Below are 72089 nucleotides of genomic sequence, written 5' to 3' on the forward strand. Positions count from 1 at the left end.
CGCCCAATTGAAGTTTACTACAAATGATGGAATGGGATTGTGCCTCTTGCTCAGAGGCTCATGTGGTGCTTCGTGTGCATAAGTTTGTTGCTGCGGGATTCGCCAAGCTTCACCGGTGCTTTCTTTGGTACAAATATGATGATCAAGGTTTTCACATAACGCTGGATTAGCAGTTTGTTGAAGTGTCATTTTCAACAAGCGCCCAAGGAATGATATGGATAGGGTGGTGGTGGTATTAGGTAGTTTTCGATATTTTGCCAGAGTCTAAGCGTTTGTATAGATTAATTTTAGATGCCAGAGAAAACCTTCCAGTGACATAAGATTTCGCTTCCTATGAACATGCTAGTTTTCTCGCGCTCTTACAATTGCAACCGCTTTGTCGTATATATAAACCGGCAAATCTTGGTTGGATTAGATCAACTTTCCGACACTATACTTTTACTTTGCTCAGCTCTGGAGCAGCATCGCCAATGTCTCAGTCCCTTGCAGCTCAACCTGCACCTGAGCCCACTCAACGAGCACTTTGAAGAAAAAGCCATTGATCAGTCACCGTCCGAATATGCAACCACATTCTAAAAGCTCCAAGGATCTTCCAAAAACAAAAAAGAAGCCCAAAGGAAGGCACAGCTCAGCAGAGGTGCAACCATCTCCATCCTCTCACCCTGCTCCAAGCCAAGCAAGGAATCCCTGCTCTCTCTCAACTTATCTTATATAGCCAGCTCGATCGCACCAAGCTGCTATGCGTGACTGCATGAGCTGCGCCTGGACAATGGTGTGCATGGGCGTCGCCGAGTGCCAGCACGTCCACCGAACGGCGCTGGACTACTTCCTCGCCGTGCTCATCGTCGTCGCGGCCGTCGTCGCGGTGAGGCTGCTCATCTGCGCCCTGGTGGGGCGCCTCAAGGACGGCTGCGTGGCGCACCACCACCACCACCACAGCCCGCCGACTACCGACACCGACGAGGACATGGAGGTCTGGGCCGGCACGGAGCTGGATATCCATAGGCATGCTGATCGGCATGGCCAGCAGGATCGTCGGCCGGAAGCCGTCGAGGTGGTGGTCCCACCGCCGGCTAGGACCACGGCATAGGGTCCTAGCACGCTGGCTACTTATTGTAATTTGTAATGTTCGTATTTCCTCGCAAAAAAATGTACTGCTTGCTCCATCCAGGTTAGTTAGTTTCATTTTTTTTTTGCGGGGGAGGTTAGTTAGTTTCATTACACGAGAGCGGATTATCTAGCCCGTGCATGTTCTGCGCCGTGGTCAGGTTATGTGTCAGAACCATTTGTAGTGTCAGGTCCATGCGTGCCCCACCTCTCTCTATAACTCCATCCCAGAAATATGTCCTCTTATTTCTTTCTATGTAAACAAATTAGATGCCTGATATCTTGTGAAACAAAAGTTTGATTTACATTTTATTTGGACAAATGTGTTTATTCCGACGAGATATTCAAAACAAGACCAATATTGAATATATTACTAAAAATAATATTTTTTTACAAATATATTCAAGAGTGGTCTTTTTTCGAAGTCCTAACTTAAGAACACAAGTATGCAAACGAATTGGAAATCAAATTTTCAGTTCAAAAGCTAAAATGGATTCTAACATTAAAATCAATGGTACGGAAAAGGAAAACGTTGCGAGCCGACAGACCGGCCAAGCTTTCGGCCAGCTCGCGAGCCATGCTGGCAGCTCCAACCCCCACGAAACAAACCCCCGCATAAGACATGTGTACGCGGTGGACCTCACACAACCGCCCCCTACTCCTATCCTTATCCTTTCCCTGGACTTTCCTTTTGGCTTTTCTTCAATCTCCAGCCGCGGCATCCTCTGCTCTCCAGAACCACGATTTTCTCTCCTCTACGCTGCTCATGAACCAACACAAGCTCCCCTCACCGGCGGCCATTGTTTGTCGCAACCAGTAGCTGCTAGCGGGGGAGACCGGGGGGAGGGGAGGGGGGGCTCTGGATATGCTGGAACCAGAGTCCACGGCTCCACGCGTGCTGCAACCAGCACGGCCGGCGGTGAAGACGACGAGCTCCGATGCTGCAACTAGAGATTTTTATTGCTGGAACCAGACGGCAAAAAAGCTGCAACCACTTTTGGCAGGTGCTGGAACCGGACGGCGTCGAGTTCGTTTTTGCTGGAACTGGCAAGAAAAATTGTTGGAACCGACAAGATTTTTTGCTGCATGGGCAGGTGAGAGTTCTTGCTATGACCGGCGGCGGCGATGTGCTTTTGCTGGAAACATGGATATTTTTTGCTACAACCCACATGTGTTTTTGCTACTGCCGGCAAAATCAATAGATTTTTTGCTTTGGCTGAGATTTTCTTTTTTGCAAGGGAACACGATGGTCTGAGCGGACGACGGCGACGAGCGGAGGCGGTGATGCGTGGAGATGATGCAACCACAATGGGTGCGAGCTGGAACAGGCCGGTGGGTGAGTTGCAGTCACCCACCGGGGACGAGCGCGGTCGACACGGGTGGCCGGCGAGCAGGAGCGGCAAAACGGCGGGCATGGGTGGCTTGGGGTCGCCGGCGAGCGTGGGTTGCAAGGGGGACGAACGCGGCAGCCGGCGAACACAGGGGATTTCTTTTTGTTTCCAAATCACGCGCTTTGACAGAAGGGAGGAAGGAAAAGGACCCGGATCTGACGGTCGTAACAGAGCAAATCGGACGATAGGGCAGCGACCGGCCCAAATTTGGGCCGGCGCACCGGCCCCTATCATTGCCCTATGGAAAAAAGCATGGGTTGGTGAGAGGAGAGAGGTCACATGAAAAGGAAAAGTTAACAGTGTGAAAAAAAGTGATCGGTTGATGTGACCCATTTGACATGCATGAACACGAATCTTCATCATGCATGATCAACAGCCAATGCATGCACGGGATGTCCCATGCATGGTAGATATATTTTTCTCTTCACTACACGTAGTCTGAAGTTTGAACACTTCTTAATCAAGTTACAAATGGCAGCTATAGAGCGCGAGACTGAAGGCACTGATTATTGCAATATTTGATCTCAGCTTTATTTGTATCAGCAAATATATATTTTCTATGGATTTTGAAATAATAATCAAAATTGAGATTTAGTATCACGCATGTTTGTGAATATCAATTTACTAACAAAGATTCTAACACTTGTATGATAAGATAAGGGTTTGACTAGAAACCAGTCAACTGCAAATTTAATTTTAGTCAATCGATTGGTTTCTAGCCGTCCGATGAAAAACTAATGGCCAGATGCGCGTTTTCAACCTCCAGACCATGGTCTTTTTTGTTCGAACCACCGGCCTAACCATTTGCTATCGCCCCCCTCCCCGACTGCCGCCCAGCGCCATGCTCCCCACCCCCCCTCCCCCCCCCCCCCCCCCGGCATCACTCTAATCCCTGCCTAAGATAGATAATGGGATTCCCTGCCATCCTAAGGTAGATCCAGAGGCTTCTCCAGCGAGCCGGTGACCGATTCTTCCTTCCTTCCTTCCAAAATGAACTGACCCAAAAACTACTCTCAGGCGACTTACAAGTAGCTATTGTAAAATAAATAATTCATGTTATATTTTTAATGTGAGCACTCATGTATGTTATTCCATGGAGAAAGAGAGGACATTGGTCACCCTATATCCTCTATATCTAAATAGCAGCCCTGCTAACTCATTTCTCTTAACATGTAAGCATGTCATCTCAGCATGCAATCATGCATATGAAAAATTTCATCACATGCAAACATGCATGATAATCTTCTATATCTAAACAAGCATGCCATCTCGGCATGCAACGATGCATAGAAAAAATCCCATCACAAGCATGATAATTTCTGCTCTATTATGCTATTTATATTTAATGAATATTTTGCAACTACACAATAATCAAACACAATAAGTCATATGTATTAGTTTACAAACGGCTACTCCAGATATTCATCTTTCATACAACGAAATCTCATTAAAAGTATATTGCAGCAATATTCTCGCACCAACCCCGTGGTGTATCATCTAGTTTACTTTTGAGTAATTTGAATATGGTTTCAGGCACATAATCCAACAATTTCTACATAGAGTTTTTTGGAAAAAGAGATAACCCATCCTCTCCATCCTTGTGAACTTGTGATGTACACAAGGTTTTTCCTGCAATTGCTATGCTGGCGTAGTTTTCCCTGGTGTTCACCACCCACATCATTCATCATTTTTGCGCTCTCTCAGGTCAAATTCCGAATTGGTCTAAGTCGTCCATCTTGTTTAGTGCTCATGTTAATCAAACGGTCATTGCTGGTATTAATAGCATTTTCCCTGTTCCTTCCATGGACGACAATTTTATTCATTTGGACCACCCTTTAATTCTTCCTGCCAAAAATAGAGTTGCTGCTTACAACTTTGTCCTTAATAGATTCATGGCCAAACTTCCAACCTATAAGGCTAATATGCTTTCTCATGCAGCTAGGTTAGAGCTTATTCGGTCTGTTTTTTCTTTCATTCCGGTTTATTACATCTCAAATATCTTGTTTACCAAAAAAAATTATTTCCAAACTCACTTCTATTATTAGAACTTTTTGGTGGACAAGAATTAAAGAGGACAATTCTTCGAAAGGTCTTTGCCTTAGGGCATGGAAGGATATATGTACTTCTAAGAAGGAGGGATGTTTGGGTATAAGAAATCTTCAAGCCATGAACCAAGGTCTTATTCTTGCCTCTGCGTGGAGACTTGCTAATGCTCCCAACTCACATTTGTCTCTTGTTCTCAAGTCTAAGTATTTTCTGGATACTTCCATATGGACTGCTACTTCTAGCCCTCCAAAACCAGCTTTCTGGTCATCCATTCTTAGAATGCTACCTAAACTCAAAGCTCATTGCTTATACCACATCACCCAAGGGAACATTTCCATTTTGGAGTACCCCTTGGTGCTCGGCTTGGGCCAATATTCATGATCACCTTATTATCCAACCTGCTGGTTTCATCTATCCTGCTCGAGTTAGTTACCTTTGGCTACCAGGCCAAAAAGCATGGAACAATGATCTTATCTATTCTCTTTTTGAGGAGCCCATGGCGTCTGGAAAAAGCGGTAGGCGTAAGCGAGGCGGTTGGCCTTCACCTAGTGCCTAGGCGGTGCCTAAGCGCCCTAGGCGCAGCCTATGCGGTAATATAGTTTTTACTCATAATGTATTTGTGATTATTATGTGGGTGTTGATATTAGTTTAGGGCATACAAATAAATTAATTATCGTCTACTACCATTGAAATATAACCCGTTTGGCATATCAGTGCAGTATGTGGCATGATTTCTTTCTTGGATAGGCAATTCCTTGCTTGCCCTGCCTAGACCTCCATTTATGCCCTAGGCGAGGCGTTTGGCTATTGCCTAGCGCCTAGGCGTGCCTAAGCGCCTCCTAGACACTGCCTTTTCCAACAGAGGGCGTCTATAATCATTCACACTACCATCATTCAGGACAATTGCCCAGATATTCTTGTTTGGGATCTTGCTCCTAATGGAAAGTGTAAGGGCATATTTATCCCTAGAGTGTTTTGGTGATTGATGACAATACTTTTGCGGACTAATCGTGTGCCTTGAGTTTCTCAGACATTTTATCGCTAGGCACAAGACGGTTTGGTGCCCCTCGAAGACTATTGAAGACGGCGTTTTTCTACGTTTCTTTTCGGTGGATTTGAGTCGTAGGAAAGCCGTACTATTAAGAGGGGGTCCGCTTCGGAAAGGTTCGGGTGGAATCATCACGTACACGTTTTCTTCCTCTGCATCACCTTTCCCCTTGCACTTTGGAGCATCCTCCGTTTTCCTCATTTCTATTCAAAGAGAAGGATTCCTAAGTGTTGCTGTTCTGGGGCATGCGGTAGTACTGCTCTACGGAGCGGTAGTACCGCAGGCCCCTGCGGTAGTACCGTAGGCGCCCGCAGTAGTACCGCTCCCACGGAGCTGTACTACCGCGGCCTCAGACCAGACTCAGCTGCTCGTGCAGCTGTAGGGGCGGACGCAATTTTTTACGTCCGCGCCCTACGCGGTAGTACCGCCCCAAGCGCGCGGTAGTACCGTGAGTCCTGGTCTAGCACAGCTACATGAGCGGAAGTATGGGCGGATGTAATCTTTTACATCCGCTCCCTGCGCGGTAGTACCGCATGCCATGTGCGGTAGTATCGTGTCGGATTTTTGCATCGATTGTTTTTCAGCGGAAGTTGGCACGGATGTATTTTTATTCATCCGCATCCTTCCCAGGCTAGGCCAATCCTGCCTTGCGGTAGTACCGCAAGGGGGAGCGGTAGTACCGTGTCTGCGGCAGTACCGCTCTCAGCCTCTGCGCTTCAGGCCTGTCCTAGTTCCTGCCGTAGCAGCGGTAGTACCGTGTGGCCTTGCGGTAGTACCGCTTGTCAGGGGCGGTAGTACCGCAGGTCGCCGGCTGGTTTAGTGGATAACGGTTGGATTTGGTTCTCCACTATATAAGAGGTGTCTTCTTCCTCTAGTGGTCTACCTCTTTCAAACCTAAGCTCCATTGTTGCTCCAAGCTCCATTTTCGCCCGATCTCTCTCTCTAGCCAATCAAACTTGTTGATTTGCTCGGGATTGGTTGAGAAGGCCCTGATCTACACTTCCACCAAGAGAAATTTGATTTCCCCCACTAATCCCTTGCGAATCTTGTTACTCTTGGGTGTTTGAGCACCCTAGACGGTTGAGGTCACCACGGAGCCATAGTCCATTGTGGTGAAGCCTCGTGGTGTCGTTGGGAGCCTCCAATTAAGTTGTGGAGATTGCCCCAACCTTGTTTGTAAAGGTTCGGTCGCCGCCTCCAAGGGCACCAATAGTGGAATCACAGCATCTCGCATTGTGTGAGGGCGTGAGGAGAATACGGTGGCCCTAGTGGCTTCTTGGGGAGCATTGTGCCTCCACACCGCTTCAACGGAGACGTACTTCCCTTCAAAGGGAAGGAACTTCGGTAACACATCCTCGTCTTCACCGGCTCCACTCTTAGTTATCTCGTGCCTTTACTTGTGCAAGCTTATTTACGTTATATCCCTTGCTTGCTCGTGTGCTTGTTGTTGTTGCATCATATAGGTTGCTCACCTAGTTGCATATCTAGGCAACCTACTTTGATGCAAAGTTTAAATTGGTAAAGAAAAGCTAAAAATTGTTAGTTGCCTATTCACCCCCCTCTAGTCAACTATATCAATCCTTTCAATTGGTATCAGAGCCTCGTCTCTTTATTAAGGACTTTACCGTCCGAAGAGTATGGTTGACGTCGTAGACGGTGTGGAGGAGCACTCCGGTGCGAATCCGGTCTCGTCTACGGGAGATGGGGAACCGCGGTCTCTCGTGAGGAATTCAATGTGGCTTTGGACACATTGAAAACCTCCATGATGACCGAGGTTGAAAGCATGTTTACTAAATTCATTGAAGGGCTTAAACTTTCCACCGCACCATTGAAAGTGGGTGATCCCACTAACAAGGTGTCGGATGCTAACTCCGACAAGGGGGAAGCTACTAGTGAAAAAGCTCCTTCTTCTAGTGGTAAGAATGGTACCGGCATCTTTGCCCATGTGGACCCTCCACTTGTTTATGGTGGACCGCTTCCTTCCACTCATTTGAATCATGCCGGCCCTGCCCCTAAGATTGAGAAGAATGTGGAATTTGATTCTTGGGTCTATCGCTTTAAGCGTCATTTAAATCATGTGAATACTAATCTTTGGAGAATCATTGAAGAAGGTTTCTATCTGCATGACCGAAGCAACTTCACTCCTAGAGAAGCCGTGGATAATCAATTCAATGAGAATGCTCTCTTCATCATCCAAGAAGCAATTCCTCCCGAAGATCTTCCTCATCTCCGGCCCTACTCCATGGCCAAAGATGCTTGGCACCAAGTTGTTTCTCTCTACCGGGGAAGTGCAAGCATTCAACGCTCAAACTATGAAGTGGTGCAAGATGAAGCCGATGAGTTTGCCATGAAAGAAGATGAAGAACCTCGTGAGCTTTACCGGAGGGTAACCAACTCGCGGTTTCACTCCGAGATCATGGAAGCAAGGACACGGATGACAATTGGATTAAGCGCAAATTCCTCAAGGCAATGATGCCTTATCACAAAGCCATGTCCTCTGTCATTCGTCAAAGGCCGGACTTCCACACCTTGTCCTCAAGTGAAGTGTTGGATGAGTTCGTTGCTATGAGCATCTTGGACAAGACCGCCGATATGCGGTGCTACGGTCTCAAAGAGTAAAGAAGCCCAACCTTGCACTAAAGGCCAAGGTTAATGTGGAGGAGGAGGAAGAAGAGGAAGAAGAGGAGAGCAACCCCGAAGATACAAAGTATGCCTATCATGAACACATGGCTCTTGCTTCAAGGCAATTTTGGAGCAAGAAGAACTCTAGGCCCAACTTCAACAAGAACAATTCAAGTGGCGCAAAGATCAAGCAACGTGTGAGGACTTGCTATAATTGTGGCAATGTGAGCCATTTTGTTGCGGAGTGCCCTTATGAGAAGAGGGAAGACAATGGTGGCAAGCTCATCCGAAAGGACAAGGCCAAGTCTTTCCCCAACAAGAGCAACTTCACCAAGAAGACTCCTCCCAAGGCATTGGTGGTACAAGAAGAGTACAATGAGGATGATGATGATGACGATGGTGAGTCGGTTGCCATGGCCTCCGTTGCCATTGCGATGACTCCACGGGTGTCTCTCTTCGACTCACCAAATGAGAGCATCACCGCCAAGTGTCTCATGGCGAAAGCCACCAACAAGGTAACCCCCAACTGTTGGGGAACGTAGTAATTTCAAAACATTTCCTACGCACACGCAAGATCATGGTGATGCATAGCAACGAGAGGGGAGAGTGTTGTCCACGTACCCTCATAGACCGAAAGCGCAAGCATTAGCACAACGCGGTTGATGTAGTCGTACGTCTTCACGATCCGACCGATCAAGTACCGAACACACGACACCTCCGAGTTCAGCACACATTTAGCCCGATGACGTCCCTCGAACTCTGATCCAGCCGAGTGTTGAGGGAGAGTTTCGTCAGCACGACGGCGTGGTGACGATGATGATGTTCTACCGACGCAGGGCTTCGCCTAAGCACCGCTCCAGTATTATCGAGGTGGACTATGGTGGAGGGGGGCACCGCACACGACTAAAAGATCAAGCGATCAATTGTTGTTTCTCTAGGGTGCCCCCTGCCTCCGTATATAAAGGAGCAAGGGGGGAGGTGCGGCCGGCCAGGAGGGGTGCGCCAGGTGGAGTCCTACTCCCACCGGGAGTAGGACTCCCTCCCTTTTCCTAGTTGGATTAGGAGTGGAGGGGGAAAGAGGAGGGTGAGAGGAAGGAAAGGGGGGCGCCGCCCCCCTCTCCTTGTCCTATTCGGACTAGGGGGGGGGGGGCGCGCGGCCCTGCCCTGGTCGCCTCTCCTCTTCTCCACAAAGTCCCACTATGGCCCATTAAGCCCCGGGGGGGTTCCGGTAACCCCTCGGTACTCCGGTAAAAATCCCGATTTCACCCGGAACACTTCCGATATCCAAATATAGGCTTCCAATATATCAATCTTCATGTCTCGACCATTTCGAGACTCCACGTCATGTCCGTGATCACATCCGGGACTCCAAACAACCTTCGGTACATCAAAACATATAAACTCATAATATAACTGTCATCGAAACGTTAAGCGTGCGGACCCTACGGGTTCGAGAACTATGTAGACATGACCGAGATACGTCTCCGATCAATAACCAATAGCGGAACCTGGATGCTCATATTGGCTCCCACATATTCTACGAAGATCTTTATCGGTCAGACCGCATAACAACATACGTTGTTCCCTTTGTCATCAGTATGTTACTTGCCCGAGACTTGATCGTCGGTATCTCAATACCTAGTTCAATCTCGTTACCGGCAAGTCTCTTTACTCGTTCCGTAATACATCATCCCACAACTAACTCATTAGTTGCAATGCTTGCAAGGCTTAAGTGATGTGCATTACCGAGAGGGCCCAGAGATACCTCTCCGACAATCGGAGTGACTAATCCTAATCTCGAAATATGCCAACCCAACAAGTACCTTCGGAGACACCTGTAGAGCACCTTTATAATCACCCAGTTACGTTGTGACATTTGGTAGCACACAAAGTGTTCCTCCGGTAAACGGGAGTTGCATAATCTCATAGTCATAGGAACATGTATAAGTCATGAAGAAAGCAATAGCAACATACTAGACGATCGAGTGCTAAGCTAACGGAATGGGTCAAGTCAATCACATCATTCTCCTAATAATGTGATCCCGTTAATCAAATGACAACTCATGTCTATGGCTAGGAAACATAACCATCTTTGATCAACGAGCTAGTCAAGTAGAGGCATACTAGTGACACTCTGTTTGTCTATGTATTCACACAAGTATTATGTTTCCGGTTAATACAATTCTAGCATGAATAATAAACATTTATCATGATATAAGGAAATAAATAATAACTTTATTATTGCCTCTAGGGCATATTTCCTTCACCAACATCAAAACTACCATCATTAATCATCCTTCTTTGATGGATTGCATTGATGAACATGAGGAATCTAATGTGGAGGAGAATGAGTTTGAGTCCTTTATGGGTAAATTCAAGGGTAAATCCAAGAAGCACTTCCTTGCTCTCTTGGAACAACTTGGTGAAGCCAATGACATGATCGAGGCTCATGAAGATACCATCTCTAAGATGGAGGGGCATAGTCGAGACTATGCCGATGAGATTTCGGATCTTTCCAATGCTCTTGAGGAAGAGCGTGGTCTTCGTTTGGCTCTTGAGGAGTCACACAACGATGATCATGCTAAGTTAAAGAAAGGTCTTGATCATGCACTTGTTGTTTCTCGTGTGCTAAATTCCAAGAAGGCCAAACTTGGGGCCGATCTTGCTAGACTCAAGGAGGAGTTTGATATACTTGACAAGGATCACAAGGCCTTGAAAGGTGTTCATGCTATCCTCAAGGAGTCTCATGATCAACTCCAAGTGAAGCTAACCAAGGAGAAAGCCACATTTCCTAATATGGTGTTAATTGATAATGCAAATGCTACTAACCCTTGTTGTGAGCATGTGCATCTTGTTGAGGAGAATGCTAAGTTGAAGGAGCAACTTGAGAAAGGCCTTGTGTCGTGCATTCAAGGTGAGAAGAACCTCAACGACCTTTTAAGCAATCAAAAGGAAGTTGTGGCCAAGGAAGGGATTGGGTTCGCACCCATGCCCAAGAACAAGAAGAAGAATGACAAGACCAAACGACCTCCCCCTCTTAAGCAAACCTTTGTGAAGGAGGGAGAGGGTGTTTCCAAGGAGAAGAAGAACAATGTGAAGGGTGGTGGTGTCAAGAAAGGCAATGCCACCCCTTCCAACAAAGCGGTGACTTTAACCCTTCTTATGTGTTGTGCCATGCAAGTGATGGGCATGTTTATGCCAAATTTGTTGGTTCTCCTTATGAGTACATTGAGTGGTCTATTTGGGTTCCTAAGACCCTTGTTACTAACATCAAAGGACCCATTACAAAATGGGTACCTAAAACCAAGCATTGATTTCTTGTAGGTGTTTGCTTCCGGTGGGGGATCATGGTTGCTCGATAGTGGAGCAACTAATCATATGACCGGGAGCAAGGACTTGGTGGTGGATGTTCACAAGATTCCATCTATGCCCACCAATGTCGAGTGGGGTGATGCCTCGTCCTCTAAGGTATTGGGACTTGGCAAGGTTGTCATTTCTCATGATCTCACGATCGAGAAGGTCATGCTTGTTGAGTCCCTTGCATACAATTTACTTTCCGTTCGTCAACTTGCACTCATGGGTTTTGCCACTTTCTTTGATATTATACCGTGGCCCTCTTGTGGAGCAAGACTCTTAAAGTAGCCTTTGTTGGGCATGTCGAGAACGGTCTCTATGTGATTAACTTTTCGGAGTGACCCACTAAGACCGCGACATGCCTAATGGCTAAAGTTGACGTGGGATGGATTTGGCATCGCCGTTTAGCCCATGTCAATATGAGATCTTTGCAAAGTCTTCTCAAGGGGGACCATGTCCGTGGACTAACGAATGTTAGTTTTGCTAAAGATCGTGCTTGCAGTGCTTGTATCGAAGGAAAGCTACATGAGAAGGCTCACCCTCCCACGACTATCATTTACTCGAAGAGGCCTTTGGAGCTCCTTCATTTGGATCTCTTTGGGCCTCCATCCTTTGATAGTCTTGGGGGTAGGAAGTATTGCTTGGTGATTGTGGATGACTATTATTTCTTCAAGAGGAAGAGTGAAACCCAACAAACCGTCATTGACTTTGCAAATGAAGCCCAATGTCAACACAATGCAAAGATCTTGACAATAAGAAGTGACAACGGCACCGAGTTCAAGAACTACACCTTGGATGAGTTTATTAGTGATGAGGGGATCAAGCATCAATACTCCGCACCTTACACCCCTCAACAAAATGGTGTAGCGGAGAGGAAGAACCGGACGTTGATGGATGCGGCAAGGACCATGATGGCGGAGTTCAAGTCTCCATACAACTTTTGGGCCGAAGCCATCAACACCACGTGTCATGCATCAAATCGGCTCTACCTCCGCAAAGGCTTGAACAAGACTCCATATGAGACACTCACCAGTAACAAGCCCAACCTCAAGTACTTTCGGGTGTTCAGGTGCAAGTGTTTCATTCTCAAGAAATGTGTTCGGTTGTCTAAATTTGAGGCTAGAGCTTATGAGGGAATATTTGTTGGCTATGCTACAAACTCTCATGCTTACCGTGTTGTCAATAAGTCCACGGGTCTTATTAAGGAGACGTGTAACGTGGAGTTTGATGAGAATAACGGCTCCCAAGTGGGGCAAAGTGGCACTTGTGATGTAGGTGATGAAATTCCTCCCCAAGCCATAAGAAGAATGGGAGTTGGTTTTATCCTACCCATTGAGGAACCCCTTGTGGCCGAAGGAGAAGGACAATGCTCCACTCAAGTGGAGCCATCACCAACCCAAGGCCCACATGCTTCCGAAGTACAAAATGAAGGCCCTCAACCTCATGAACAAGTCCAAGGGCAAGATCAATCTCAAGATGGTGTTGAAACACCAAGTGATGCCCAAGGTCAAGTTCTCTCCTTCGATCAAGTTCGAGATCAAGAACAAGCTCAAGACAACGCTCAAGATGATCAAGTGACCGCTCCTCGACTCACCCCCGAGGAGGAATTGGAGCGTCGTGCCGCCAAGATTGCTTCCAAGCTCTCCACCAAGGGTCATCTCATGAAGAATGTGCTTGGAAGCATCCAAAAGGGGGTAAGCACTCGTAGACAATTGGCAAACTATTATGAACATCACGCGTTTGTCTCTTGTGTTGAACCCCAAAAGGTATATGAGGCGCTCGAAGATCCGGATTGGCTTAATGCCATGCATGAAGAGCTCAACAACTTCGAGTACAACAAGGTGTGGAGATTGGTGCCAAGGCCAACGGGGAACCACAATGTCATTGGAAAGTGGATATTCAAGAACAAGCAAGATGCTCATGGGACCATCGTTCGCAACAAGGCTAGATTGGTGGCACAAGGCTACTCCCAAGTCGAGGGTATAGACTACGGTGAAACGTTTGCTCCCGTTGCTCGCCTTGAATCCATTCGTTTGTTGATTGCTTATGCTTCTCATCACAACTTTAAGTTGCAACAAATGGATGTTAAAAGTGCTTTTCTTAATGGTCCTATTAATGAGTTGGTATATGTCAAGCAACCCCCCGGGTTCGGGGATCCCTACTTTCCCGATCATGTGTATCAACTCGATAAGGCACTCTATGGCCTTAAACAAGCCCCACGTGCGTGGTATGACCACCTTACCGAGTTGCTACAAGACCGTGGATTTGAAGTGGGGCTAATCGACCCCACTCTTTTTACTAAGAAGGTCAAAGGGGAGTTGTTTGTGTGCCAACTATATGTTGATGATATTATCTTTGGTTCCCCTAACAAAGATTTCAATGAGGAATTTGCCGCACTCATGACCTCAAAGTTCAAGATGTCTTCAATGGGAGAGTTGAAGTTCTTTCTCGGGTTCGAAGTGAAGCAAAGAAGAGAAGGAACCTTCATCAACCAAGCCAAATACACTCAAGACATGCTCAAGAGATTCAAGCTAAGTGATGTCAAGCTGGCTTCCACTCCAATGCCCACCAAGTGCCAACTTGACATTGATCCCAATGGTAAAGCGGTGGATCAAAAGGTATATCGCTCCATGATTGGCTCCTTGCTTTACCTTTGTGCATCTAGACCGAATATCATGTTGAGTGCGGGAATTTGTGCACTGTTTCAAGCCGCACCTAAGGAAAGCCACTTTGTGGCGGTCAAGCGAATCTTTCGATATTTGGCTCATACCCCAAACTTTGGCTTATGGTACCCAAGGGGAGCAAACTTCAAGCTTGTAGGATATTCGGACTCCTATTGGGCGGGAGACAAAGTGGATAGGAAGTCCACTTCCGTAGGGTGCCAATTTCTTGGTTGCTTTTTGGTGAGTTGGTCTTCCAAGAAGCAAAGTTGTGTGTCTCTCTCGTCCACCGAAGTGGAGTATGTCGCGGCCGGTAGTTGTTGTGCACAACTCTTATGGATGAGGCAAACTTTAAAGGATTACGGTGTGATTTGTGACAACGTGCCTCTTTGGTGTGACAATGAAAGTGCCATCAAGATTTCTCTCAACCCGGTGCAACACTTCAAGACGAAGCATATTGAGATTCGGTATCACTTCATCCGGGATCACATTAGGCGAGGGGAGATCGAGCTCAACTATGTCAACACTCATGATAACCTTGCAGATATTTTCACGAAGCCTTTGGACGAAGCAAGATTTCGCGAGTTAAGGCATGAGCTAAATATCATTGATTCGAGCAATGTTGCTTGAACCCTTGCACACCCCACCATACTCATCTTGTTATCTTGTTTAGGTGTAGGAATGAACATAGGGGGAGTGTTGTTCTCTCAATGAACTCTCCCTCCCCCATTATGCATAAATTTATCAACTCTTTCACATTAGCCATTTTTTATGGTACTTGTGCTTCAAAGACGAGTTTTGGTCATGGGCCCAAGGATAATTCTTCGCGGTGCCATACCAATTGACTCAAACATAGGTGGCTCCGGCCACCGCCCTCTCCTTGGAGAGGTTGTGTCTCATGGTTGGTCCTTGTTGTCTCTTGCCTTTCTTTCTTCGTGTTGAGCGTGTTCTTGTGGTGTATCTTTCGCTTGAAGTTTCCTTGTAAAGACCTTTTCTCTTTCGTCTGAGACATGCATCTTCCTAAGCTCATGATACTACCGCGGCACGCCACGGTACTACCACAAGTGGAGCGCACGGTACTTCCGCACTCAGCGCGGCAGTAATTTTTTACTGCCGCCTGGGGGAGCGGTACTACCGCTTCGGTGCGGTACTTCCACCCGAGCGGTACTACTGCGATGAGATGCGGCACTACCGTGCTGACGAGTGCGCGTGGGGGTTAAGACCCGGGCAGGGGGAGTTCCAACTCCCCCATACCTATTCGTCTGTTTCTCTCCCTGTCGCCTGTCTCTCTCCTGCTCAAGAACGGCGCCGGAGACCCTCACCGGATCTCCGTCTCCGGCCGCTCTCCTCAGATTCCGACCGGTGGAATCGTTCCCCACCACTTCCTCTTGCCATGGAACAAGGTTTCTCCCCAAATCCCTCTCTCTTTTGTTCATTCTTTTGCCTCTAGGTTTTTGGGGAGATGCATGTGTTCTTGAGATTTTAGGCCAAATCTATGCAAGAGTAGGATGTAGGATAGTAGTGTTGCGTAGAAATTATACTTGATATGTTGTCCCGTGGTAGATTTTATCAACCGTAGTACCGCCTTGTTTTCGCGGTTATTCTCAGATTCAAATGGTTCAGATCAGACGCCGATGCGGTACTACCGCATCTCCGGTGCGGTACTACCGCTGGTACGGTACTACTGCCCCTCTAGTGCGGTACTACCGCACGAGCCGTGGTACTAAAGTTCTACTACCGCTCCGAGCCCCGGTACTACCGTGCCTTCACGCGGTACTACCGCGACTAGGAGCGGTACTAAAATTTTAGTACCGCGCGAACTGGCAGTACTACTGTTGTCGTCCAATCTCCTTCTTGGCAATTACCACGTATGCTTTCTACTTGTTTCCCTTGTTTTGCTGAGGTCTTTCAATTGATTCTTCTCGCTTTTCGTTTGTGCTTCTGCTTTGTGTCTTAGGTGGTGGCTCCGGTGCTCCTGCTCGCCGTCCCAATCCCAGTCGTGACACTAGCTCCAAGCGTCTGCGCAATCAAGATGAAGCTCCAGAGGGCTCCAGTGCCCCCAAGCGCAATGTCAACTCCTCCGCCAGCAAGTACAAGGAACCCGCAAAGGGCATGGACGAGATACCACTTTCTGAGTTTATCCCTCGAAGGCAGATCAACCCATATGTGAATGCCCGTGCTATCTTCAGAGGCAATGACTTATTTTGGACCAAGCAGCAGACTCTCATTTATCTGGATGTGATCAAGGTCAAGCAAAACACCTATGTGTGATGTCAAGTGGATTGACATGAATCACATGAGGCAGGACAAGCACCATGCTTACTTTGGAGAGGCTCTGGACTTGGTGGAGCAGTTTGGCATTGAACATGTGATCTCCTTTCACCTGGACTATGACCCTGAGATTATTTGCCAGTTATTTGCCTCAGTTCACTTTCACCTGGGGAGGATCAAAGGATGACCTGGATGACCAATGGACGTCAGTTGACTGCTACCTGGAAGGACTTCATGGATCTGCTCCACGTACCTGATGAGGGGCTCAACACACCCGTTGGTGTTCGCCCTCATGCCAACCCTGAGTCAGCGAGCAAGAACAGGCTCCAGCAGTATTATGTTGCGAAGACGCTTCCCAGTGGCAAGATGACGTGGGTGCTGAACCCATTTCTGGACATCATGTATCGCGTCTTCCGCAACTCTCTTTTCCCTTGCATTGGTGACAAGGACAAGGTGCATGCCTATCTGGTGGATATGATGCTCCTGTGCGAGGAGGCGCGTGTGTCTCAGTCTCAACCACTTGATGTCTCACATATCATGTGGTGTGAGCTTTGGTTCGCGGTATTCAACCGCAAGGTACCCATCTATGGACCGTACCTGTTTCTGTTGATCTCCAAGACTTGGGAGAAGCTGTTCTCCGGTGATGAGTTCCTTGCTCCAGACTGGATTCGTCATGAGTCCATCAGTCTCCGTGTCAAGTCCAAGTGGGCCAACACTACTACTCGTGCTGAGGCGACGACTGCTAAGAGGGCTGTTGATGGGGAGGAGGCTGAGGCGGAGGATGCTGGTGAGGACCGCGCTGCTGGGTTTGCCCCTCGCTCCTCTGAGCCCTCGTGGGCCAAGAAGCTGAAGGACAAGATGAAGACTCTGTTCTGCATGCAGGCAAAGGGACAGTACATGACTCACGTTGCCTCCAAGGAGAGTCGCCGCCGCGACAAGAAGATTATGAAGGTCTTTGGCGAGGAAGTCTCTGGCGGTTCTGAGGAGATCATCACTCCAGAGGCTGAGTGGATGGCAAAGCAAGGCTTCAAGTGGACTGATTTTGAGGAGGATTTCGAGGAGACCGTCCCCGCTGCCGAGTCTGACGAGGAGCATGCGAGTGATTACTCCGCTTGAGCCACCACTTGTGTGTAGGTGTCCTCTCTGCCTTTTTGGCATCTCGATGCCAAAGGGGGAGAGAGTGTAGGATTTGCGATTTGCGAGTCGTTTTATCGTGTTGCTTCATTTGCGTTTGTTCAGTTGAACCTCGTTTGCTTTGGTTTGGTTTGCGCTTGTGAGACTTATCCTTCATATGGTGTAAGACATATGCACTCTATCGCATCTTAGTGAGCTTATGATATATTGTGCTATTTATGCTATGCTCGTGTTTGCTATCTTGCTTAGTGTTAGCCTCTTATTGCGAGATATGCCTTGTCTATAAAATATAGGGGGAGTGTTGATCCTAGTATGTGTGTCATGCAGTCCATAGCACCTATCTAGATTGCACACATCTAGGGTGAGCCCATCTATATTTTAGAGGTGGAGGGTTTGCTTATGCTCTATATTATTTTCCTTTGTGCAAATCCTATATTGTCATCAATCCACCAAAAAGGGGGAGATTGTAAGGGCATATTTATCCCTAGAGTGTTTTGGTGATTGATGACAATGCTTTTGCGGACTAATCGTGTGCCTTGAGTTTCTCAGACATTTTATGCTAGGCACAAGACGGTTTGGTGCCCCTCAAAGACTATTGAAGACGGTGTTTTTCTACGTTTCTTTTCGGTGGATTTGAGTCATAGGAAAGCCATACTATTAAGAGGGGTCCGCTTCAGAAAAGTTCGGGTGGAATCATCACGTACACGTTTTCTTCCTCTGCACCACCTTTCCCCTTGCGCTTTGGAGCATCCTCCGTTTTCCTCATTTCTATGCAAAGAGAAGGATTCCTAAGTGTTGCTGTTCTGGGGCATGCGGTAGTACTGCTCTACGGAGCGGTAGTACCGCAGGCCCCTGCGGTAGTACCGCAAGCCCCTGCGGTAATACCGTAGGCGCCCGCAGTAGTACCGCTCCCACGAAGCTGTACTACCGCGGCCTCAGACCAGACTCAGCTGCTCGTGCGGCTGTAGAGGCGGACATAATTTTTTACGTCCGCGCCCTACGCGGTAGTACCGCCCCAAGCGCGCGGTAGTACCGTGAGTCCTGGTCTGGCACAGCTACATGAGCAAAAGTAGGGGCGGATGTAATCTTTTACATCCGCTCCCTGCGCGGTAGTACCGCATGCCATGTGCGGTAGTACCGTGTCGGATTTTTGCATCGATTGTTTTTCAGCGGAAGTTGGCACGGATGTATTTTTATTCATCCGCGTCCTTCCCAGGCTAGGCCAATCCAGCAATCCTGCCTTGCGGTAGTACCGGAAGGGGGAGCGGTAGTACCGTGTCTGCGGCAGTACCGCTCTCAGCCTCTGCGCTTCAGGCCTGTCCTAGTTCCTGCCGTAGCAGCGGTAGTACCGCGTGGCCTTGCGGTAGTACCGCTTGTCAGGGGCGGTAGTACCGCATGTCGCGGGCTGGTTTAGTGGATAACGGTTGGATTTGGTTCTCCACTATATAAGAGGTGTCTTCTTCCTCTAGTGGTCTACCTCTTTCAACCCTAAGCTCCATTGTTGCTCCAAGCTCCATTTTCGCCCGATCTCTCTCTCTAGCCAATCAAACTTGTTGATTTGCTCGGGATTGGTTGAGAAGGCCCCGATCTACACTTCCACCAAGAGAAATTTGATTTCCCCCACTAATCCCTTGCGAATCTTGTTACTCTTGGGTGTTTGAGCACCCTAGACGGTTGAGGTCACCGCGGAGCCATAGTCCATTATGGTGAAGCCTCATGGTGTCGTTGGGAGCCTCCAATTAAGTTGTGGAGATTGCCCCAACCTTGTTTTTAAAGGTTCGGTCGCCGCCTCCAAGGGCACCAATAGTGGAATCACAACATCTCGCATTGTGTGAGGGCGTGAGGAGAATACGGTGGCCCTAGTGGCTTCTTGGGGAGCATTGTGCCTCCACACCGCTCCAAAGGAGACGTACTTCCCTTCAAAGGGAAGGAATTTCGGTAACACATCCTCGTCTTCACCGGCTCCACTCTTGGTTATCTCGTGCCTTTACTTGTGCAAGCTTATTTACGTTATATCCCTTGCTTGCTCGTGTGCTTGTTGTTGTTGCATCATATAGGTTGCTCACCTAGTTGCATATCTAGACAACCTACTTTGATGCAAAGTTTAAATTGGTAAAGAAAAGCTAAAAATTGTTAGTTTCCTATTCACCCCCCCTCTAGTCAACTATATCGATCCTTTCAGAAAGTGTAGCTCAAAGTCTACCTATAAGTTATGTTCGCAGGATATTCAAGCGCAACACAGGAATCGACCTTTTCAGGTTTCTCATCAGGTTAAAGCTCTTCTAAAGCAAGTTTGGAAACAAAAACTGATGGCCCCAAGAGTCCAGACTTTTGCCTGGAGGTTGCTTCGGAAAGCCCTTCCAACAGGTTTGAGAGCTAGTCGTTTCTCCGTACATATTTCAAAACAGTGTTGTCATTGTGCTCAAGACGAAAATGAAATGCATATTTTTTTTCCTTTGCGACTTTGCTAGAGCAACATGGTTTGCGCATCCTTGTTACTTTCGAAGTGATCTTTTAACGGAAAATCATCTTTCTATGCAAAGTGTTATTCTAGCTTTGCTTAATATGGGCCATCCATATGCTACTGTACCCAATATTTTCAATTTTTTATGATGCATATGAAAATCCAGATGTAATTGTCTTTTTGATAGGAGGTGGTCACTCCCACATCAGGTACACATGGCTGCCTTAGCTTTGGATGATCAGCAGAAGTTTCAGGTGGCTTCCTCCTCAGATGATTGCAATGTTGTTCCTAATACTAGCTCCCATGTTAATGCTGCTACATTGCCACTGCAGGGAAGCACTCTTAGGACTGATCTTCTTGGTGATGGTGCTAAGATCTATTCTGATGCTTCTTTTAGGTGCTCAAAAGTTCCAAGTTTACCAAACGGTAGTCTTGCCACAGGCATTGCTGTCTTTCTCAAATTTGTGCAAGACCACAAGAATGTCGACGTACAGGTCCAAGCCTCAGCCCCGATCACTACTTCGCCCCTTCAAGCGGAAGCGCTAGCTCTCCTTCTTGCAGCCAAAATTGCCCAACTCTTGTAGGTGGCACAAGCCGCACAACCAACTTTCCTGATGGACAACATTTCTTTGGCAAAGGCGGCTGCGACCAGAAGTGTTTCTACTCCAGTCCGCGGGCAATCAGAGCATCACTTGCAGATTTCTTCAGGATTACGTATGATCTTCATTCACAGGTCTTTCACATTTGGAGGGAGATAAATGGAGTTGATCACAACAATGCTCATCAGGTTCTTAGTTCAGCTCACAAGAACAAGCTCTGCCCTGTAACTTCTACCTTATCTATAGTGTCTTTACAGGGCTTTGTACTTCATGCTGTATTGAGCTGAATATATTGGCACTTTAAGCGCCTTTTCTTGTTAAAAAAACTGTTTGAACTTGGTGCCACATTGGCCGGACACGAGACGCCAAGGTTCTCCGCCGCAACATGCTTTCGGTATTTTTGCAGCGGCGTGGGCACGTCTTGGGCATAGAGTTTCCTGCAGCTGCTGTGCGCGGCTGGCCGCCACCGCCGTACCCACGAACAAGCCACACCCACAGCACGAGGAGCCCGCCGATGGGCACGGCGATGAGATAAGTGCAAGCCGCCGCAACGCCGTCGTGGCCGGCGGGGAGGCCGAGCACGAAGCTCCCCATGGGGTTGACGACGCCGCCGCCGACGGCGACGAGGCCGCAGTAGAGCAGCGCCTGGTGCACCGCAAACGGCACGCGCGGCAGGAACAGCTCCACGTGGGACAGGATCAATAGGGCCAGCGAGGGGTAGGCGCACATGGAGAGCAACGCTATTTTAATATAGCAACCATCAGACTGTGAATTCATCGCCGGAGCAAACAGCACAATCACGTCTAAAAAGAAAAACAAGAGAGAAACAAGAAAATAATGCCAACAGCGCCGGCTTAACGAAAGGTGCAGTATCGCACAACCGTTGCGCCCTCCGAAGAATTCCACCACATTTTTATGCCACTGAATTGCCGCGTACCAAGCAACACCTTCAAGAAGGACTGCGACGACAACGATGATGCTATCCGAACGAGTCCTAGGATTTCTCCCGGTACACGGAAGGGAGTGGGGAGAGGTACACCCGACGCCCTTCAAGAAGGGTGGCGGCGCCCACAGGCATCACCGCGTCGGTGCCGGCAAGACCCGACATTTCTCCCGACTCCTCACACCCACAACCCAAGACCAACCGTTGGCTCCACCACGCCTACCACCCACCAACATTTGCCAGCACAGTCACGAGGACACCACCGCCGTCTCACAACGACAAACGCTATGAGGCCGGCCGGACCAAAACGAAGCCACCGTAGACAAGACCGGCAGTACCGTAACCACGTGGGATGGGATTACCTCCACCGGCTCAGGCGGTAGCAGACCGGACGCAGGAGCACACCAGGACAACTGCCCGCCCGGGCCCAGATCAGGCCCGCTAAGCTCCCGCGCGCGCTGCAGCAGACGCAACACAGTAGCCACCGCCCCCATCACCCGAAAGCGACCCGTCGGAATCCAAACCAGTCCGCCCTGGCCCAGATCAGGCCCAAAGGGCCCAGATCTGGGCTTGCAGGGCGCCGCCGGCCAGCACCAGCCGCCACCGCCGCCAAGGGGCCGCGTCATCGCCTCGTCACCACCCGATCTGCACCGGGAGGCCGCCCGCCGAGTCATACCGCCGCCAGAGCACGCCCACCCCGAGCCGGGCTTTCGCGACGGGTAAAGTAAGGGGCCCGCCACCGCCGACCTCGTAACGGCGCCGAGCCGGCAACGCTCGACCGCGGCAGCCGGCAGTAGTGGCGTGAGGGAGAGGGGGCGGCGGAGCTCTAGGCGGTGAGGGAAGGAGGGGCCGCCCCGGTCGCCCCGCTCGGGGACGCGACGCGGGGGTACGGGGGCCTTGGAGCAGTTGGCTATCAAAATTGTACACCAACCAGATTTTCTCCATCCAGGTGGATCTCATCCTCCCCTTTTTTCCATTATTTCTTAACCAACCACTCTAAATATTGTGATTTTGTTTTTTGAAAACTTTCAAGAATGTTTACATTTTGCTATATAATCTCTCTATTCTTAAATATTTGTTTTTCTAAATATTTCAACAAATGATTACATACGAGGTAAAATGAGTGAATCTATACTCTAAACTATGTCTATATACATCCGTATGTGGTAGTCCATTTGAAATCTTTAGAAAGACTTATATTTAGGAACGGAAGTAGTAGCAGCTGTGAACAAATTATATTCGTGCACTTGGAACAGTGAATCTCATATATGCGGTTCACATCGTTGCACAGTTTTTTGCAAGTGCGCAGGCTATAGCCAGTTAGAAATCTTGTTTCTCAACAAGGATTGCAACCTTTTTGTCACAAGGACAAAGCACAGCACAACGATAACCAACCGAGATTCGGTCAGTTGAGCCTCTGGACTTGCACGATGCGCGCGTCCTCCTCGCGCACGGACACGAGCAGGACGAACGCCTCCTCGTCCCCCTGCACGTCCACCACGTGCTCCCGCGTGCCGGCGACCGCCTCGTAGCACCCCCCGCAGCCCAGCACACGCAGTGCGCCGTCCGGCTCGACGATCTCGGCCACCTCCTTCTCGGTCCCCTCCGTCACCGTCAGCCGCAGCGCCGTCGCCGACGATGTCGGGAACTCCACGCAGCGCAGCACCTTGCCGCCGTGCACCGCCACCTCCTTCTCGTCGGCCAGCGCGAACACCTTCCGCCGATCTCCACGTGCTCGCGCTCCGCCATGTCGTCGTCGGCTTCCTTCCCCCGCCGCACGGCGTACACGATCCCTTCGTGCTCGACGCAGCAGTCGCGCTCCACGCCGCTGCCAGCCGCGGCGCGCCATGCCGTCAGCTGCGGGGTGTACGGGGACGCCATGATGCTGGTGCCGGCCGGAAGGTCAGTAGATCGGAGCAAAAGAAACGCAGAGTGGCCTGATCGATCGCGTGCCTTGTTGCGAGCGCCGACGCGTCTTCATATGCCAGCAGAGCTTGGCCGGGAGGGCATCGAGCTCGTGTAGGACTCGACGTCAACTGGTCCGACTCCGACTCCGCAGCTAGTCAAGGAATGTCCATGCAAAAAAAAAGGGTACTCAGGGAATGTTTTCTTTTTTACGGAGTACCAGGTAATGTCCATATTAGTGCGATTAGGGTGTTATATTTGATTACTTTATTTGATAAGTATTTTTTGGCTTACCAAAAACATAATTTTGTTCAGAAACACTAATAATCTAACAGTGATTTTTAGGAACCAAAATTATGAAGGAATGGATTGTAGGAATGGATTCCTTTTCCTATGTAGGATAGGGACCAATTCTTCACATCTCAAAGAAGAAAAATTAGCCTAAACCCAATGAAAAAGTTCATATCATGTTGAAGTGACATCCCTTTTTCTATAGGAATTGAGATACATGTCATCTCACTTCTTGTGGTTTCCTCTATGATAGTCTTATTATGTGTATCAATGAAGATTGAAGAGGTGGGACAATTGGCGTGGTTTGCATGTAAAAGCAATGAAAAAAGTTAGAAATGGAAGGGAGAAACCCAAGGATGAAGACCGAGCGCATGATAGGACCTTATGTTATTTTTAAGTAGGAGAAAAGTAGAAGATAAGAAATTTATATGTTTATGGTCTGACCAAGCTGCAATCGCTTACGCTAGAGGGTCTACCAACAAAATCAGCCCTTACAAGAATATCTTGAAAAGAACAAGAAATTATTGGCAAGTTCTTGATGAAATCATCACCATCTGCCTTCTGCATCCATCGACGGCGCGCCATTAAGAAAACTCGCCGCCGCCTTTGAACACAGTTTCACTGGTGCAACCTTGTTGACACCCAGAAGCTTGAAGAAGGAGTGGTCGACAAGTCGACGATGTAAACCAGAAGACACGGGTGATCAAGATCTTGATGGATGCCATCCTGAAAATGTTGGCACCGAAGAAGGTCGGGAGATAACCCAACTCCGACAAGACGGAGGAGGGGGCACACACACCTCGTAAGTTCGCTGACAATGCCCCATCTGGCTAACCTCCATCGGATGGGGAAGGAATCATAGAAAACATGCCACCGTGCCATCCCTTAGTAGGCCACCGTCGACCACCTTAACAAAACAACGAAGAAAACCGAGGCCCAAGATCTGACATTGACTGAAGCTTCACATGCCATCCATCGATGCCAAACAACATCGCTGAAACAAGGACATGATAGGACGGGAAGGACTTAACCCTACTAAAGCTAAGGCGACCGAAGGCTCCACAGACAACCCAAGTCATGGTTCCCCTCACCTCGTCGGTGCTGGAAAGCACCTTGAGGCGTGGGGTGCCAGCAGTGCTGGAGCCCTTGGGAGGAAACCTTAGCACCCTTTTTCTTAGCGGTGGAGGCGGTTGTGTCTTTGGCGACTAACAATCATTTACTACAAATAAAACCTAATGAACATAACGTGCATATTGGCTCTCTAAATGGGTTCTCCAAGCAAGTTTGGCGATAATGAGAGAATGATTTATTGATTCAGTATGTAGACTCCATCTTTTCGTTAACTAACTCGCTTATTATATGATGTTTTATGGCTTTACTAATGCGCCTACATTTTTTTAAAACTCTATCATCTACTCCCTCCATTCCTAAATATAAGAGTTTTTAGAGATTCCAATATGAACTATATACGGAGCAAAATGAACGAATCTGCACTCTAAAATATGTTTATATACATCCGTATGTAGTCCTTGTTGAAATCTCTAAAAGAGCTTATTTGTAGAAACAGAGGAAGTAAAAGACTAGAACTCACGCTTTTGCACATATAATTGTTGTTGGAATTTTGCTAGTAGGCCTTTGGCCCAAAGCCCAACTAAAATTCTGAAATTCTCTTGGCCCATTCATGCATACATGTGAGTGGAGTGAGTGAGGCTAAAGTTTAGTCCCACCTCATAAGTTGAGAGAGAGTTGCACCTCTTTATAAGGTGAGCTCTTCTACCACTTGTATGAGCATGACAAGAGGAGACCTACACGCGCGCTCCTCCTCGCTCGCCCCGCCGCGCCGCGCCGCGGGTTGCGGAATTGAGCTGAGCCGAGGACAGAGCTATGCACGTTGTCTATATTTTTGCTACTCGGGAAAAAATTAATGAGTCATTAATTAGTAATTAACGGACGCGTTAATTGCTGAACCGTTTCCGATTCTTTTGGATCGTGACGACTCGGACGTGGGGTTTACTCCCACGACCTGCCCGGCCCGCACTATATAGTCAGGCAGACGTCTATCCTAGCCGCCGCCGCTTCGTATGGTTTCTCACCACCGTTCCAGATCATTGCGCCGCCAAGCAAGTCTTCTCCATCCCTCCTTTCGGCGTGCACCGGCAGAAGGGACAGCAGGCCTCCGGAACCCCGCCTCTCGTGATCCTGTACGGGAGAGGGGCGATCAGGTTTTTGGGGAGCGCACTCGCGCGACTGCTGGCAGCGACGACTTCGCGAATGACGACTTCTTCCCCGACCTCGGCAACCTCATCCTCGACGACATGGGCGACAACGTCAACGCCGGCGGTGCTGCTCCCGCTGCACCGTATGTGATTCTATCCTTCCTGTTCGAGATCATGGTAGAATTCATGTTTCTAGTATGTGTCCTAGATGTGATCTGTTCATCTGCTATGCTAGTTCACATGATTAGTTTAATCTCTGCTGCTGTAGTCATGATTTATCTTCTGTTTATTCGGATTAAATCTCGTAGTAATTTGCTCATATTTCCAACAATCCAAAAACCTGATTATAGGCAATTTACTCCGAGTGGTTTTGCTGCGCATCTGAAGCCGCCTGCCTTTAAGGGGCCGCAATATAAGAGGTGGCGTAGAGAGCAGTCTACTGGTTTCAGACCATGGGTTGCTATGACGCCACCAAGGGCAAGCCTGAGGGCGATCTTAATCCAGCACAGCTGGAAGCTTTTGAGAAGATCGATACTCTCTTTAAAGACACTCTTCTGAGTATTCTGGATGACTCCATTGTGGATTCGTATATGTCGTTTGACGACGGCAAGGACATGTGGGCTGCGCTCGAGGCCAAGTTTGGTGCCTCGGACGCCGGCAGTGAGTTGTACGTCATGGAGCAATTCTATGACTACAAGATGACTGATGAGCGCCCTGTTGTACAGCAGGCTCATGAGATACAGTCGCTCACAAAAGAACTTGAGTACTTCAAGTGTGTGTTGCCGGACAAATTTGTTGCCGGAGGCATCATTGCCAAGCTTCCACCTTCGTGGAACAATTTTGCTACTTCTCTGAAACACAAGAGACAGGAGTTTTCCGTTGCGGATCTCATTGGTACTCTTGATGTTGAAGAGAAGGCGAGAGCAAAGGACACACATGCTCGAGTTGCTGAGGGAGGTTCTAGTGCCCACATGGTACAGAAGAAGAACTTCCAGCCCAACAAGTTCAAAAACAACAAGAACAAAACTCAGGGCAAAGGCAAGTTTGATACAAAGAACAAGCCATCACATTCTACCAACTTCAAGAAGAATTCTCATAGGAAGGGGAAGGGACTTTGCCATGTCTGCGGTGATCCTAATCACTGGGCTCTGAAGTGTCCTAACCGCTTTGAGGAGCGCGAACATGAGAAGAGCGGCAAGTCCGCTAATGTTGTCATCGGTGATACTGATATGAAGGAATCAGGGTACGGTATTTTTCCTACCATCCTTTCAGTATTCCAATCCCCTGATTGGTTAATTGACACCGGTGCCAATGTACATGTTTGTGCTGACGCCTCCATGTTTTCTTCTTACCAGGCAACAGGGACTTCTCCCGTGCTGATGGGGAACGGGTCACATGCCATCGTTCGAGGTGTTGGTACGGTCGATCTGAAGTTTACTTCAGGGAAGACTGTGCGTCTGAAGAACGTTCATCATGTGCCGTCCATCAATAAAAATCTCGTTAGCGGTTCCCGTTTATGTCGAGATGGTTTTAAGTTGGTTTTCGAATCCAATAAAGTTGTAATTTCTAAGTATGGACAATTTGTTGGAAAAGGCTATGAGAGCGGAGGCTTGTTCCGCATGTCTTTGTTAGATATTTGCACTAAAGTTATTAATAATGTTTGCCACAATAATGAGTCTGATATTTGGCATTCACGACTTTGTCACATTAACTTTGGTTGCATGACGCGGCTGGCCAATATGAATTTAATTTCAAAAATCTCTACTGTCAAAGGCTCTAAGTGCCAAGTATGTGTGCAAGCTAAGCAACCTCGCAAGTCTCATAAGACCGCAGAGGCAAGAGGCTTGGCGCCACTAGAACTTATACATTCTGATCTTTGTGAGATGACTGGCGTGTTGACAAAAGGTGGAAAGAGATACTTCATGACGTTGATTGATGACTCCACTAGATATTGTTACATGTATCTTCTGAAATCAAAAGATGAGGCTTTAACTTTCTTCAAAAACTATAAAGCCGAGGCAGAGAACCAACTTGATCGAAAAATTAAACGGCTTAGGTCCGATCGTGGTGGAGAGTATTTTTCCAATGAATTTGATCTATTTTGTGTGGAACATGGTATAATCCATGAGAGGATGCCTCCCTATTCACCTCAGTCGAATGGGGTAGCCGAAAGAAAGAACCGAACTCTAACTGATATGGTTAACACCATGTTAGACACATCAGGTCTTTCCAAGGAATGGTGGGGGGAGGCGCTAATGACTGCGTGTCATGTCCTAAACCGAGTTCCCACAAAGCATAAGACCATGACTCCATTTGAGGAATGGGAAAGGAAAAGATTGAAACTCTCTTACCTACGTACTTGGGGTTGTTTGGCGAAAGTCAATATACCAATTTCCAAGAAGCGCAAGCTTGGACCAAAAACCGTGGATTGTGTTCTTCTGGGCTATGCTTTTCATAGCATCGGCTATAGATTTTTGATAATAAAATCTGAGGTATCTGACATGCATGTTGGTACGATTATGGAGTCGAATGATGCAACTTTCTTTGAGGACATATTTCCTATGAAGGATATGTTGAGTTCATCAAATCATGAGATACCTACTCCATCTAGTGAGGAATTCGCTGTAATTCCTGAACCCACCATTGCGATGGAACACGTTGAGAATCCTGTTGAGGGTGACAATGGAACTCCTGTGAGGAGTAAGAGACAGAGGACTGCAAAGTCTTTTGGTGATGATTTCATTGTGTACCTTGTGGATGACACACCAAGGACTATTTCAGAAGCCTATGCATCTCCTGATGCTGACTACTGGAAGGAAGCTGTTCATAGCGAGATGGATTCCATATTAGCTAACGGTACCTAGGAGATCACTCACCGTCCTTATGGCTGCAAACCTGTAGGATGTAAGTGGGTGTTCAAGAAGAAGCTTAGACCTGATGGTATGATTGAAAAGTACAAGGCACGACTTGTGGCCAAGGGTTATACCTAGAAAGAAGGTGAAGACTTCTTTGATACTTACTCACCTGTGGCTAGACTGACCACAATTCGGGCGCTACTATCACTGGCTGCCTCACATGGTCTTCTCGTTCATCAAATGGACGTTAAGATGGCTTTCCTCAATGGAGAATTAAAGGAGGAAATTTACATGGATCAGCCAGATGGTTTTGTAGTACCTGGTCAGGAAGGAAAGGTGTGCAAGTTATTAAAGTCTTTATATGGCCTTAAACAAGCTCCTAAGGAGTGGCATGAGAAGTTCGAAAGAACATTAACTGCTGCCGGCTTTGTAGTAAACGATGGTGACAAGTGTGTGTACTATCACTATGGTGGGGGCGAAGGAGTTATTCTTTGTCTGTATGTCGACGACATCTTGATCTTTGGAACCAAACTTGATTTAATCAAGGAGGTTAAGGATTTCTTATCTCGCTGTTTTGAGATGAAGGATCTAGGAGTAGCTGATGTTATCTTAAACATCAAGCTGTTGAGAGATGAGAATGGTGGGATCACACTGCTTCAGTCTCACTATGTGGAAAAGGTCTTGAGTCGTTTTGGGTATAGCGACTGCACACCTTCTCCAACTCCATATGATGCTAGTGTGTTGCTTCGAAAGAATCGACGGATTGCTAGAGATCAACTGAGGTATTCTCAGATTATTGGCTCGCTTATGTATTTGGCGAGTGCCACGAGGCCTGACATCTCTTTTGCTGTGAGCAAGCTGAGTCGGTTTGTGTCAAAACCGAAAGATGATCATTGGCATGCGCTTGAGAGAGTTATGCGCTATTTGAAAGGCACCGCGAGCTATGGGATTCACTACACCGGGTATCCAATGGTACTGGAGGGTTACAGTGAATCAAACTGGATTTCTGATGCTGATGAGATAAAGGCCACAAGTGGTTATGTTTTTACACTTGGTGGTGGCGCTGTTTCCTGGAAGTCTTGCAAGCAGACCATCTTAACGAGGTCAACTATGGAAGCAGAACTCACAGCATTGGACACTGCCACTGTTGAAGCAGAGTGGCTTCGTGAACTCTTGATGGACTTACCTATGGTTGAAAAACCAATACCCCCTATCCTGATGAACTGTGATAATCAAACTGTGATCGTCAAGATAAACAGTTCGAAGGATAATATGAAGTCCTCAAGACATGTGAAGAGGAGACTAAAATCTGCCAGAAAATTGAGGAACTCTGGAGTTATTACGTTGGATTATATCCAAACGTCGAAAAACTTGGCAGATCCCTTCACAAATGGTCTATCACGTAATGTGATAGATAATGCATCGATGGAGATGGGTTTGAGACCCACCGCATGAGTTGTCCATAGTGGTAACCCACTCTATGTGATCGGAGATCCCGTGAAGTAGAAGTGGGAGACAAGCTGTTGGTCAGCTGGGAGGAGAGTATCCCTATATTAACTATCCCACTTCGTGAAGATGCAATACTCTCCTGATCTGCATGGAAGGTTGATACTTATCTTAATGTGTTCCAAGTGGCTTATTCGGGTAAGCAGAGATGTTGTCCTGCAGAACATCTTCTGAGGAACACACCTATGTGAATTTGACTGTTAACGTTGCAGTCTATGAGAATTGGGTGTTCTCTAATAAATTCATGAAAAGGCCCTGGAGTACGACGTATATGCTCCACCCGCGGGGAAGCCTTGCGGCAGCCCAGTATCGGTCAAGAATTTGTGTGAAACTAGTTTCACAGAAAACTTGTAGTTCAAGGCATAGTCCACTATTTAACTTGTGATCTAGTGTAGCATAAATCTCTAAGTGGAAGTTCAACTTCACAGTCTCCACTAAGCACCGGTATATAAACAATGTTTTGGAACTAAATGATGAGATGTGCCAATGAGACTTTGTGAGGGATTGTTGGAATTTTGCTAGTAGGCCTTTGGCCCAAAGCCCAACTAAAATTCTGAAATTCTCTTGGCCCATTCATGCACACATGTGAGTGGAGTGAGTGAGGCTAAAGTTTAGTCCCACATCATAAGTTGAGAGAGAGTTGCACCTCTTTATAAGGTGAGCTCTTCTACCACTTGTATGAGCATGACAAGAGGAGACCTACACGTGCGCTCCTCCTCCTCGCTCGCCTCGCCACGCCACGCCTCGCCTCGCCTCGTCATGACGCGCCGCGGGTTGCGGGATTGAGCCGAGCCGAGGACACAGCTATGCACGTTGTCTATATTTTTGCTACTCGGAAAAAAATTAATGAGTCATTAATTAGTAATTAACGAACGCGTTAATTGCTGAACCATTTCCGATTATTTTGGATCGTGACGACTCGGACGTGGGGTTTACTCCCACGACCTGCCCGGCCCGCACTATATAGTCAGGCAGACGTCTACCCTAGCCGCCGCCGCTTCGTATGGTTTCTCACCACCGTTCCAGATCATTGCGCCGTCAAGCAAGTCTTCTCCATCCCTCCTTTCGGCGTGCACCGGCAGAAGGGACAGCAGGCCTCCGGAACCCCGCCTCTCGTGATCCTGTACGAGAGAGGGGCGATCAGGTTTTTGGGGAGCGCACTCGCGCGACTGTTGGCAGCGACGACTTCGCGAACGACGACTTCTTCCCCAACCTCGGCAACCTCATTCTCGACGACATGGGCGACAACGTCAACGCCGGCGGTGCTGCTCCCGCTGCACCGTATGTGATTCTATCCTTCCTGTTCGAGATCGTGGTAGAATTCATGTTTCTAGTATGTGTCCTAGATGTGATCTGTTCATCTGCTATGCTAGTTCACATGATTAGTTTAATCTCTGCTGCCGTAATCATGATTTATCTTCTGTTTATTCGGATTAAATCTCGTAGTAATTTGCTCATATTTTCAACAATTGTACCATTTGAAGTACGAAACTTTTACTCTCTTTTTTCTGCGGGAAGTATGCAACTTTACTCGACTGATCAGTTTTTAGTTTGCAGCTGTTTTACACAGAGTACTTGGAGTTGAGGATGGTTGCACGTTGGTAAAAATGTAACTTTTTTTTTGCGAAATTGAGAGAGTATAAAATAAAATGAAAAGCAAATGAATAGACGCAGGAGCAATTTCAAGCACGTGATGATCATAGTCGTGTTAATATTGCTGTGCTTTGGCGCAACATATTTTGTTTCGCATTGCTTTTATGAGCCGTCCCAATAATCATACCAAATGACAGCACACATAATTAATTAAGGATATGTAATAAACAACAAAAGTATGATTTGCTACAAATTTTTAACTGAAAACATGATTTCATTTTCGTTCGACATAGCAAGCACGTGCGACAAGGAGGGCTTGTTTTGCTCTAACTGTGACTCTAATGGAATCGGACGTCAAACGTAAGCGAATCAGGAGATCTTCCGCACGCTGGCAATGCTCCCATCACGCTCGCGGACCTCCACGACCAGCACGAAGGCCTCCCGCTCGCCCTGCACGTCCACCACGTGCACGCGGTGCTCCCCGTCGAGGAAGCTCTCGCTGGGCAGCACGCGGAGCACCCCTCCGCCGGCGCCGTCCTCCTCGAGCACCACCTCGGCCACCGCTTCGCCGCCGCGCGTCGCAGTGAGAATCATCCCGAGGTCGTCAAACTCGACGCACTTGGAACGGCACAGATCGGCCGCCGTCATTGATGTCCCCTCCTCAAACTCCCCGGGCTTGGTGTTGGTCGCAGATGCCATCGTGAGGAGCTTGGAGTTGGGTGGATTGATGGAGACACGGAGAGGCCATGGGTGGTGCGCTTATGTAGATCGAAGGAGGGAACCGGCAGGGGCGCGCCGGAGAAGTGGAATCCGATACGGGCTGGGAGTTCCGAGTTCGTGCCAAGCTCGGCTTGGATTTTCGCGTCGAGGTCAGACTGACTTTGTATTAAAACATGAAATCAACTTAAGGAACAAACAGCCCTTATAGCTCAGTGGTAGAGCGTCAGTCTTGTAAACTGAAGGTCCGTAGTTCGATCCTGCGTGAGGGCAATTTTTAAAGTTTTCATTGAATTTTTGAGGCGCAAATTCGTGTCCATTTTTTAATCCACAAATCGATCTGTGTTCCAAATGACGCATTCGTTAGGTGGAAATGTCTGACTAGTTTGCCGCTCAATTCGAGTACTGTCAAGAATGTCGTACGGCAAGCGGATGCATCGTTGCCGCTTTCTTGGAAGCAACGCTTTGCCCTCAGGTCTTCCTTCCCCGATCTTCCAATCATGGTCAATCCGCACGATACTTGCAACATGGAAACTTGGTCAAAGAATCAAAAGCATGCACTTTCATAAGTTAAATGAGCGAATTTGACAGGGATGCATGGTGGATCACCTGGAAATGCCATGGCGGCGTACTTTCAGTCCAGATTCAGATATCTAGAACTTCATTTGAAGAATTTGAAGTTTCTGTGAAGAAGGGGAAGAGGAACAAGAAGGTGTGTAAACATAGTGTCAGCACAATCCTCCCCTGTGCCTACTTGAAGGCCTTCTTTGCTCCTCCCCTTTGAGCTTGGACCGTTATCGATGATTAATCCAACATTAGCATGCATGTCACACAAGCTTGGCGCCACTAAGATTTCGCTAAGTAGTACTAGTACTTCTCATGATTGCCGTTTTGCAACCATTAACAATGTATGAAAACCTGAACAGGGTCAGACTAGCCGCCTGTTCGGAGTCCCTCCGCTCCACACGACTCTGCTCCCCGAGCAGCCGGAGCTGTAGTTAAAAACAACAGAACGAGGAAATAGATACTCCGTGGATCCTGGGATTTCCAGAGCTGTTGGGTTGCCGAACAGCTCCTAGGTCTCCTTTTCAAACCGGACGGAGTGATGACAAGAGAAACTTGTGTATACTAACCAAATCAGACATCTGCACTTATCAGTGATATTAAAGAGTTGTAATTATTGATTTTTGTATTGATTAGTTCACTACTATCTCATATCAGCAGCACCGGTGCAGTATAATAATACAGGTAACAACAGAGAAGAACGTTTTTCCCCCTCAAAAATGAATCTGTAAACTATAAAGAATCTGGGTCTCTTTTCCCCGGAAAAGAAACATGAACAAAAGAACGGCGTCACAAGAACTCTCTCTCTTTCTCGTCTATCTAGTGGCCAGGTCCCTTGGGGCTTGGACCGGCCGGCAACCTGGCCATGAGCAGCTCCACCGTCTGCCTCGCCTTGTCCGCCAGCGTCACCGCCTGGACGACGCCGCCGTCGAGCAGCCGCGCCTGGTCCGCCGCCGGCGCGGGCCTCGCGGCATCAGCGACATGGGACGTCGACGTTAGAAGCACGGCGAGAGCCACCGCGAGGAGAACGCGCGCCGTCGACGAACCCATGAGTTATAGCCGAGGCTGCTCCTGATCAAGACGATGATCCTGCTGTGTTTTGATCGATGAGGCAGGCAAAGAAGCTTGTTCTTGCTCTTGTGTGTGTGGGGTCTGAAGTTTGATGTCTGTGTTCTTGCAGCAGCTAGGCTGGTGCTCTGCTCTTTATATAGGGAAAGTTTTCTAGCAGCGCGTGCGCGCGTAGTTAGCGACTTTTACGTACGGCGTGCCTCAAGAATTGACCAGGACAGAGGGCGTACGAATGATCAAACTTGGGGGGGGGGGGGGGGGGGGCGGGGGGGCATTGACCAGGTGTGTATGTATCGTGGCTGCAGCTTGGGCGCAACTGCAACCTGTGGAAAGTCAGTCAGCATGCATGCAAGGTCTAGGGGGGGGGGGCGGGGGGGCATTGACCAGGTGTGTATGTATGGTGGCTGCAGCTTGGGCGCAACTGCAACCTGTGGAAAGTCAGTCAGCATGCATGCAAGGTCTAGTTGTTGGAAAATATAATACCCGTGGAAAAGAGGAAAGTCGTCCGTTCCCAAGCGGGGTATTTTTATTTTTCTCTTCCATTTCGTTATCTCTTGCTATTATAGTCATTTGAAATTTTCGTAAGTCTCCGTCATTTTAAACTAATATGCTCCTACTACATTTTTTTTTGAAAACGGGCAAAAAATTTGCCACGTATATTAATTAAGAGAGAATAGAGTTTGTATTACAAACACCCCTTAACAATACACGGAAGAATCACTCTTCCGGCATGATGGACCCTAGCTTCTTAGCTCCGGCGGCGACCCAAAATGATGCCTCCCTTTTGATGTTGTCGAGAAGAACCGTAGGCGGAGCTGCCATGTTGCGGAATACACGAGCGTTTCGCTCGTTCCAGATCGTCCATGTAGTGAGCATGGTGAGCGAGGCCATGGCCTTCCGATTGGGGACGGAAGCATCAGTCAACCCAAGCCACCATTCTAAGGTGGAATGCCTCAGGGGCCAAGTAGAGGTGTCAATGTGAATGAGTTGCAGCCACGCCTTGACCAAGCCCCATAGGCGAATGCTGAAACGACATTTGAAGAAGAGATGGTCAACCGATTCATTCTCACGCATGCATAAGGGGCATGAGCCACAGTTAGGCCAACCGCGCTTGGCCAAACGATCCGCAGTCCAGACTCTATTTTGGATGGCCAGCCAAGCAAAGAACTTGACCTTGGGTGGAGCCCAGATTTTCCACACTGCATGCTCCAAGGGAGAGCGAATGAGGCCGAGAAATTGCGCTTTGTAGGCGGACTCCGCCGTGTAGAGGCCACTAGTAGAATGCTTCCAAACAATGTCGTCGTCAATATCCTCCTGTAGGTGAAAATCCCGGATGGTGGCCCAAAGCTCGAGAAATTGTCTGAAGTGCTCTATAGAAAAATCGGACGTCATCTTGATCTTTTTAACCCAAGCGCCATCCTTTAGTGCTTCCCGCACCTTCCAATTCTTCCTCGTTGACGCCGCGTAGATGAGAGGGGCCAAATCCATGGGTTTGCGGTTGTGCACCCACAGAGAGTCCCAAAAGGGGGTGCGCGCGCCATTTCCCACAATAATAGTTGAGGAGGCATAGAAGAAGTTGTAGTCTGCGTTATCGCACGGGTTGCCCATGCCAACCCACATCTTAGTTGGCTCCTTCCACTCAAACCAAATCCAACGAATCCTCAGTGCCCTAGCAAATTTCTCCGTGTTTAGCACTCCAAGACCCCCATTAGCAATTGGGCGGCAAACGGTGTCCCAATTAACCTTGCATTTGGCCCCGGTGGTCTTGTCAGTTCCCTCCCAAAGGAACGCTCGCTCAAGCTTGTGGAGATTTTTGAGGGTGCTTGTGGGGAGGACGAGTGTAGTGATGAAGTATATGGCTTGGGAGGCAAGCACCGACTTGACCAAGGCGGTGCGTCCCATAGACGTGATGTTTTGCCCGTCCCAAGGGACCAACTTTGCCGGCGCCTTATCCTCCAAGAACTGAAAGTCCACCTTCCTGAGCCGCCACACAGAGAGCGGGAGGCCTAAGTATTTCATGGGGAAGGATCCGCGCGCCGCCGGAAGGTTTTGAAGGATGTCCGACAGGTTGATGTGCCCACAACGGATTGGGATGACCGAGCTCTTGTGAAAGTTGGTGGCTAGACCGGTGACATCGCCAAAAAGACAAAGGATGTTGGAGAGGTGGTCAATATCGCGCTTGATGGGTGCCATGAAGACCGCCGCGTCGTCCGCATAAAGGGAGGTTCGTAAAAGAACCCCACGGCCACGGATTTTATGAAATAGCCCTGTAGTTGCCGCCATCTCAAGAATTCTTTGGAGTGGGTCGATCGCGAGCACAAATAGCAAGGGGGATATAGGGTCCCCCTGTCGAAGACCCTGGCCATGGATGATGGGGCTGCCAGCGACGCCGTTAAGAAGAATCCGCGAGGAAGAGGAGCAAAGTAGGGCGGTGATCCAATCTCTGAAAATGCTCGGGAACCCCCTACGGCGGAGGAGGTCAATGATATACTCCCACTTGACTGAATCAAATGCCTTCCGAATGTCCAACTTGAAGAGAAGCGAAGGGGTTTTGCACTTGTGGAGCCTCCGCGCAAGATTCCTCACATACATGAAATTGTCATGGATGCTTCTTGTCTTGATGAAAGCACTCTGCGCGTTGGAGACAAGGTGGAGCATGTGGTGGCTAAGACGGATGGCAAGGACCTTTGCAATGATCTTGGGAATAGCATGAATCAGACTAATTGGACGGTAGTCGGAGATTTCTTCAGCTCCATCCTTCTTTGGGAGCAGTATAATGTTGGCGGAGTTGACCCAATGAAGGTTGGCCGTGCGGAGGTTACCGAAGCAAAAGATGGCCTTCATAATATCATGCTTGATGATGGCCCAACAACTCTTGAAGAAAAGCCCGGTGAATCCATCCGGGCCGGGCGCCTTGTCACCAGGCATCTGGTTGATGGCCTCACGCACCTCCTCCTCGGAGAAAGGGTCCGCGAGGTTGCCCAAATCATCACGAGCCTCAATGTCCAACCCCTCCCAGTTGAAGTCTGTGGTCGCCGTGGAGCCTTTTCCCATGGTCGAGGAGAAATAGTCGTGGACAAAAGCCTCCTTTTGAGAGTGCTCAGTGACCCATCCACCATTGTGCTTGATACGGTGTATGTGGTTCTTGCGTCTTCTAGCGTTCACCTGGCGATGAAAAAATTTGGTGTTTGCATCACCCTCTTTGAGGTTGAAATGATTTGGATGTGGATAAAAAGATCGGCTGGAACCAGACCTGGGTAGACATTTGTTTGCCCAATGTACTGTAGTTCAGCACTGGTACACGACCAAGTCTTTTTTTTTTGAACCAATGGTAGACGACCAAGTCAATAATATAAGGTTGTTGGTACCTTCCTCCCGTTGCTATCGGAAAGAAATCAAAGGTGTGCGTTGTTGAATTCGGCTGCTGCTCCTTGACTTCCGTTCTGCACGTTGCGACGACGTACCTGTAGGCTGCCGTCGTTGGTTCCTCGAAGCAGCCTGTGCGACACGCACGGGCCGTACTACTCCACTTGTTTCGTGTTTGGGTACAGGAAACATCCGGATATTTTGGTGCAGGTCTCTGGATTTTACCACCTGTTTTCACAAATTAATTTCGAAATTCGAACAAAGTTTAGATGAGTTAGCTCGAATTTAATTCGTGCAAGTGGGCCGACCCAGACGGTAATTTTGTCTTTTTTTGCCCGTTTGGGTCGGCCAGGCGGACACGGACGTCCACTTCCGCGTTTGGGTCGGTGTATGCGTCCAACGCTGCCCCGACCCATTTTGACGGCGCCGACATAAAAAACAGTGCATGCATATTTAAAATAAAAACAACTTAATTAAACATTAAAGCCGGCCAGGAAGGCCGGCGAGAGTGCACGCGTCCACATTAGCATTAAAAAACTAAAAACAAACTAAACTACGAGGCGGCGCGCTGCCCTAGGCGGCGTCGTCGTCGTCTTCCTCCTCCTCGGGGCCGGTGAGGTCGATGAGCGTCGGCGCAGGACCGGCCCAGGGGAACGCCGTGTTCTAGGCGGCGGCGATGACGACCGCGGGCAGTTGTGCCAGCGTGGGCAGTGCCGGCGCGGGGGGCTGTGCGGCCGCCTGTGCAGCCGCGGCCTGGCGCGCCTCCTCCTCAGCCTCGCGCTGCTCCTCCTCGAGGTCGCGCTCGAGCATCTCCTCGTACTCGCCGCGACGGCGCTCCTCGGCCAGCCGTCGCTGGCGCCACATCTCGAGGTACGCCGCCTCCTGCGCCGGCGTTGCCTCCATCCAAACCGGTGGCGCGGAGACCCACTCGCGCAGTACTCCCGTCCAGGAGTAGCGCTCGATGGGGGACGGCTCCGGCTCGGGCTCCGGCTCGGCCTTGACGCGACGTCGGGGAGGGGACGGCGGGGCCACCGGCGGCAGCACGCAGTCGCCCGCCGCGGAGAGGGCAATGGCCTGCGCCATGGCTGCCTCGTACCGAGCCTCCTCTTCCTCCACCGCCTCCACCCTGTGCCGCTCGTCCTCCTCGCTCTCGCGGTAGACCGCCGCAATGGCCGCCTGGTAGGCGTCCTCCGTCGCCTGGTCCTCCTCGCGGACGACGAGTGGGGGCGGCGGCACGCTGCGGTCGACCTCGCGCACGCCGCGTCGCCTCGCCTCCTTGTGCTCAAAGGCGAACCACCTCTTCCAGTTCGGCGAGTCGGATGCATAGGCGGCGTCGCGATGCTGCTCCGGCATCAGCAGCACCCGCCGGCGCCGCACCTCCTCCACGTGCGCCCTAGCTGACCGCGGCGCCGCCGGCACTGGGATCCTCTCTGGATCCAGATACCAGTTGTGTGGCAGGGTGGCGTCGGGGTACGGCAGAGGCACGCGCTGCTGCCAATGCCAGTCCGCCTGGTGCACTGGCACGTTCACGCGCTGCCTCTGCCGGCGAGCCAGCGCCGGCGGAGGCGGGAGGAACTCAGAGGGGAAAGGGACGGTGTGGGCCTTGCCCTTGGCCTTACTGCTGCTGCCGGCGCCAGAGAAGAGCCCCATTTGGCACGGCTGGGGTGGCTAGGGTTGGCTAGGGTTTGCCGGCAACAGGGGAGCGAGCGTGCCTAGATGTGGACGGGGGCTGGCTGGAGGAGGACGGCCCCGCCGCACTGTCGACCTAAAAAAGGACGACCGCCGTCGCTGACGTGTGAACTCGTGGTCATAAATTAAGCTGACCAGGTAGGTGGCGGGCCGTTGGACGACTGCCAAGTGGGGCCACGGCGAACACCGAGAAGGTGCGCGTGGCGTCCGTTCCGCGTCCGCGCCGACGCAATTGAAGCGCAAATTTGGACCGTAAATGCGTCGGCGCGGACGCGAAGCGAATTCCATTCGGGTTTGGGTCGACGCGTTGGGTCACCACTTTTGCCCGTGCCAACTCAAACAGACATGGGCGGACGAAATCAGTCGCCCCATTGGAGTTGCTCTTATAGAGTACTCTGGTCTTTTTCTCGTCGAATGTGTTATGTCCAACCCAACGGAGAATTGGACTTTAAGTTGACGTTGGGCACTTACTTCTTTTTTTTCGAACCATGCAGGAGAACTGCATGTGATCATTATAGAAGATAAAAAAACAAGTACAAAGTCAAAAGTAACATACCCCTCTTTCTCAGTTTACAAGACGTGCGCGTACTTCTAGGTTATCAATTTGACCAACTTAATAGAAGCCATATATTACAAAAAACATAACATTATAAACTTCAGATGTTCTACTTTTAAATGGTATAATTTTTTTGTTATATAGTTTATATTACGGTGATAAAATTGACAACCTAGAAATACGCGTAGGACTTGCAAACTGAAACGGAGGGAGTACAGAAAAGCGACCAAAACAAGAGAAAGACAAGTGGTGACACAGAATTATACAAACAAGGATTCACAGCAATATGGATCATCTTTACTTATAATTAGGACTCCACTACAAAGAATTTTTTCCATGGCAAGTTGAACATTCTTTTGTGGCAATTTGTGTTTGCCGGAGATGGTAAGTTCAGTTGGCAAGCATGACAATCTTCCTCGGCTTTTTTTTAGAAAATTTCTTGCTCATAAACTAAATTTACCGTTCTGACATCAACAAAACTTGGCATAAAACTTTCGATTTGCCATACTTAAAAATCAGATGTCGGATTTTTAGCATTAACGTATAACTAATACAAAAGTTGAATGTACTCTCCGGTCCTTTTTACTCCACATAGAAAATTTGTCTTAAGTCATACTTCGTAAAGTTTGTTCAACTTTGTAAAAAAGAATGTCAACACTCACAATACGAAATCAGTATCACTAGATGAGTCATGAATTCAATTTTCATGTTATAATTTTAATATTGCAAATTTTACTACGCTTATAAGATTTCTCTGAAGTCACACCTCATAAAAGTTTGACCATATTTATATAAACAAATATCAACAAGGACCGGAGTGAGTACGAAGGCCAAGACGAACACTTTGAGATATGGGAAATGTATTATTATATAGACAAACGAAGAAATACCCACACCACGACACTCCAGGGTGGTGCGGGAGGAACCTTAGCCGCCACCATGTCCCCTCCCCCACGATCACCTTCTAAAAATAAACTTACTAAGCTCGCCTCGGGAGGAGAGATGGCTTTGAGGAATTCTAGCTGTCACTATCTCCTTGTTGGGGAACGTAGTATTTCAAAATTTTACCTACGATCACGCAAGATCTATCTAGGAGATGCATAGCAACGAGGGGGGAGAGTGTGTCCACGTACCCTCGTAGACCGAAAGCGGAAGCGTTTAATAACGCGGTTGATGTAGTCGAACGTTTTCACGATCCAACCGATCCAAGTACCGAACGTACGGCACCTCCGTGTTCAGCACACGTTCAACTCGATGACGTCCCTCAAGCTCTTGATCTAGTTGAGGACGAGGGAGAGTTTTGTCAGCACGACGGCGTGGTGACGGTGATGATGTTACCGGCGCAGGGCTTCGCCTAAGCACTACGACGATATGACCGAGGTGTGTAACTAGGGAGGGGGCACCGCACACGGCTAAGACAAATCTTGGTGTGTCTATGGGGTGCCCCTCCCCCGTATATAAAGGAGGGGAGGAGGAGGCGGCTGGCCTAGGGGGCGCTTCATAGAAGGGAGTTCAACTAGGACTCTGTCGACGTCCTGGGAACGGGGGTATCAAGACTTGTCTGCCTGCGGCCCAGGGCGTGGCTCATCCAGCGGCCTGGTATGATCCATCTTCATCAACAACCACTCAAGACCCTCGCGAGGGTCCAAGCCTCGCGAGGCGGACGACGCAAGACCTCCTCAGGGGCGGCCTCCCTAGGCTGGCTCCTGAGTGTTGGAAATATGCCCTAGAGGCAATAATAAATGGTTATTATTATATTTCTTTGTTCATGATAATTGTCTATTGTTCATGCTATAATTGTGTTATCCGGAAATCGTAATACATGTGTGAATACATAGACCACAACGTGTCCCTAGTAAGCCTCTAGTTGACTAGCTCGTTGATCAACAGATAGTCATGGTTTCCTGACTATGGACATTGGATGTCATTGATAACGGGATCACATCATTAGGAGAATGATGTGATGGACAAAACCCAATCCTAAGCGTAGCATAAAAGATCGTGTAGTTCGTTTGCTAGAGCTTTTCCAATGTCAAGTATCATTTCCTTAGACCATGAGATCGTGCAACTCCCGGATACCGTAGGAGTACTTTGGGTGTGCCAAACGTCACAACGTAACTGGGTGACTATAAAGGTACACTACGGGTATCTCCGAAAGTGTCTGTTGGGTTGGCACGGATCGAGACTGGGATTTGTCACTCCGTATGACGAAGAGGTATCTCTCGGCCCACTCGGTAATGCATCATCATAATGAGCTCGATGTGACTAAGGAGTTAGCCACGGGATCATGCATTGCGGTACGAGTAAAGTGACTTTCCGGTAACGAGATTGAACAAGGTATTGGGATACCGACGATCGAATCTCGGGCAAGTAACGTACCGATTGACAAAGGGAATTGTATACGGGATTGATTGAATCCTCGACATCGTGGTTCATCCGATGAGATCATCGTGGAACATGTGGGAGCCAACATGGGTATCCAGATCCCGCTGTTGGTTATTGACCGGAGAGGCGTCTCGGTCATGTCTGCATGTCTCCCGAACCCGTAGGGTCTACACACTTAAGGTTCGGTGACGCTAGGGTTGTAGAGATATTAGTATGCGGAAACCCGAAAGTTGTTCGGAGTCCCAGATGAGATCCCGGACGTCACGAGGAGTTCCGGAATGGTCCGGAGGTGAAGAATTATATATGGGAAGTCCAGTTTCGGCCACCGGGAAAGTTTCGGGGGTTATCGGTATTGTACCGGGACCATCGGAAGGGTCCCGGGGGTCCACCGGGTGGGGCCACCTATCCCGGAGGGCCCCATGGGCTGAAGTGGGAAGGGAACCAGCCCTTAGTGGGCTGGGGCGCCCCCCATGGGCCTCCCCCTGCGCCTAGGGTTGGAAACCCTAGGGGTGGGGGGCGCCCCACTTGGCTTGGGGGGGAAGCCACCCCCCTTCCCCCTTGGCCGCCGCCCCCCCTTGGAGATCTGATCTCCCAGGGTCGGCGGCCCCCCCAGGGGTCCCTATATATAGTGGGGGGGAGGGAGGGCAGCAGCACCACAACCCCTGACGCCTCCCTCTCCCCCTGCAACACCTCTCCGTCCCGTTTGTGCTTGGCGAAGCCCTGCCGGGATCCCGCAACTTCCACCACCACGCCGTCGTGCTGCTGGATCTCCATCAACCTCTCCTTCCCCCTTGCTGGATCAATAAGGAGGAGACGTCTCTGCTCCGTACGTGTGTTGAACGCGGAGGTGCCGTCCGTTCGGCACTCGGTCATCGGTGATTTGGATCACGGCGAGTACGACTCCATCAACCCCGTTCATTGGAACGCTTCCGCTCGCGATCTACAAGGCTATGTAGATGCACTCCTTTCCCCTCGTTGCTAGTATACTCCATAGATGGATCTTGGTGATGCGTAGGAAATTTTAAAATTCTGCTACGATCCCCAACAGTGGCATCATGAGCCAGGCCTATGCGTAGTTACTATGCACGAGTAGAACACAAAGCAGTTGTGGGCGTAGATGTTGCCAATTCTTCTTGCCGCTACTAGTCTTATCTTGTTTCAGCGGTATTGTGGGATGAAGCGGCCCGGACCGACCTTACACGTACGCTTACGTGAGACAGGTTCCACCGACTGACATGCACTAGTTGCATAAGGTGGCTAGCGGGTGTCTGTCTCTCCCACTTTAGTCGGAACGGATTCGATGAAAAGGGTCCTTATGAAGGGTAAATAGAAATTGGCATATCACGTTGTGGTTTTACGTAGGTAAGAAACGTTCTTGCTAGAAACCTATACAAGCCACGTAAAAAACTTGCAACAACAATTAGAGGACGTCTAACTTGTTTTTGCAGCATGTGCTATGTGATGTGATATGGCCAGAAGATGTGATGAATGATATATGTGATGTATGAGATTGATCATATTCTTGTAATAGGAATCACGACTTGCATGTCGATGAGTATGACAACCGGCAGGAGCCATAGGAGTTGTCTTTATTTTTTTGTATGACCTGCGTGTCATTGAATAACACCTTGTAAATTACTTTACTTTATTGCTAAATGCGTTAGCCATAGAAGTAGAAGTAATCGTTGGCGTGACAACTTCATGAAGACACAACGATGGAGATCATGGTGTCATGCCGGTGACGAAGATGATCATGGTGCCCCGAAGATGGAGATCAAAGGAGCAAAATGATATTGGCCATATCATGTCACTATTTGATTGCATGTGATGTTTATCATGTTTTGCATCTTATTTGCTTAGAACGACGGTAGTAAGTAAGATGATCCCTTATAATAATTTCAAGAAAGTGTTCCCCCTAACTGTGCACCGTTGCGAAGGTTCGTTGTTTCGAAGCACCACGTGATGATCGGGTGTGATAGATTCTAACGTTCGCATACAACGGGTGTTGACGAGCCTAGCATGTACAGACATGGCCTCGGAACACACGCAATACACTTAGGTTGACTTGACGAGCCTAGCATGTACAGACATGGCCTCGGAACACGGAGGATCGAAAGGTCGAGCATGAGTCGTATAGAAGATACGATCAACATGGAGATGTTCACCGATCTTGACTAGTCCGTCTCACGTGATGATCAGACACGGCCTAGTTAACTCGGATCATGTTTCACTTAGATGACTAGAGGGATGTCTATCTGAGTGGGAGTTCATTGAGTAATTTGATTAGATGAACTTAATTATCATGAACTTAGTCTAAAATCTTTACAATATGTCTTGTAGATCAAATGGCCCACGTTGTCCTCAACTTCAACGCGTTCCTAGAGAAAACCAAGCTGAAAGATGATGGCAGCAACTATACGGACTGGGTCCGGAACCTGAGGATCATCCTCATAGCTGCCAAGAAAGATTATGTCTTAGAAGCACCGCTAGGTGAAGCACCCATCCCAGAGAACCAAGACGTTATGAACACTTGGCAATTACGTTCTGATGATTACTCCCTCGTTCAGTGCGGCATGCTTTACAACTTAGAACCGGGGCTCCAAAAGCGTTTTGAGAAGCATGGAGCATATGAGATGTTTGAAGAGCTGAAAATGGTTTTCCAAGCTCATGCCCGGGTCGAGAGATATGAAGTCTCCGACAAGTTCTTCAGCTGTAAAATGGAGGAAAATAGTTCTGTTAGTGAGCACATACTCAGAATGTCTGGGTTGCACAACCGCTTGTCTCAGCTGGGAGTTAATCTCCCGGATGACGCGGTCATTGACAGAATCCTTCAGTCGCTTCCACCAAGCTACAAGAGCTTTGTGATGAACTTCAATATGCAGGGGATGGAAAAGACCATTCCTGAGGTATATTCAATGCTGAAATCAGCGGAGGTGGAGATCAGAAAGGAACATCAAGTGTTGATGGTGAATAAAACCACTAAGTTCAGGAAAGGCAAGGGTAAGAAGAACTTCAAGAAGGACGGCAAGGGAGTTGCCGCGCCCGGTAAGCCAGTTGCCGGGAAGAAGTCAAAGAATGGACCCAAACCTGAGACTGAGTGCTTTTATTGCAAGGGAAGTGGTCACTGGAAGCGGAACTGCCCCAAATACTTAGCGGACAAGAAGGCCGGCAACACCAAAGGTATATGTGATATACATGTAATTGATGTGTACCTTACCAGTACTCGTAGTAGCTCCTGGGTATTTGATACCGGTGCGGTTGCTCATATTTGTAACTCAAAACAGGAACTGCGGAATAAGTGGAGACTGGCAAAGGATGAGGTGACGATGCGCGTCGGGAATGGTTCCAAGGTTGATGTGATCGCCGTCGGCACGCTACCTCTGCATTTACCTACGGGATTAGTTTTAAACCTCAATAATTGTTATTTAGTGCCAACTTTGAGCATGAACATTGTATCTGGATCTCGTTTAATTCGAGATGGCTACTCATTTAAATCCGAGAATAATGGTTGTTCTATTTATATGAGAGATATGTTTTATTGTCATGCCCCGCTGGTCAATGGTTTATTCTTGATGAATCTCGAACGTGATGTTACACATATTCATAGTGTGAATACCAAAAGATGTAAAGTTGATAACGATAGTCCCACATACTTGTGGCACTGCCGCCTTGGTCACATTGGTGTCAAGCGCATGAAGAAGCTCCATGCAGATGGACTTTTGGAGTCTCTTGATTACGAATCATTTGACACGTTCGAACCATGCCTCATGGGTAAGATGACCAAGACTCCGTTCTCCGGAACAATGGAGCGAGCAACCAACTTATTGGAAATCATACATACCGATGTGTGCGGTCCAATGAGTGTTGAGGCTCGCGGAGGATATCGTTATGTTCTCACTCTCACTGATGACTTAAGTAGATATGGGTATGTCTACCTAATGAAACACAAGTCTGAAACCTTTGAAAAGTTCAAGGAATTTCAGAGTGAGGTTGAGAATCAACGTGATAGGAAAATAAAGTTCTTACGATCAGATCGTGGTGGAGAATATTTAAGTCACGAATTTGGTACGCACTTAAAGAAATGTGGAATCGTTTCACAACTCACGCCGCCTGGAACACCTCAGCGAAACGGTGTGTCTGAACGTCGTAATCGCACTCTATTGGATATGGTGCGATCTATGATGTCTCTTACCGATCTACCGCTCTCATTTTGGGGCTATGCTTTAGAGACTGCCGCATTCACTTTAAATAGGGCTCCGTCAAAATCTGTTGAGACGACACCGTATGAATTATGGTTTGGGAAGAAACCTAAGCTGTCGTTTCTAAAAGTTTGGGGATGCGATGCTTATGTCAAGAAACTTCAACCTGAAAAGCTCGAACCCAAGTCGGAAAAATGCGTCTTCATAGGATACCCCAAGGAAACTATTGGGTATACCTTCTACCTCAGATCCGAAGGCAAGATCTTTGTTGCCAAGAACGAGTCCTTTCTGGAGAAAGAGTTTCTCTCGAAAGAATTGAGTGGGAGGAAAGTGGAACTTGATGAGGTGATAGTCACCCCTTCCGAACCGGAAAGTAGCGCAGCGCGGGAAGATGTTCCTGTGGTGCCTACACCGACTGGGGAGGAAGTTAATGATGATGATCATGAAGCTTCGGATCAAGTTACTGCTGAACCTCGAAGGTCCACAAGGACACGTTCCGCACCAGAGTGGTACGGCAACCCTGTCCTGGAAATCATGTTGTTAGACAACGGTGAACCTTCGAACTATGAAGAAGCGATGGCGGGCCCGAATTCCGACAAATGGCTAGAAGCCATGAAATCCGAGATAGGATCCATGTATGAAAACGAAGTATGGACTTTGACTGACTTGCCCGATGATCGGCGAGCCATAGAAAATAAATGGATCTTTAAGAAGAAGACAGACGCGGATGGTAATGTGACCATCTATAAGGCTCGACTTGTCGCTAAGGGTTATTGACAAGTTCAAGGGGTTGACTACGATGAGACTTTCTCACCCGTAGCGAAGCTGAAGTCCGTCCGAATCATGTTAGCAATTGCCGCATTCTATGATTATGAGATATGGCAAATGGACGTCAAAACGGCATTCCTTAACGGCTTCCTTAAGGAAGAATTGTATATGATGCAGCCGGAAGGTTTTGTCGATCCTAAGAATGCTAACAAGGTATGCAAGCTCCAGCGCTCCATCTATGGACTGGTGCAAGCATCTCGGAGTTGGAACATTCGTTTTGATGAGATGATCAAAGCGTTTGGGTTTACACAGACTTATGGAGAAGCCTGTGTTTACAAGAAAGTGAGTGGGAGCTCTGTAGCATTTCTCTTATTATATGTGGATGACATACTATTGATGGGAAATGATATAGAATTATTGGAAAGTATAAAGGCCTACTTGAATAAGTGTTTTTCAATGAAGGACCTTGGAGAAGCTGCTTATATATTAGGCATCAAGATCTATAGAGATAGATCAAGACGCCTCATTGGTCTTTCACAGAGTACGTACCTTGACAAGATATTGAAGAAGTTCAATATGGATCAGTCCAAGAAGGGGTTCTTGCCTGTATTGCAAGGTGTGCAATTGAGCACGGCTCAATGCCCGACCACGGCAGAAGATAGAGAAAAGATGAGTGTCATCCCCTATGCCTCGGCCATAGGGTCTATTATGTATGCCATGCTGTGTACCAGACCTGATGTAAACCTTGCTGTAAGTTTGGTAGGAAGGTACCAAAGTAATCCCGGCATGGAACACTGGACAGCGGTCAAGAATATCCTGAAGTACCTGAAGAGGACTAAGGATATGTTTCTCGTTTATGGAGGTGACGAAGAGCTCGTCGTAAAGGGTTACGTCGACGCTAGCTTCGACACAGATCTGGATGACTCGAAGTCACAAACCGGATACGTGTATATTTTGAATGGAGGAGCAGTAAGCTGGTGCAGTTGCAAGCAAAGCATCGTGGCGGGATCTACATGTGAAGCGGAGTACATGGCGGCCTCAGAGGCAGCACAGGAAGCAGTCTGGATAAAGGAGTTCATTACCGACCTAGGGGTGATTCCCAATGCGTCGGGCCCGATGACTCTCTTCTGTGACAACACTGGAGCTATTGCCCTTGCGAAGGAGCCCAGGTTTCACTGGAAGACCAGGCATATCAAGCGTCGCTTCAACTCCATTCGTGAAAGTGTTCAAAATGGAGACATAGATATTTGTAAAGTACATACGGACCTGAATGTAGCAGATCCGTTGACTAAACCTCTCCCTAGAGCAAAACATGATCAACACCAGGACGCTATGGGTGTTCGATTCATCACAATGTAACTAGATTATTGACTCTAGTGCAAGTGGGAGACTGTTGGAAATATGCCCTAGAGGCAATAATAAATGGTTATTATTATATTTCTTTGTTCATGATAATTGTCTATTGTTCATGCTATAATTGTGTTATCCGGAAATCGTAATACATGTGTGAATACATAGACCACAACGTGTCCCTAGTAAGCCTCTAGTTGACTAGCTCGTTGATCAACAGATAGTCATGGTTTCCTGACTATGGACATTGGATGTCATTGATAACGGGATCACATCATTAGGAGAATGATGTGATGGACAAGACCCAATCCTAAGCGTAGCATAAAAGATCGCGTAGTTCGTTTGCTAGAGCTTTTCCAATGTCAAGTATCATTTCCTTAGACCATGAGATCGTGCAACTCCCGGATACCGTAGGAGTACTTTGGGTGTGCCAAACGTCACAACGTAACTGGGTGACTATAAAGGTACACTACGGGTATCTCCGAAAGTGTCTGTTGGGTTGGCACGGATCGAGACTGGGATTTGTCACTCCGTATGACGGAGAGGTATCTCTGGGCCCACTCGGTAATGCATCATCATAATGAGCTCGATGTGACTAAGGAGTTAGCCACGGGATCATGCATTGCGGTACGAGTAAAGTGACTTGCCGATAACGAGATTGAACAAGGTATTGGGATACCGACGATCGAATCTCGGGCAAGTAACGTACCGATTGACAAAGGGAATTGTATACGGGATTGATTGAATCCTCAACATCGTGGTTCATCCGATGAGATCATCGTGGAACATGTGGGAGCCAACATGGGTATCCAGATCCCGCTGTTGGTTATTGACCGGAGAGGCGTCTCGGTCATGTCTCCATGTCTCCCGAACCTGTAGGGTCTACACACTTAAGGTTCGGTGACGCTAGGGTTGTAGAGATATTAGTATGCGGAAACCCGAAAGTTGTTCGGAGTCCCGGATGAGATCCCGGACATCATGAGGAGTTCCGGAATGGTCCGGAGGTGAAGAATTATATATGGGAAGTCCAGTTTCGGCCACCGGGAAAGTTTCGGGGGTTATCGGTATTGTACCGGGACCACCGGAAGGGTCCCGGGGGTCCACCGGGTGGGGCCACCTATCCCGGAGGGCCCCATGGGCTGAAGTGGGAAGGGAACCAGCCCTTAGTGGGCTGGGGCGCCCCCCATGGGCCTCCCCCTGCGCCTAGGGTTGGAAACCCTAGGGGTGGGGGCGCCCCACTTGGCTTGGGGGGGAAGCCACCCCCCTTCCCCCTTGGCCGCCGCCCCCCTTGGAGATCTGATCTCCCAGGGCCGGCGCCCCCCAGGGGTCCCTATATATAGTGGGGGGAGGGAGGGCAGCAGCACCACAGCCCCTGGCGCCTCCCTCTCCCCCTGCAACACCTCTCCGTCCCGTTTGTGCTTGGCGAAGCCCTGCCGGGATCCCGCAACTTCCACCACCACGCCGTCGTGCTGCTGGATCTCCATCAACCTCTCCTTCCCCCTTGCTGGATCAAGAAGGAGGAGACGTCGTTGCTCCGTACGTGTGTTGAACGCGGAGGTGCCGTCCGTTCGGCACTCGGTCATCGGTGATTTGGATCACGGCGAGTACGACTCCATCAACCCCGTTCATTGGAACGCTTCCGCTCGCGATCTACAAGGCTATGTAGATGCACTCCTTTCCCCTCGTTGCTAGTATACTCCATAGTTGGATCTTGGTGATGCGTAGGAAATTTTAAAATTCTGCTACGATCCCCAACACTGAGGAGCGGAGAGATCTATGCAAGGGGCACCTCGCGAGGTTCCCATGACGTGAGCCATGACGACCGAAGCCAGGCGGGCGCCAACGGGCGCAGAGTACTCGTTGCCTCTTTAGTACTAAGGGGGTGAGCGCAGGCGAGGAGTCCCCAGGCATCATGCAAAGGTTTCCATATCGGTGCAACGAGACCAGGACCATCAGGATGGCAGGACGGAGGTCGCCGTGGAGCCCACGACGGCGTCACCACCAGAGCCTTTGGCAGGCGAAGACCATCTTTTGTCAGGATAACTTGTACTAGTTGTCTTCCTTCAAATTGGCCATTGTGGGATTCTTTCCCGCCTAATATTTGGGAAGAGGATCCGGGCCTCTATAAGTAGGTGCTACCTCTTGAGCACTGCGTTGGTTTTCCCTTGAAGAGGAAAGGGTGAGCAGCAAAGTAGCGTAAGTATTTCCCTCGGTTTTTGAGAACCAAGGTATCAATCTAGTAGGAGGCTATGCGTGAGTCCCTCGCACCTACACAAAACTAATAAATCCTCGCAACCAACGCGATAAGGGGTTGTCAATCCCTACACGGTCACTTACGAGAGTGAGATCTGATAGATATGATAGGATAATATTTTTGGTATTTTTATGATAAAGATGCAAAGTAAAGAAAACAAAATAAAAACAGCGCCAGAAATAGCTTGTTGCCGGGAGATTAATATTATGGAAAACAGACCCGGGGGCCATAGGTTTCACTAGTGGCTTCTCTCAAGAGCATAAGTATTTTACGGTGGGTGAACAAATTACTGTTGAGCAATTGACAGAATTGAGCATAGTTATGAGAATATCTAGGTATGATCATGTATATAGGCATCACATCCGAGACAAGTAGACCGACTCCTGCCTGCATCTACTACTATTACTCCACACATCGACCGCTATCCAGCATGCATCTAGAGTATTAAGTCCATAAGAACAGTGTAACGCCTTAAGCAAGATGACATGATGTAGAGGGATAAATTCATGCAATATGATAAAAAAAAACCATCTTGTTATCCTCGATGGCAACAATACAATACGTGCCTTGCTGCCCCTACTGTCACTGGGAAAGGACACCGCAAGATTGAACCCAAAGCTAAGCACTTCTCCCATTGCAAGAAAGATCAATCTAGTAGGCCAAACCAAAATAATAATTCGAAGAGACTTGCAAAGATAACCAATCATACATAAAAGAATTCAGAGAAGATTCAAATATTGTTCATAGGTAAACTTGATCATAAACCCACAATTCATTGGTCTCAACAAACACACCGCAAAAGAATATTACATCGAATAGATCTCCACGAGAGAGGGGGAGAACATTGTATTGAGATCCAAAAAGAGAGAAGAAGCCATCTAGCTAATAACTATGGATTTGAAGGTCTGAGGTAAACTACTCACACTTCATCGGAGAGGCTGTGGTGTTGATGTAGAAGCCCTCCGTGATGGATGCCCCCTCCGGCGGAGCTCCGAAACAGGCCTTAAGATGGGATCTCGTGGGTACAGAAGGTTGCAGCGGTGGAATTAGGTTTTTGGCTCCGTATCTGATCGTTTGGGGGTACGTCGGTATATATAGGAGGAAGGAGTACGTCGGTGGAGCAACGTGGGGCCCACGAGGGTGGAGGGCGTGCCCTGGGGGGGTAGGCGCGCCCCCTACCTTGTGGCTTCCTGCTTTGTTTCTTGACGTAGGGTCCAAGTCTCCTCGATCATGTTCGTTCCGAAAATCACGTTCCCGAAGGTTTCATTCCGTTTGGACTCCGTTTGATATTCTTTTTCTGCGAAACTCTGAAATAGGCAAAAAACGGCAATTCTGGGCTGGGCCTCCGGTTAATAGGTTAGTCCCAAAAATAATATAAAAGTGAATAATAAAGCCCAATAATGTCCAAAACAGAAGGTAATATAGCATGGAGCAATCAAAAATTATAGATACGTTGGAGACGTATCAAGCATCCCCAAGCTTAATTCCTGCTCGTCCTCGAGTAGGTAAATGATAAAAACAGAATTTTTGATGCGGAGTGCTACTAGGTATAATTTCAATGTAATTCTTCTTAATTGTGGTATGAATATTCAGATCCGAAAGATTCAAGACAAAAGTTCAATATTGACATAAAAATAATAATACTTCAAGCATACTAACTAAGCAATTATGTCTTCTCAAAATAACATGGCCAAAGAAAGTTATCCCTACAAAATCATATAGTCCGGCTATGCTCTATCTTCACCACACAAAATATTTAAATCATGCACAACCCCGATGACAAACCAAGCAATTGTTTCATACTTTTGACATTCTCAAACTTTTTCAATCTTCACGCAATACATGAGCGTGAGCCATGGACATAGCACTATATGTGGAATAGAATGGTGGTTGTGGAGAAGACAAAAAGGAGGGAGAAGATAGTCTCACATCAACTAGGCGTATCAACGGGCTATGGAGATGCCCATCAATAGATATCGATGTGAGTGAGTAGGGATTGCCATGCAACGGATGCACTAGAGCTATAAGTATATGAAAGCTCAACAAAAGAAACTAAGTGGGTGTGCATCCATCTCGCTTGCTCACGAAGACCTAGGGCATTTTGAGGAAGCCCATCATTGGAATATACAAGCCAAGTTCTATAATGAAAAATTCCCACTAGTATATGAAAGTGATATCATAGGAGACTCCCTATCATGAACATCATGGTGCTACTTTGAAGCACAAGTGTGGTAAAAGGATAGTAACATTGTCCCTTCTCTCTTTTTCTCTCATTTTTTTATTTGGGCCTTTTCTCCTTTTTTATGGCCTCTTTTTTTCGTCCGGAGTCTCATCCCGACTTGTGGGGGAATCATAGTCTCCATCATCCTTTCCTCACTTGGGACAATGCTCTAAAAATGATGATCATCACACTTTTATTTTCTTACAACTCAACAATTACAACTCAATACTTAGAACAAAATATGACTCCATGTGAATGCCTCCGGCGGTGTATCGGGATATGCAATGAATCAAGAGCGACATGTATGAAAGAATTATGAACGGTGGCTTTGCCACAAATACAATGTCAACTACATGATCATGCGAAGCAATATGACAATGATGGAGCGTGTCATAGTAAACGGAACGGTGGTAAGTTGCATGGCAATATATCTCGGAATGGCTATGGAAATGCCATGATAGGTGGGTATGGTGGCTGTTTTGAGGAAGGTATATGGTGGGTGTATGATACCGGCGAAAAGTGCGCGGTATTAGAGAGGCTAGCAATGGTGGAAGGAAGAAGGGTGCGTATAATCCATGGACTCAACATTAGTCATAAAGAACTCATATACTTATTGCAAAAATATACAAGTTATCAAAGCAAAGTATTACGTGCATGCTCCTAGGGGGATAGATTGGTAGGAAAAGACCATCGCTCGTCCCCGACCGCCACTCATAAGGAAGACAATCAGCAAATAAATTATGCTCCGACTTCATCACATAACGGTTCACCATACGTGCATGCTACGGGAATCACAAACTTTAACACAAGTGTCTCTCAAATTCACAGCTACTCAACTAGCATGACTCTAATATCACCATCTTTATATCTCAAAACAATTATCAAGCATCAAACTTTTCTTAGTATTCAACACACTCATAAGAAAGTTTTTACTAATCTTGAATACCTAGCATATTAGGATTATTTAAGCAAATTACCATGCTATTTAAGACTCTCAAAATGATCTAAGTGAAGCATGAGAGATCAATAGTTTCTAAAAAACAAATCCACCACCATGCTCTAAAAGATATAAGTGAAGTACTAGAGCAAAACTATATAACTCAAAAGATATAAGTGAAGCACATAGAGTATTCTAATAATTTCCGAATCATGTGTGTCTCTCTCAAAGGGTGTGTACAGCAAGGATGATTGTGGTAAACTAAAAAGAAAAGACTCAAATCATACAAAACGCTCCAAGCAAAACACGTATCATGTGGTGAATAAAAATATAGCTCCAAGTAAAGTTACCGATGGAAGTAGACGAAAGAGGGGATGCCTTCCGGGGCATCCCCAAGCTTTGGCTTTTTGGTGTCCTTAGATTATCTTGGGGGTGCCATGGGCATCCACAATATTTAGGCTCTTGCCACTCCTTGTTCCATAATCCATCAAATCTTTCACCAAAACTTGAAAACTTCACAACACAAAACTTATCAGAAAATCTCCTGAGCTCCGTTAGCGAAAGAAAACAAAAGACCACTTCAAGGTACTGTAATGAACTCCTTCTTTATTTATATTGGTGTTAAACCTACTGTATTCCAACTTATCTATGGTTTATAAACTCTTTTACTAGCCATAGATTCATCAAAATAAGCAAACAACCCACAAAAAACAGAATCTGTCAAAAACAGAACAGTCTGTAGTAATCTGTAACTAACGCAAACTTCTGGAACTCCAAAAAATCAGCCAAAATAGGAAGACCTAGGAATTTTTTTTATTGATCAGCATCAATTGGAATCAGTATTTTATCATGTTCTGGTGATTTTTAACAATTATTTTCGTGAACAGAAAGTTTCTGGAAATTACAGCAAGATCAAATAACTATCATCCAAGAAGATCCTATAGGTTTAACTTGGCACAAACACTAACTAAAACATAAAAACACATCTATCCAGAGGCTAGATCAAGTATTTATTGAATAACAACAAGGAAAATATTGGGTTGTCTCCCAACAAGCGCTTTTCTTTAAAGCCTTTTAGCTAGGCATTGATAATTTTAATGATGCTCACATGAAAGACAAGAATTGAAGCACAAAGAGAGCATCATAAAACACGTGACAAACACATCTAAGTCTAACATACTTCCTATGCATAGGCATCTTATAGAAAAACAAATTATCATAGCAAGCAAACACTAGCATATGCAAGGAAGCGGAAAGGAACAATAACAATCTCAACATAACGAGAGGTAATTTAGTAACATGAAAATTTCTATAACCATATTTTCCTCTCTCATAATAATTACATGTAGGATCATAAGAAAATTTAATAATATAGCTATCACATAACATATTCTCAACACGATCCACATGCATGCGAAGTTGACACTCTTCCAAAATAGTGGGATTATCATTAACTAAAGTCATGATTTCTCCAAGCCCACTTTTATCAAAAATTTCATAAGATTGAATATTATCCAAATATGTGGGATCTAAAGTTGACACTCTTCCAAACCCACTTTCAATATTATTGCAAACACTATTATCAATCTTATATTCATCATGGGGCTTAAATAAATTTTCAAGATCATAAGAAGAATCTCCCCAATCATGATTATTGCAACAGGTAGTGGACATAGCAAAACTAGCATCCCCAAGCTTAGGGTTTTGCATATTATTAGCATAATTTACATCCATAGAATTTATAATAAAATCATTGCAATCATGCTTTTTATTCAAAGATCTATCGTGAATCACTTCATAAAGCACTTCATCACAATTTTCAGATTCACGGATTTCAAGCAAAAACTTATAAAGATAATCTAGTGCATCCAAATCACTAGGAATTGGTTCAACATAATTGAATCTCTTAAAAGATTGGCAAGCGGATGAGGATCCATAGATATTAGCTTCTCTGTTTACGAATAAATACTCAACTATTTCAACCAAACGTACAAACGGGCCAAGTAAGACGTCAAGGCAAACGAAAAGACGAACGGAAAAGAGAGGGCGAATAAAACGGCAAGGTGAAGTCGGGGAGAGGAAAACGAGAGGAAAATGGCAAATAATATAATGCGCGAGATAAGGGTTTGTGATGGGTACTTAGTATGTTGACTTTTGCGTAGACCTCCCCGGCAACGGCGCCAGAAATCCTTCTTGCTACCTCTTGAGCATTGCGTTGGTTTTCCCTTGAAGAGGAAAGGGTGATGAAGCAAAGTAGCGTAAGTATTTCCCTCAGTTTTTGAGAACCAAGGTATCAATCCAGTAGGAGGCTACACGCGAGTCCCTCGCACCTACACAAAACAAATAAATCCTCGCAACCAACGCGATAAGGGGTTGTCAATCCCTACACGGTCACTTACGAGAGTGAGATCTGATAGATATGATAGGATAATATTTTTGGTATTTTTATGATAAAGATGCAAAGTAAAGAAAACAAAATAAAAACTGCGCCAGAAATAGCTTGTTGTCGGGAGATTAATATTATGGAAAATAGACCCGGGGGCCATAGGTTTCACTAGTGGCTTCTCTCAAGAGCATAAGTATTTTACGGTGGGTGAACAAATTACTGTTGAGCAATTGACAGAATTGAGCATAGTTATGAGAATATCTAGGTATGATCATGTATATAGGCATCACGTCCGAGACAAGTAGACCGACTCCTGCCTGCATCTACTACTATTACTCCACACATCGACCACTATCCAGCATGCATCTAGAGTATTAAGTTCATAAGAACAGAGTAACGCCTTAAGCAAGATGATATGATGTAGAGGGATAAATTCATGCAATATGATAAAAAAACCCATCTTGTTATCCTCGATGGCAACAATACAATACGTGCCTTGCTGCCCCTACTGTCACTGGGAAAGGACACCGGAAGATTGAACCCAAAGCTAAGCACTTCTCCCATTGCAAGAAAGATCAATCTAGTAGGCCAAACCAAACTGATAATTCGAAGAGACTTGCAAAGATAACCAATCATACATAAAAGAATTCAGAGAAGATTCAAATATTGTTCATAGATAAAATTGATCATAAACCCACAATTCATCGGTCTCAACAAACACACCACAAAAGAAGATTACATCGAATAGATCTCCACGAGAGAGGGGGAGAGCATTGTATTGAGATCCAAAAAGAGAGAAGAAGCCAACAGTAATTTGATGTAGAAGTAAACTACTCACACTTCATCGGAGAGGCTATGGTGTTGATGTAGAAGCCCTCCGTGATGGATGCCCCCTCCGGCGAAGCTCCGGAACAGGCCCCAAGATGGGATCTCGTGGGTACAGAAGGTTGCGGCGGTGGAATTAGGTTTTTGACTCCGTATCTGATCATTTTGGGGTACGTAGGTATATATAGGAGGAAGGAGTACGTCGGTGGAGCAACATGGGGCCCACGAGGGTGGAGGGCGCGCCCTGGGGGGTAGGCGCTCCCCCCTACCTCGTGGCTTCCTGCTTTGTTTCTTGACGTAGGGTCCAAGTCTCCTGGATCATGTTCGTTCCGAAAATCACGTTCCCGAAGGTTTCATTCCGTTTGGACTCCGTTTGATATTCTTTTTCTACAAAACTCTGAAATAGGCAAAAAACAGCATTTCTGGGCTGGGCCTCCGGTTAATAGGTTAGTCCCAAAAATAATAGAAAAGTGAATAATAAAGCCCAATAATGTCCAAAACAGAAGATAATATAGCATGGAGCAATCAAAAATTATAGATACGTTGGAGACGTGTCAGTAGGACTAGCCACACCATAGTGAGGGACGAATCATTCAGACCATCCTGAGCGCACGAGCTCATCGAGCTTAAGAACACCTCCCCTCAGGAGGTTGTTCATACCTTGTATTGTTCATCCTCAACCTACAAGGCAATCCACCACACCACACTGGAGTAGGGTATTACACCACAACGGTGGCCCGAACCAGTATAAACCCTCGTGTCTCTTGTTCTTTGGGTTCGTCGAGTTAGGCCTTGAGATCGTTGCGAGAGCGAGCGAGAGAGAGAGAGAGAGATCTTCTTGCGCACCCCAGTGTTTGAACCTCAAGGGTTTGCCGGAACCCACAATCCGAAATTTAGCGCGCCAGGTAGGGGGCGCCGAAGCCTTTCTTTTGTCGATCCGCGCTCCGCTGCTCCACCGGATCCATGGCTGATGCTCGCCGAGCCCGTGCCGAGCGCCGTGCCGCCCTCGCCGCTCGCGTCGCTCAGACGGCGCCCGTCGGCGGGCCACCCCGCCGTTCTCCATCGCCTGCTGCCAACGCGGCCACCGGCCCGGTAGGGAACGAGCAGCAAGCTTCGTCGCTGCACCCCTCTGTGCGGCGAGACGGACGCACCGCCACCACGTCGCTGACTCCGGACGGCTCGTCATCTCACGCTCGTGGCACGCCCACGGACGCGTAGGCTGCGTTGCTCATGGCACGTGAGCTCCTGCGCTACCGTCCAGTCGACGACCTCTACGACGACTGGCTCGACTGCATCACCGAGCTCGTCAGCGCCGCTGGGGGCTCTCGTGCACCGTCCCCTTCGCTACCTCGACCACCACCAACAGCGGGCGACGTCGCCCATGGAGCGCCTCCACCACCTCCGCATCAAGACGCTGCCCTCGCACCAAGACGCGCGGTCCCGCGGCGTGACCCACCACGCCGGGCGCCCGCGCGCGAAGAAGGAAGCTGCCAAGAAGTCCCTCGGCTGCAAGAAAATGTTCCTGCGCTCCTAGCACCACAACGCCAAGACCACGTGCCGCCTGCCGCGGCGGCGCGTGATGGGGAACGTAGTAATTTCAAAAAAATTCCTACGCACACACACATGATCATGGTGATGCATAGCAACGAGAGGGGAGAGTGTTGTCCATGTACCCTCGTAGACCGAAAGCGGAAGCATTAGCACAACGCGGTTGATGTAGTCGTACGTCTTCACGATCCAACCGATCCAAGTACCGAACGTACGGCACCTCCGAGTTAAGCACGCGTTCAGCTCGATGACGTCCCGCGAACTTCGATCCAGCAGAGCTTCACAGGAGAGTTCCGTCAGCACGACGGCGTGGTGACGGTGATGATGTTGCTACCGACGCAGGGCTTCGCCTAAGCACCGCTACGATATGACCGAGTGGAATATGGTGGAGGGGGGCACCGCACACGGCTGGAATAGATCAATCGATCAACTTGTGTGTCTAGAGGTACCCCTGCCCCCGTATATAAAGGACCAGGAGGAGGAGGCGGCCGGCCAGGAGGAGGGCGCGCCAGGGAGGAGTCCTACTCCCACCGGGAGTAGGACTCGCTCTTTTCCTAGTTGGAGTGGGAGGGGAAAAGGAAGGGAAGGAGAGAGGAGGAAGGAAAGGGGGGCGCCGCCCCCCTCCTTGTCCAATTCGGACTAGAGGGGGACGGGGCGCGCGGCCTGCCCTAGCCGCCCCTCCTCTTCTCCACTAAGGCCCATCTTGGCCCATTAAACTCCCCGGGGGGTTCCGGTAACCCCCCGGTACTCCGGTATATGTCCGAAACTCCCCGAAACCATTCCGGTGTTCGAACATAGTCGTCCAATATATCGATCTTTACGTCTCGACCATTTCGAGACTCCTCATCATGTCCGTGATCATATCCGGGACTCCGAACTACCTTCGGTACATCAAAACACAAAACTCATAATACCGATCGTCATCTAACTTTAAGCGTGCGGACCCTACGGGTTCGAGAACTATGTAGACATGACCGAGACACGTCTCCGGTCAATAGCCAATAGCGGAACCTGGATGCTCATATTGCCTCCTACATATTCTACGAAGATCTTTATCGGTCAAACCGCGTAATAACATACGTTGTTCCCTTTGTCATCGGTATGTTACTTGCCCGAGATTCGATCGTCGGTATCTCAATACCTAGTTCAATCTCGTGACCGGCAAGTCTCTTTACTCATTCCGTAATACATCATCCCGCAACTAACTCATTAGTTACAATGCTTGCAAGGCTTATGGTGATGTGCATTACCGAGTGGGCCCAGAGATACCTCTCTGACAATCAGAGTGACAAATCCTAATCTCGAAATACGCCAACCCAACAAGTACCTTTGGAGACACCTGTAGAGCACCTTTATAATCACCCAGTTACGTTGTGATGTTTGGTAGCACACAAAGTGTTCCTCCGGTAAACGGGAGTTGCATAATCTCATAGTCATAGGAACATGTATAAGTCATGAGGAAAGCAATAGCAACATACTAAACGATCAAGTGCTAAGCTAACGGAATGGGTCAAGTCAATCACATCATTCTCCTAATGATGTGATCCCGTTAATCAAATGACAACTCATGTCTATGGCTAGGAAACATAACCATCTTTGATCAACGAGCTAGTCTAGTAGAGGCATACTAGTGACACTCTGTTTGTCTATGTATTCACACATGTATCATGTTTCCGGTTAATACAATTCTAGCATGAATAATAAACATTTATCATGATATGAGGAAATAAATAATAACTTTATTATTGCCTCTAGGGCATATTTCCTTCAGTCTCCCACTTGCACTAGAGTCTATAATCTAGATTACACAGTAATGATTCTAACACCCATGGAGTTTTGGTGCTGATCATGTTTTGCTAGGGGAAGCGGCTTAGTCAACGGGTCTGCAACATTCAGATCCATATGTATCTTGCAAATCTCTATGTCTTCCACCTGGACTTGGTCCCAGATGGAATTGAAGCGTCTCTTGATGTGCTTGCTCCTCTTATGAAATTTGGATTCCTTTGCCAAGGCAATTGCACCAGTAATCTCACAGAAGATTTTCATTGGACCCGATGCACTAGTTATGACACGTAGATCGGATATGAACTCCTTCATCAAGACTCCTTCATTTGCTACTTCCGAAGCAGCTATGTACTCCGCTTCACACGTAGATCTCGCCACGACGCTTTGTTTAGAACTGCACCAACTGACAGCTCCACCGTTCAATGTAAACACGTATCCGGTTTGCGATTTAGAATCGTCCGGATCAGTGTCAAAGCTTGCATCGACGTAACCATTTAAGACTAGATCTTTGTCACCTCCATAAACGAGAAACATATCCTTAGTCCTTTTCAGGTATTTCAGGATGTTCTTGACTGCTGTCCAGTGATCCACTCCTGGATTACTTTGGTACCTCCCTGCTAGGCTAATAGCAAGACACACATCAGGTCTGGTACACAGCATTGCATACATGATACAGCCTATGGCTGAAGCATATGGAACATCTTTCATTTTCTCTCTATCTTCTGCAGTGGTCGGGCATTGAGTCTGACTCAACTTCACACCTTGTAACACAGGCAAGAACCCTTTCTTTGCTTGATCCATTTTGAACTTCTTCAAAACTTTATCAAAGTATGTGCTTTGTGAAAGTCCTATCAAGCGTCTTGATCTATCTCTATAGATCTTGATGCCTAATATGTAAGCAGCTTCACCGAGGTCTTTCATTGAAAAACTCTTATTCAAGTATCCTTTTATGCTATCCAGAAATTCTATATCATTTCCAATCAGCAATATGTCATCCACATATAATATCAGAAATGCTACAGAGCTCCCACTCACTTTCTTGTAAATACAGGCTTCTCCAAAAGTCTGTATAAAACCATATGCTTTGATCGCACTATCAAAGCGTTTATTCCAACTCCGAGAGGCTTGCACCAGTCCATAAATGGATCACTGGAGCTTGCACACTTTGTTAGCACCTTTTGGATCGATAAAACCTTCAGGTTGCATCATATACAACTCTTCTTCTAGAAATCCATTCAGGAATGTAGTCTTTACATCCATTTGCCAAATTTCATAATCATAAAATGCGGCAATTGCTAACATGATTCGGACAGACTTAAGCATCGCTACGGGTGAGAAAGTCTCATCATAGTCAATCCCTTGAACTTGTCGAAAACCTTTCGCAACAAGTCGAGCTTTATAGACAGTAACATTACCATCAGCGTCAGTCTTCTTCTTGAAGATCCATTTATTCTCAATGGCTTGCCGATCATCGGGCAAGTCAACCAAAGTCCACACTTTGTTCTCATACATGGATCCCATCTCAGATTTCATGGCCTCAAGCCATTTTGCGGAATCTGGGCTCATCATCGCTTCCTCATATTTCGTAGGTTCATCATGGTCTAGTAACATGACCTCCAGAACAGGATTACCATACCACTCTGGTGCGGATCTTACTCTGGTTGACCTACGAGGTTTGGTAGTAACTTGATCTGAAGTTTCATGATCAATATCATTAGCTTCCTCACTAATTGGTGTAGGTGTCACAGGAACCGGTTTCTGTGATGAACTACTTTCCAATAAGGGAGCAGGTACAGTTACCTCATCAAGTTCTACTTTCCTCCCACTCACTTCTTTCGAGAGAAACTCCTTCTCTAGAAAGGATCCAAATTTAGCAACAAAAGTCTTGCCTTCAGATCTGTGATAGAAGGTGTACCCAACAGTTTCCTTTGGGTATCCTATGAAGACACATTTCTCCGATTTGGGTTCGAGCTTATCAGGTTGAAGCTTTTTCACATAAGCATCGCAGCCCCAAACTTTAAGAAACGACAACTTTGGTTTCTTGCCAAACCATAGTTCATAAGGCGTCGTCTCAACGGATTTAGACGGTGCCCTATTTAACGTGAATGCAGCCGTCTCTAAAGCATAACCCCAAAATGATAGCGGTAAATCAGTAAGAGACATCATAGATCGCACCATATCTAGTAAAGTATGATTACGACGTTCTGACACACCATTACGCTGTGGTGTTCCGGGTGGCGTGAGTTGCGAAACTATTCCGCATTGTTTCAAATGAAGACCAAACTCGTAACTCAAATATTCTCCTCCACGATCAGATCGTAGAAACTTTATTTTCTTGTTACGATGATTTTCTACTTCACTCTGAAATTCTTTGAACTTTTCAAATGTTTCAGACTTATGTTTCATTAAGTAGATATACCCATATCTGCTCAAATCATCTGTGAAGGTGAGAAAATAACGGTACCCGCCGCGAGCCTCAACATTCATTGGACCACATACATTAGTATGTATGATTTCCAACAAATCTGTTGCTCGCTCCATAGTTCCGGAGAACGGCGTTTTAGTCATCTTGCCCATGAGGCATGGTTCGCAAGTACCAAGTGATTCCAAAAGTCCATCAGTATGGAGTTTCTTCATGCGCTTTACACCAATATGACCTAAACGGCAGTGCCACAAATAAGTTGCACTATCATTATCAACTCTGCATCTTTTGGCTTCTATATTATGAATACGTGTATCACTACTATCAAGATTCAACAAAAATAGACCACTCTTCAAGGGTGCATGACCATAAAAGATATTACTCATATAAATAGAACAACCATTATTCTCTGATTTAAATAAATAACCGTCTCGCATCAAACAAGATCCAGATATAATGTTCATGCTCAACGCTGGCACCAAATAACAATTATTTAGGTCTAAAACTAATCCCGAAGGTAGATGTAGAGGTAGCGTGCCGACCGCGATCACATCGACATTGGAACCATTTCCCACGCGCATCGTCACCTCGTCCTTAGCCAATCATCGCTTAATCCGTAGCCCCTGTTTCGAGTTGCAAATATTAGCAACAGAACCAGTATCAAATACCCAGGTGCTACTGCGAGCATTAGTAAGGTACACATCAATAACATGTATATCACATATACCTTTGTTCACCTTGCCATCCTTCTTATCCGCTAAATACTTGGGGCAGTTCCGCTTCCAGTGACCAGTTTGCTTGTAGTAGAAGCACTCAGTCTCAGGCTTAGGTCCAGACTTGGGTTTCTTCTCTTGAGCAGCAACTTGTTTGTTGTTCTTTTTGAAGTTCCCCTTCTTCTTCCCTTTGCCCTTTTTCTTGAAACTGGTGGTCTTGTTGACTATCAACACTTGATGCTCCTTCTTGATTTCTACCTCCGCAGCCTTTAGCATTGCGAAGAGCTCGGGAATTGTCTTATTCATCCCTTGCATGTTATAGTTCATCACGAAGCTCTTGTAGCTTGGTGGCAGTGACTGAAGAATTCTGTCAATAACACTATCATCCGGAAGATTAACTCCCAGTTGAATCAAGTGATTGTTATACCCAGACATTCTGAGTATATGCTCACTGACAGAACTATTCTCCTCGATCTTGAAGCTATAGAACTTATTGGAGACTTCATATCTCTCAATCCGGGCATTTGCTTGAAATATTAACTTCAACTCCTGGAACATCTCATATGCTCCATGACGTTCAAAACGTCGTTGAAGTCCCGGTTCTAAGCCGTAAAGCATGGCACACTGAACTATGAAGTAGTCATCAACTTTGCTCTGCCAGACGTTCATAACATCTGGTGTTGCTCCTGCAGCAGGTCTGGCACCTAGCGGTGCTTCCAGGACGTAATTCTTCTGTGCAGCAATGAGGATAATCCTCAAGTTACGGACCCAGTCCGTGTAATTGCTACCATCATCTTTCAACTTTGCTTTCTCAAGGAACGCATTAAAATTCAACGGAACAACAGCACGGGCCATCTATCTACAACAACATAGACATGCAAAATACTATCAGGTACTAAGTTCATGATAAATTAAAGTTCAGTTAATCAAATTATTAAAGAACTCCCACTTAGATAGACATCCCTCTAATCCTCTAAGTGATCACGTGATCCATATCAACTAAACCATGTCCGATCATACGTGAGATGGAGTAGTTTCAATGGTGAACATCACTATGTTGATCATATCTACTATATGATTCACGCTCAACCTTTCGGTCTCAGTGTTCCGAGGCCATATCTGCATATGCTAGGCTCGTCAAGTTTAACCTGAGTATTCCGCGTGTGCAACTGTTTTGCACCCGTTGTATTTGAACGTAGAGCTTATCACACCTGATCATCATGTGGTGTCTCAGCACGAAGAACTTTCGCAACGGTGCATACTCAGGGAGAACACTTATACATTGAAATTTAGTGAGAGATCATCTTATAATGCTACCGTCGATCTAAGCAAAATAAGATGCATAAAAGATAAACATCACATGCAATCAATATAAGTGATATGATATGGCCATCATCATCTTGTGCTTGTGATCTCCATCTCCGAAGCACCGTCATGATCACCATCGTCACCGGCGCGACACCTTGATCTCCATCGTAGCATCGTTGTTGTCTCGCCAACTATTTCTTTTATGACTATCGCTACCGCTTAGTGATAAAGTAAAGCAATTACAGGGCGATTGCATTGCATACAATAAAGTGACAACCATATGGCTCCTGCCAGTTGCCGATAGCTTGGTTACAAAACATGATCATCTCATACAATAAAATATAGCATCATGCCTTGACCATATCACATCACAACATGCCCTGCAAAACAAGTTAGACGTCCTCTACTTTGTTGTTGCAAGTTTTACGTGGCTGCTACGGGCTGAGCAAGAACCGTTCTTACCTACGCATCAAAACCACAATGATAGTTCATCAAGTTAGTGCTGTTTTAACCTTCTCAAGGACCGAGCGTAGCCACACTCGGTTCAACTAAAGTTCGAGAAACTGACACCCGCCAGCCACCTATGTGCAAAGCACGTCGGTAGAACCAGTCTCGCGTAAGCGTACGCATAATGTCGGTCCGGGCCGCTTCATCCAACAATACCGCCGAACCAAAGTATGACATGTTGGTAAGCAGTATGACTTGTATCGCCCACAACTCACTTTTGTTCTACTCGTGCATATAACATCTACGCATAAAACCAGGCTCGGATGCCACTGCTGGGGAACGTAGTAATTTCAAAAAAATTCCTACGCACACACAGAGGATCATGGTGATGCATAGCAACGAGAGGGGAGAGTGTTGTCCACGCACCCTCGTAGACCGAAAGCGGAAGCGTTAGCAGAACGCGGTTGATGTAGTCGTACATCTTCATGATCCGACCGATCCAAGTACCGAACCTACGGCACCTCCGAGTTCAGCACACGTTCAGCTCGATGACGTCCCGCGAGCTCCGATCCGGCAGAGCTTCACAGGAGAGTTCCGTCAGCACGACGGCGTGGTGACAGTGATGATATTGCTACCGACGCAGGGCTTCGCCTAAGCACCGCTACGATATGTCCGAGGTGGAATATGGTGGAGGGGGGCACCGCACACGGCTGGAATAGATAAATCGATCAACTTGTGTGTCTAGAGGTGCCCCTGCCCCCGTATATAAAGGACCAGGGGGAGGAGACGGCCGGCCAGGAGGAGGGTGCGCCAGGGAGGAGTCCTACTCCCATTGGGAGTAGGACTCCCTCTTTTCCTAGTTGGAGTAGGAGGGGAAAAGGAAGGGAAGGAGAGAGGAGGAAGGAAAGGGGGCTGCCGCCCCACCCCCCTCCTTGTCCAATTCGGACTTGAGGGGAGGGGCGCGCGGCCTGCCCTAGCCGCCCCTCCTCTTCTCCACTAAGGCCCATCTTGGCCCATTAAACTCCCCGGGGGGTTCCGGTAACCCCCCGGTACTCCGGTATATGTCCGAAACTCCCCGAAACCATTCCGGTGTCCAATCATAGTCGTCCAATATATCGATCTTTACGTCTCGACCATTTAGAGACTCCTCGTCATGTCCGTGATCATATCCGGGACTCCGAACTACCTTCGGTACATCAAAACACAAAACTCATAATAACGATCGTCATCTAACTTTAAGCGTGCGGACCCTACGGGTTCGAGAACTATGTAGACATGACCGAGACACGTCTCCGGTCAATAACCAATAGCGGAACCTGGATGCTCATATTGGCTCCTACATATTCTACGAAGATCTTTATCGGTCAAACCGCATAACAACATATGTTGTTCCCTTTCTCATTGGTATGTTACTTGCCCGAGATTCGATCGTCGGTATCTCAATACCTAGTTCAATCTCGTTACCGGCAAGTCTCTTTACTCGTTCCGTAATACATCATCCCGCAACTAACTCATTAGTTAGAATGCTTGCAAGGCTTATAGTGATGTGCATTACCGAGTGGGCCCAGAGATACCTCTCCGACAATCGGAGTGACAAATCCTAATCTCAAAATACGCCAACCCAACAAGTACCTTTGGAGACACCTGTAGAGCACCTTTACAATCACCTAGTTACGTTGTGACGTTTGGTAGCACACAAAGTGTTCCTCCGATAAACGGGAGTTGCATAATCTCATAGTCATAGGAACATGTATAAGTCATGAGGAAAGCAATAGCAACGTACTAAACGATCAAGTGCTAAGCTAACGGAATGGGTCAAGTCAATCACATCATTCTCCTAATGATGTGATCCCGTTAATTAAATGACAACTCATGTCTATGGCTAGGAAACATAACCATCTTTGATCAACGAGCTAGTCTAGTAGAGGTATACTAGTGACACTCTGTTTTTCTATGTATTCACACATGTATCATGTTTCCGGTTAATACAATTCTAGCATGAATAATAAACATTTATCATGATATGAGGAAATAAATAATAACTTTATTATTGCCTCAAGGGCATATTTCCTTCAGCGCGTGGGTATCAAGACCAGGCCCCGCCTCCGCGACGGGCTCGGGTGACCACAGCAGGTTGCCATGCCTTCACTCCCGATCTGCGTAGTGTCGTCTGGCCTGGCAAGTTCAAGCCGGACCTGCCTCCGCGCTACGACGGCACCCCCGACCCCACAGAGTTCCTGCAGCTCTATGAGCTAAGCATCGAGGCGGCCAACGGCGAAGAGAAGGTCATGGCGAATTGGTTCCCTATGGCCCTCAAGGATGGCGCGCGCTCATGGCTCCTGAACCTGCCCGCGGGATCGATCTCCTCCTGGGGCGAGATGCGCGAGAGTTTCGTCGCCAACTTCCAGGGCACTCGCGACTGCCCGCTGGCCGCAGGTGACTTACGGCGCATCAAGCAGCAGCCAGGGGAAACCCTGCAGAAGTACATCCATCGCTTCAACATCGTTCGCCTCAAGATCCCCAAGGTGACGGACGAGGCCATTATCTCCGTGTTTTTCGAGGGCGTTTGCGACGTCAAGATGAAGGAAGAGCTCGCCATCCACGTGGAGATGTGCACGGCCCTGGAGATGTTTAACATGGCGACCAAGTGCACGAGAGCTGAGGAAGGGCGCATTTCCCTCCTCGAGCTCCCCGCTGCCGACCAGGAGGACAAGAAGGCCAAGATCAAGGACGTGAAACGCAAGGAGGCTGCCGTGCTCGCGGCAGAGCTAGAGATGAAGCGTGGCCGCGACCACCCCGAGTCGTCCAAGGCCAACCACCCTTTCTGCGCCTTCCACAACATTCACAGCCACAACACTAGCGACTGTCAGGAGCTCAGGGCCATCTGCGATGGGCATTTCGGTCGACGCCCCGAGCGCAACGACCGGGGCTATGGCCGAGGAGGAGGATGAAGTGGGGGACGCTAGGATGACCGCGGCCCCCGCCAAGAGTGGCGTGACCGGCCTCCGGAGGACCGCTGGCAGGACCAACCTCACGAGGGCGCCTGGAGTGACCAGCCTCGTGAGGACCGCCCTCAGGGCAACGCCGGGCTCCCTCTGCTGCCGCCGCCGCCAAGGAGGAACGACGACCATCATCAGGACGAGGGGGATGGGGGCTTCCAAGAGCCTCGCGCCATCGCCTGCATCTTGGGTGGCGCTCAAGCCCCAGCCTCTCAGCGTATCTTCAAGCAGTTTGCTCGTGAGGTGAACGCGGCTCTTCCCAGGCTCGAAGCCACGCGCCCGCTCAGGTGGTCCAAGTGCGCAATCAACTTCAGCTCATCAGACCAGCTCAAGTGCGCGACAACAGCCGGCGCCCTCCGATGCTCTCCTCACCCGTCATCAGCAACGTCCAAGTCACCAAGACCCTCATCGACGGCGGCGCAGGGCTCAATGTCCTGTCCGTCGAGACGTTCGACAGCCTTCAAGTGCCATATGATCAGCTGCAGCCTACCAAGCCCTTCTCAGGAGTGACCGACGGCTCCACCACCACGATAGGGCAGGTCCGCCTTCCGGTCACCATCGGCCAGCATGACAACTACCGCACCGAGCTCATTGACTTCGACGTTGCCCACATCCGCCTGCCGTACAATGCCATCCTTGTTGGGTAACGTAGTAATTTCAAAAAATTTCCTACGCACACGCAAGATCATGGTGATGCATAGCAATGAGAGGGGAGAGTGTTGTCCACGTACCCTCGTAGACCGAAAGCGGAAGCGTTAACACAACGCGGTTGATCTAGTCGTACGTCTTCACGATCCGACCGATCAAGTACCGAACGCACGGCACCTCCGAGTTCAGCACACGTTCAGCTCAATGACGTCCCTCGAACTCCGATCCAGCCGAGTGTTGAGGGAGAGTTTCGTCAGCACGACGGCGTGGTGACAATGATGATGTTCTACCGACGCAGGGCTTCGCCTAAGCACCGCTACGATATTATCGAGGTGTAATATGGTGGAGGGGGGCACCGCACACGGCTAAGAGATCAATGATCAATTGTTGTGTCTATGGGGTGCCCCCCTACCCCCGTATATAAAGGAGCAAGGGGGAGGCCGCCGGCCAAGGAGGAGGGCGCGCCAAGGGGGGAGTCCTACTCCCACCGGGAGTAGGACTCCTCCTTTCCTTGTTGGAATAGGAGAAGGGAAGGGAGAAGGAGAAAGAAGGAAGGGGGCGCCCCCCTCCCTAGTCCAATTCGGACTAGTCCATGGGGAGGGATGCGGCCACCCTTTGGGGCTTTTCTCTCCTTTCCCGTATGGCCCATTAAGGCCCAATACGAATTCCCGTAACTCTCCGGTACTCCGAAAAATACCCGAATCACTCGGAACCTTTCCGAAGTCCGAATATAGTCGTCCAATATATTGATCTTTACGTCTCGGCCATTTCGAGACTCCTCGTCATGTCCCTGATCTCATCCGGGACTCCGAACTCCTTCGGTACATCAAAACACATAAACTCATAATATAACCGTCATCGTAACGTTAAGCGTGCGGACCCTACGGGTTCGAGAACTATGTAGAAATGACCGAGACACCTCTCCGGTCAATAACCAATAGCGGAACCTGGATGCTCATATTGGCTCCCACATATTCTACGAAGATCTTTATCGGTCAGACCGCATAACAACATACGTTGTTCCTTTTGTCATCGGTATGTTACTTGCCCGAGATTCGATCGTCGGTATCTCAATACCTAGTTCAATCTCGTTACCGGCAAGTCTCTTTACTCGTTCCGTAAGACATCATCCCGCAACTAGCTCATTAGTTGCAATGCTTGCAAGGCTTATAGTGATGTGCATTACCGAGTGGGCCTAGAGATACCTCTCCGACAATCGGAGTGACAAATCCTAATCTCGAAATACGCCAACCCAACAAGTACCTTCGAAGACACCTGTAGAGCACCTTTATAATCACCCAGTTACGTTGTGACGTTTGGTAGCACACAAAGTGTTCCTCCGGTAAACGGGAGTTGCATAATCTCATAGTCATAGGAACATGTATAAGTCATGAAGAAAGCAATAGCAACATACTAAACGATCGAGTGCTAAGCTAACGGAATGGGTCAAGTCAATCACATCATTCTCCTAATGATGTGATCCCGTTAATCAAATGACAACTCATGTCTATGGCTAGGAAACATAACCATCTTTGATCAACGAGCTAGTCAAGTAGAGGCATACTAGTGACACTCTGTTTGTCTATGTATTCACACATGTATCAAGTTTCCGGTTAATACAATTCTAGCATGAATAATAAACATTTATCATGATATAAGGAAATAAATAATAACTTTATTATTGCCTCTAGGGCATATTTCCTTCAGTCTCCCACTTGCACTAGAGTCAATAATCTAGTTCACATCGCCATGTGATTTAACACTAATAGTTCACATCACCATGTGATTAACACCCATAGTTCACATCTCTATGTGACCAACACTCAAAGGGTTTACTAGAGTCAGTAATCTAGTTCACATCGCTTATGTGATTAACACCCAAAGAGTACTAAGGTCTGATCATGTTTTGCTTGTGAGATAATTTTAGTCAACGGGTCTGTCACATTCAGATCCGTAAGTATTTTGCAAATTTCTATGTCTACAATGCTCTGCATGGAGCTACTCTAGCTAATTGCTCCCACTTTCAATATGTATCTAGACCGAGACTTAGAGTCATCTAGATTAGTGTCAAAACTTGCATCGACGTAACCTTTTACGACGAGCCTTTTGTCACTTCCATAATCGAGAAACATATCCTTATTCCAGTAAGGATAATTTTGACCGCTGTCCAGTGATCTACTCCTAGATCACTATTGTACTCCCTTGCCAAAATCAGTGTAGGGTATACAATAGATCTGGTACACAGCATGACATACTTTATAGAACCTATGGCCAAGGCATAGGGAATGACTTTCATTCTCTTTCTATCTTTTGCCGTGGTCGGGCTTTGAGTCTTTACTCAATTTCACACCTTGTAACACAGGCAAGAACTCTTTTCTTTGACTGTTCTATTTTGAACTACTTCAAAATCTTGTTAAGGTATGTACTCATTGAAAAACTTATCAAGCGTCTTCATCTATCTTATAGATCTTGATGCTCAATATGTAAGCAGCTTCACCGAGGTCTATCTTTGAAAAACTCCTTTCAAACACTCCTTTATGCTTTGCAGAATAATTCTACATTATTTCCGATCAACAATATGTCATTCACATATACTTATCAGAAATGTTGTAGTGCTCCCACTCACTTTCTTGTAAATATAGGCTTCACCGCAAGTCTGTATACAACTATATGCTTTGATCAACTTATCAAAGCGTATATTCCAACTCCGAGATGCTTGCACCAGTCCATTGATGGATCGCTGGAGCTTGCATATTTTGTTAGCACCTTTAGGATTGACAAAACCTTCTGGTTGTATCATATACAATTCTTCTTTAATAAATCCATCAAGGAATGCAGTTTTGTTTATCCCTTTGCCAGATTTCATAAAATGCGGCAATTGCTAACATGATTCGGACAGATTTAAGCATAGATACGAGTGAGAAACTCT

The 72089-nt window shown here is 47.6% G+C and overlaps 2 protein-coding genes and 1 non-coding gene across 3 annotated transcripts in view; 2 read left to right on the forward strand and 1 right to left on the reverse strand.

The window, feature by feature from the left end:
* The window catches only part of LOC109734879 (probable RNA methyltransferase At5g51130), a 4778-nt gene extending 4364 nt beyond the window's left edge, over window positions 1–414 (forward strand). Inside the window, exon 8 of the mRNA XM_020294062.4 lies at window positions 1–414. This exon is cut by the window's left edge and continues 63 nt beyond it. Within this exon, the coding sequence (XP_020149651.1) occupies window positions 1–27 (27 nt within the window). The 3' untranslated portion in view covers window positions 28–414.
* Window positions 415–32923: 32509 nt separating this feature from the next.
* Window positions 32924–32995, forward strand: TRNAT-UGU (transfer RNA threonine (anticodon UGU)). Its single transcript has one exon. It is a non-coding gene; the product is annotated as a tRNA-Thr (tRNA).
* A 2076-nt stretch (window positions 32996–35071) lies between these two features.
* On the reverse strand, window positions 35072–39370 carry LOC109734878 (uncharacterized). Its single transcript, XM_020294061.1, has 2 exons — window positions 38853–39370; window positions 35072–37607 (listed from the first exon to the last, which is right to left on the reverse strand). Exons 1-2 carry the CDS (start codon window positions 39368–39370, stop codon window positions 35072–35074), a joined length of 3054 nt encoding a protein of 1017 aa, XP_020149650.1.
* Window positions 39371–72089: the final 32719 nt, after the last annotated feature.

The sequence above is a fragment of the Aegilops tauschii genome, chromosome 7 (assembly GCF_002575655.3).
Source record: "Aegilops tauschii subsp. strangulata cultivar AL8/78 chromosome 7, Aet v6.0, whole genome shotgun sequence".
Taxonomy (NCBI): Eukaryota; Viridiplantae; Streptophyta; class Magnoliopsida; order Poales; family Poaceae; genus Aegilops; species Aegilops tauschii.

Bases quoted from the DNA above. Each gene is read 5' to 3' on its own strand.
- LOC109734878 (XM_020294061.1), bottom strand. From the start codon at position 39,370: ATGGGGCTCTTCTCTGGCGCCGGCAGCAGCAGTAAGGCCAAGGGCAAG. The intron at 37,608-38,852 runs GCACAGGGTGGA...ATGTCTACCCAG, and splicing joins GAGAGCGAGGAGGACGAGCG to GTCTGGTTCCAGCCGATCTT.